The following is a 66,642-nucleotide window of genomic DNA, read 5'->3' on the forward strand; positions in this document are numbered from 1 at the left end:
TAAAATATCCATACTAATTAAATACTAAATTTTTTCTCTTTAATATAGCCTACCATACTATTCATGACATCATACTAAATCAAGCATGATGAAAATATATGATGAGATGAGAAGCATACACAACAGTTCTAAATACTCTCGGTGAAGAATAATGTTAAGTGATAATTGCATTGCACTATTTACCTGCACTCATGTATTTATAAGTTTATTTAAAAATGTTTATACTTAGTGATAAAAGTATGTCATTAGAATAAAATTTTTGAAAGTTGTTTATTTACTAATTATTATTTGACAAAGTTCTTAATTTATAGTGGTAATTTATTTACTTATTTAACAATAATTTTAATTTAAAAGAAGTTTATACTTAATGACAAAGATGTTTACGTTATAAAAAAAAATAGGTTTTGGTCTAGTGACAAAGCTAATGCCTTTCGTGTGAGAATTAAGCGCATGTTCGATGTTTGGATGAGTAATTTTTTTTATAGATTTTAAATAGTTGTGTGATTTCACCTCCAACCTTTACTTAAAAAAAAAATCTTATGATCATTCAAAAAAGAAAAAATAATTACAAACACTTTATGTACTAGATATGTACGTACACACTTATAATTAAATTCAGATACAATACATGTATATTATGTATATAAATACTTTTAGATTGTAAGAGATGCAGAAAATAGGATGCAAGAATAATTTCTCAAATAATTCGAATAAGTTTGTTATCTATATCTCCATTCTATTATTAAGCATGTTGGGTTTCCGATCCGCCAACGGCTACGATTGAAAGTTGAAATTTCAAATTTAATCTCAGCTCTCCAATTACGTAATACGTCTTCTTTTGATTAAATACATCTGAATCATATGTAGAAGTCTAAATTTAACTAAAAACATACTCACCACACATGCCGTCACACTATGTATTACAATTAAAATTAAATAAATCTGAAATTTATCAATATAATTTGTTTCCTTATTTCTCTCTCTCCAATTTAGCAATATAATTATATTTCCTTATTTCATTTATTCCTTATTTGTCATGAGAGTGAATTTTTTTACCAGTTAAACTAATTTGATTAAAGTTAAGTCATTAATATATCTGTATTTAGTATTTGTTATAAAATGAAATCACAAGAAACAAGCAATCTGAAAATTAATCTTGACATAAATTTGAAATAAGGTAAAAAAATATTCAAATTTACAAAGTCAATTTTAATTTAGCATTAACCATGACTTAGTTTAATCTTTTAGTTCATAGATTTGGATAGTGCCTTTTGCAACTTAGGCTTTAATTTGTAACTTCACATATTTATATCTATCTGTTACTTATAATTCAATATTTATCGCTGCTAAGTTATTTCTTTGTCTAGATAAATTTAATATATGATTCTTCTTATACATAATCATAACTATATAAAATAAATAAAGAAGGATAATAAATCTTAGTTATTGCAATATCGCGTTGACAATTCAAAATGGCAATAAATATTTTCCTTCCAATAATTCACTCTTGATTGTTGCACCCCGCTAATTATTCAAGATGACAATAAATACATCATTTTAATTATTGCATTATGATTAGTCAAGCCTTTCATCAATCTATCCACATATAGTCGCAATTAATTACAATTACCCTTAATCAGTTTCCTTACTAGAGGGTAAACAAAATTTATTTGATTTGACTGTTCCGTTCTAAGAATTCTGCTAGAGGTAAACAATTAAATCTCAATTTGCATAATTCGTTTATTTTTCATTTCTAATATAAATGAATAGGTAATACGAGCTTTGTTAAAATAGATATTATGATTTTTATGAAATACTTTTACATAATTTTTGTGTAAACTGGCAAGTATATATAATAATTTTTGCATCTCGTTGATTATTCAAAATGGCAATAAATATTTTCCTTCCAATTCACTCTTGATTATTGCATCCGCTGATTATTCAAGATGGCAATAAATACATTAGTTTAATAATTGCATTCTAATTAGTCAAGTCTTTCATCAATCTGTCCACATATAGTTGTTATATATTCAATCGCAATTACCCTTAATCAGTTTCCTTACTATTTTTCTCTAACAAGATCATTATTGCATTCCCTTTCATTTATCTTTCACAATCTATTGTGGACACATTACTTATTCTACATATTCAATTATTCTTCTACACACATTTTTTGTGTGCCTTATATGAGCATGATTCTTTTCGTTGTTTCTTGATCTACTTATCAATTACAATCGCTCTATATCAGTGTTTTATTATTTTGAGGTAAAGATTTTAACATAGCAGTTTTCGCTTCATGCAACACACAGACTATAGAATCAGAATAGTGCTGCATATATTGTTGGAAGTTTCATATGTTGCATGAAGCCATAACTGTTCTGTTAAATCTTCCCACTGACGAAGTAGCAAAAAATTGTGTTGTTGATTTAAAACAAGGGCCCGCTATGATCAGCATCGCAGGCCTTCTATCTTGCTACTTGTTTAACAATTTTTAGACAAATCTGTGATCCAAAAACTTGCACTGACTAGAACCGTACTATTGATGTGGTTCCATCTATTTTTCTAAGAAAAAGAAAAATAAATTCCTTTCCCGTAAATTGAATTTATTAATTTCTAAAACATAAACAAATCCATATATATATTCTTATTGTATGAACAAAACTAATATTCTCTTATGAATTCTTATATATTCCTCTAATTACTTTCAAATCATATAATTTCAACATAATACCAAATATTTCTTTAAGATAATCGATTACCTTTGTTAGCTTATTTCATGTTCTCTCTTGGTACTTTATTTTTTATTAATTCTTTTGAAAAATTGAAGTGTATAGTTAGGTTTCCTATATATGTATATTTTTCTTGGGCTTTAATTAATAATTGAAAAAGAAAGTTAAATAAACCAAAATATCAGTTTTATCTATATTATACTTGTTAGCGAGCACATAGAGGTTCAATGAAATCAGGTATTAATTTATGTTGTTATCTTTTATTATCTCCTGCTAACCGAGTAGCTAGCGTGAATGAAGGCCTATGATGCTGATAGCGGGTCCTTTCTTTGAAAGTTCAACAAACGACTTTGTGCTACCAATCTGTGAAATGATTTAATAGAGTGATTGTAATTTGAAAAATACACACACACATATTCTATTATTAAGCACGTTGGGTGTTTGATCTGCCAACGGCTACGATTGAAAGTTGAAATTTCAGATTTAATCCCAGCCCTCCAATTACGTAATATGTCTTCTTTTGATTAAATGCATCTGAATCATGTGTAGAAGTCTAAATTTAACTAAAAACATACTCGCCACACATGCCATCACACTATGTGTTACAATTAGAATTAAATAAATCTGAAATTTAGCAATATAATTTGTTTCCTTATTTCTCCCTCTCCAATTTAGCGATATAATTATGTTTCCTTATTTCATTTGTTCCTTATTTGTCATGAGAGTGAATTTTTTTACCAGTTAAACTAATTTGATTAAAGTTAAGTCATTAATGTATCTACATTTAGTATTTGTTATGAAATGAAATCTCAAGAAACAAGCAATCTGAAAATTAATCTTGACATAAATTTGAAATAAGGTCAAAAAATATTCAAATTTACAAAGTCAATTTTAATTTAGCATTAACCATGACTTAGTTTAATCTTTTAGTTCATCGATTTTGATAGTGCCTTTTGCAACTTAGGCTTTAATTTGTAACTTCACATATCTATATCTATCTATTATTTATAATTCAATATTTATCGCTACTAAGTTATTTCTTTGTCTAGATAAATTTAATATATGATTCTTTCTATACATAATCATAACTATAAAATAAATAAAGAAGAATAATAAATCTTAGTGGTGAAATGCATATCATACAAGGCGATCCTATAAAATATATTAGAAGTTCTATTTGTATTACACTGCTTAAAAGAGAATCAGTTGATCTATTTAATATCCTAATTTATAACAGTATTAAATTAGAAGTTAAAAAAAAAACATTTAAGAAAGATAAAATCGTATTTAGAAAAAAAAAATTATGTTCTCAATGATCTAATTATTGCTATCAAAATAACACGCGCGTCTCCCTATTTAATATGCCATTTAAAAATGTTATTGTCATTTTGTCAAAAAAAATTTAATGAAAATATGTTATTTTGTATGAGATTTTTTTTAATGTTCTCTTATAATATAATCCGTTACAACGCACGGGCATGATACTAGTCTTTATACATGCATGTTCTGGATGTATAGCAGCGTACAAACAAGATTAACCTGATCGACACGTGCAACCCAATCTAAAACCTAGGAGCGCGTTCAGCAACAGAAAATAAGATTAAATCTTAATCAATTTATACTTATTAAAAATTCTGTATTCGGTTATTTTAATTTGTAAGTATAAGTTAAGGAAGCTTAATTCAGAAGTAGTGGTATTTTAAGATCTGAATTTGAATTAAGATTTCGGACAATATATAGGAAACCAAATGACCATGTTCGGCAATAAGCTTCCTATAAATTCCTTTATTGCTCAATTTTTCCTTAACAAGAATTAATTAACGTAATTAATTACTTCCTATAACCTTCTTTTACTCAAAATCTTAATTCCTTGAAATGTACTTGGAGATCAAAAAATTTACTCCTATAGCCATCTCAATATGTTCTTCATTTTAAAATATAAAAACTAAATTTTTACATTTTTTTTTGGAAAATATTTACTATTTCTTAAAGATTTTTGAAAGTCGTTGTTTTTCATAATAAATATATTGAATAAAAAGATTTTGAAAGTCGTTATTCAACAATCTGTTCACTTGAATAAAAAGAGTATGAGTCGCTTACGACTGTTCAATTTTTCCATTGACCGATTATTATTACTGCCATGAACATTTTTCCATGAGGTCCTTATCGTACATTATTTATTTTCTAATATTCAATTTTACATATGTAGCAATCCAATTTTGACTTCGATGTTAGATAGATGGATAGAAGTTGACTACTTTATTTACTTTCATAAGCATATGAAAATATATGTTTAGAAGTCATTTTTGCATTTGAAATTAGGTTTGAAAGTGTGTGTGTATATATATATTGTTGGGTTTTCGTGAACGGTTCAAACCCATTTAATTAGCTTAAGCTGCGGAAAGAGTAAAACAAAAATTTTTACATCTAACTTAAGCTACGGATTAAATGAATCAAGAAGATTCGTTTAATCCTATTTACAGATCTACTTCATAATTGATTTCCTAAAGCATTAAATCTATTTACAAATTAAATAGATTAATATAACAATTTATACCTTGATTCCAAATCTCAGTTGGAATGCAGACCGAGCGAGTAGAGCCTCACCAGGGATGGAATCGACTCGCAGTATCACACGTGTGATACCTCTATTGGTTATCCACCAGGACTAACCGGAGAGCGATTTACTTCTTCTGTCAGAAATACCGTAAACCGCGGAATTCTGCAGAAACACTATTCACCGAAATAGGGACAGATTAAATATATTTAAGACTCCAAGTTATTCAGTTTCACTTAAAAAGCAAAACACGAAATACCGCAGAGTTTGCAAAAATATATTTTTCCGAATCTCGTAATAACCGAAATCAGGGAAGAGAGAAAAACCGATTAACAAAGTAATCAGATTAACATGTGAATTAGCAAATTTTCTCTCTACCCTCACCCCTCTATTTATAGTGTTTTGAGGAGGTTCGCAAAAGACCAAAATACCCCTCAAAACAAATCTATTTACCAAAAGCCCTTGACACCTCATCCTTTAATATGTGAAAAGACCAAAATACCCCTTCCACACCCTTCCACACTCTTCTCCATGTTTCTACACCCCTAAGGTGTCATGCAAGGTGGCATAGGTGTGAAATGACCATTTTGCCCTTGGCCCATTAAGGCATGAATAGTAAAAGGCTTTGATTTTGGGCTTTGACTTTGGGCCTTTAATTTTAATTAAGGCTTTGATTATTTTGGGCTTTTAAACCCATAATTCAAATCCATAATTAACAATTAAAATTCCAAATCATATATATATAATTGTCATGTACAATTATATTTCTTTTCGGTTATTGTTCGGTAACTTTTATACAACGTAACGTGTACGTTTATAAATTAACCGTTGTTTCTGCTTGTCATTCTAAATGACATTTATAATTTAATTATATCACGTATAATTAATTATAACCATCTTAATATTAATTATAATCAATTTATAATTAATCAGTAAGATTCTCCGAGTAGCTCCTATATGGTGTGACCCAATAGGATCTGTGTTATGTTGGTAAACAGAGTTAAAACTGTTTTAACTTCTGTTAGTCATGGGTGGCATCTGGCAACACATCATGACCATCCAATTACACAGATGATGCTGTAGTGTACAATATCACGATCCAGTAAACAATTTACTTGTGTCAGTTCTTCTGTCTCATAGCTATCAGATCAGTTTTAAAGTAGATATGTGTCATTCTTGTTAACTGTATCTTTTCTTGATCTTGAGTAGATTATCAAATATAATTACTCTTGTAATTATACCGCATGCAGATAATATAACTCTATCAAGGGGCCCAGTGATGCTATAGCTCGTATAGAGATACGAGGGACAAATAGTATTCTTGGCAGACTATCACTTCCTCAGCTAAGTTATATATATGGAAATGCTACCGTTATGGCTGCTTTTTACGGACAGCGTTAGATAACACTTACTCATATATATTTCTTAGTGGGAACGATAAATACCTCATACTGTAGAACTTTGACACTGAATGAAAAACATAAATGACACGAACACAATTCTATTTAATGTTTCATTCGGGGTCTGTCAAATACCATGTTCCTTGAACATGTATCTATGTGATTAAAATGACATCTCGTGTCAGGTGGTTTGTAAAACTTAACCATCTTTCAATCCACATACTAACCTTATAGCGGTAATTAGTGTTCCTGCTAATTACCTTGGTTAGTGACCTTTTAAGATTAAGAGTATATATCATCTATATTATGGAGTTTCACAATTTCAGTCATGAACTCGAAATGATCCATAAATGCAATAATACTCAAGGCAACAAAATGATTTATAAATAAACATTCAATTCATGAACAAAGCTTTATGATTAATTATCGTATTATTGACTTCTAGATTATTACAAACTAACAATCTCCCACTTAAGCTAGGAGTCAATCATCGTAGGCCCTACTTATACAAATCTCTAGTATTCTAAAAATCTCGTAGATCTAAAGAAAAACTCATAGCCAGTCTCCTATGTGTCTCAGACCCATAGAGGCAATATGCATCTGGTGCTTGGCTTGAGGAAGAGGTTTTGTAAGTGGATCAGCTGTGTTGCTGACTGTGTCAACTTTACATATCTTTACATCACCTCTATTTACGATCTCTCGTATCAGGTGAAAACGTCGTAGAACATGCTTGGATTTCGAGTGCGATCTCGGTTCTTTGGCCTGAGCTATAGCTCCATTGTTGTCACAGTAGAGGTCCACAGGGCCTTGAACACTGGGAACCACTCCAAGTTCGCTAAGGAACTTCTTGATCCAGAAACCCTCCTTAGCTGCCTTGGATGCAGCTATGTATTCTGCTTCGGTGGTTGAGTCTGCTGTAGTCTCTTGCTTTGAACTCTTCCAGCTCACAGCACCACCGTTGAGTATGAACACATACCCAGACTGTGATCTCGAGTCATCATGGTCAGTTTGGAAACTGGCATCAGTGTAACCATTTATTACAAGCTCGGAATCACCACCGTAGACGAGAAACATATCCTTAGTTCTTCTCAAGTACTTAAGGATATTCTTTGCAGCAATCCAGTGCTCTTTGCCTGGATTAGCCTGATATCTACTCGTCACACTCAAAGCGTACGAGACATCAGGGCGAGTGCACAACATGGCGTACATGATAGAGCCAATAGCCGAAGCGTATGGTACTCTACTCATAATGCTTCGCTCATCAGTTGTCGAAGGACACTGAGTCTTGCTTAGCTGAACACTATGCGACATTGGCAGGAATCCTCTCTTAGAATCCTGCATGCTGAACCGATTCAGCACTTTGTCAATGTACGTGCTTTGACTTAAACCTATAAGTCTATTTGATCTATCTCGGTAGATCTTTATGCCTAGTATATAGACAGCCTCGCCCAAGTCTTTCATTGAAAAGACTTTCTTCAACGAAGACTTGGCTTGTTGCAAAAGAGGAATATCATTTCCTATTAGTAGTATGTCATCTACATATAGGACAAGAAAAGCGATGGCACTCCCACTAGTCTTTCTGTACACACATGGTTCTTCTTCGCATCTGACGAAGTCAAACTTTTTGACTTCCTCGTCAAATCGAAGATTCCAACTCCGTGATGCTTGCTTCAGTCCATAAATGGATTTAAGAAGCTTGCACACCTTCCCAGCATTCTTTGAATCCTCAAAACCCTCAGGCTGTGTCATGTACACATCCTCTTCTAAATTTCCATTTAAGAAGGCGGTTTTGACATCCATTTGCCATATTTCATAATCATGAAATGCGGCAATTGCTAGGAGTATCCGAATTGACTTAAACATAGCCACGGGCGAAAAGGTTTCATCATAATCTACACCGAGAATCTGTTTAAAACCTTTCGCTACTAGCCGTGCTTTGTATATAGTCATCTTACCATCCATGTCTGTTTTTATTTTGAAAACCCACTTGTTAGCTATGGGTTTTACCCCATCAGGTGGTACAACTAGGTTCCAGACCGTGTTGTCATACATGGATTGTATTTCGGATCTCATGGCCTCCAGCCATTTATCAGAGTCGGGCCTATCCACTGCTTCCGCATAGGTCAAAGGATCTTCAGTCTCATAGGCTGAGATCTCGTGCAGTCCCAAGTACCTTTCAGGTGCATGGACTACTCTTGTTGACCTACGTAGCACTTGTTCTTCAGGCTGTTGAACTTGATCTACAACGTTCTGCGGATCTAGTTCTTCTTCAACTTGCGTTGAAGTACTTGAGCTCGGGATTAGAACCTCATCCACAACTACTTGTGGGTTTGGTACTTCCAAATGCTCATCAGCCGAAAAATCAAGAGGTGGGTTAATCTGATCTGGTTCAGATATTGTATTGTGTGATGTATCTTGAATTTCTTCAAGAATTACATTACTCCCACTATTTCCTTTTGCAAGAAACTCGTTCTCCAAAAATCTACCATGTCGAGCAACAACTATCTTGTTCTCGGATTGGTAATAGAAGTAATATCCTTTCGTTTCCTTAGGATATCCTACGAAAAAGCATTTGTCAGCTTTGGGATCAAGTTTGCCAGACATCGGGCGTTTGACAAATACTTCGCAACCCCAAATTTTAAGATAAGACATAGTTGGGATTTTCCCAAACCATAACTCGTATGGAGTCTTTTCTACTGACTTGGATGGAACCATGTTTATTGTTCGTGCAGCAGTTTCTAGTGCGTGCCCCCAGAAGGATTTCGGCAGAGTGGCTTCACTCATCATGGAACGAACCATATCCAGTAGAGTTCGATTCCGTCTCTCAGAAACACCATTCCATTGTGGTGTCCCCGGAGGTGTGAGCTGTGAGACTATCCCACATTCTTTTAAGTACTCTTTAAACTCAAAACTCAAGTATTCGCCTCCACGATCAGATCGTAGAGCCTTAATACTTTTGTTTAATTGATTTTCTACTTCAGTCTTGAATTCTTTGAACTTGTCAAAAGATTCAGACTTATGTCTCATCAAGTAGACATAACCGTATCTATTGTAATCATCAGTAAACGTGATAAAGTAAGAAAAACCATTTCTTGTACAAGTACTCATAGGTCCACATACATCCGTGTGTATAAGGCTTAATAAGTCACTTGCCCTTTCGCCCTTTTTGGAGAAAGGCGCTTTGGTCATTTTACCTCGTAAACAAGATTCGCACGTGTCAATTGATTCTAGATCAAATTTACCAAGAAGTCCATCTTTATGTAACTTCTTGATGCGTTTCTCGTTTATATGACCAAGGCGACAATGCCACATGTAAGTCGTGCTTTCATGTGATGTTTTGAGTCGTTTGTTATTGATGTTAAACACGGGTTTGCCCATTTCCAGTATATAAAGACCATTCATCATATATGAAGATCCATAATATAATTCATCTTTGTATATAGAACATCTATTGTCCTTTATTACAAAAGAGAAACCATTCATCTCTAAACATGAGATTGAAATGATATTTCTGGAAATGCTAGGAACAAAATATACATTTTCTAGTTCCATTACAAGCCCGCTGGGCAAATACAACTCTATACTACCAGCTGCTACGGCTGCAACTCGTGCTCCGTTTCCAACTTGGAGTTGTATCTCCTTGTTATGTAGCTTCCTTCTATTTTTCAGTGCTTGCATATTTGAACAAATATGAGCACATGATCCAGTATCTAATACCCAATCATTAATAGAGGTAGCAACGTTAACTTCAATAACATTGATACTTGAGACTGAGACTTTTGAGACATTCTCAAACTTCATATCGTCAAGATACTTCGGGCAGTTTCTCTTCCAGTGACCTTTGCTATTGCTGAAATAGCAGTCAAAGTTAGCAGAAACTTTTATCTTGGGAGAGTTCGTTCCTAGAACCAACTTCCCTTTGCCTTTGTACTTCGGAGCCACCTTCTTTGGGGCTTTCTTTATCTTCCTCCCACCTTCTTGGATCATGAGGACATGAGAGCTATTCTCAATGTCTTTATCAGTGATCCTCAGCATCCCTTGGGGCTCCTGCAAACTTTTATCCAACTCTTGCTTATGGGAGTTCACAATGAACTCCGAATAGCTGGGAGGAAATGAGTTCAGGATAACTTCCGTGGCCAACTCGTGGCTCCACGGACAGTTAAGCTTCTCCAGTTTCTCATCATCGCTTGTCATACGAAGCGTGTGAGTACTGACAGAGCTGCTCTCTACTATTTTAGCAGGGACCGGTGTATTTCGGATATATTCCCTTTTCTCACGTGTTTGTTTTTCGAGCAGGGAGCATAGAGAGAAGGACGTTTCTTTAGCCATATTACTACAACGTTAAAAGTAAAGATTTTAGCTTTGTTCATGTAATGTTTTATTCTAATGATAAAACTCCCACTGCAAATTTGTTTTATTCCCGTTTTGCAGTAGGACCAAGATCCATGTTTTCACCAATAACCAAGGCAGTGTATGCATATCATGGCTATCAGTTATCTTAGGTAAACAAACATGCTAATCACATCTTTTTGCGATTCTTGGTTTCGTTAAAACATCACGTGTATTTAACGAAAACTTTGCCCCAAGCCCAAAACTGTTTTGGATATCATTGGTAAGTAACCTCACTCTATTTGGTTTGATATGTCGGACATAACCCTCGACCACCAAAGGTAAAAGGCGATGTCTACTGAGTAGTTTAATCATCAACCAATGAACAATGGTTTGAGGAGGATAGAGTGGGAAGGGCATACTACTTAATATTTAATGGGTTGGTGTTTATGCTTAACAGTGCCAGCAATCTTCAAAGGGGTATGTCAGAAAGAACAACTAATGTGATTCTATTCGTATCTTTATAGCGACTTCTTTCATATGCTTCATTAAGCAATTATAGAAAGAAAGTCTTGAATACGAAAGGTGATCTCCATTTCTTTTCTTAGCTTATGTCAGAAAGAACAACTAATGTGATTCTATTCGTATTTTTATAGCGACCTCTTTCATATGCTTCATTAAGCAGTCGTGGAAAGGAAGTCTAAATATCGAATATGATCCCCATTACTTTCCTTTCTTAGCATATGTAAGAATGACTAAATGTGATTTTATTCGTATCTTTATAACGACCTCTTTCATATGCTTCATTAAGCAGTCGTGGAAAGGAAGTCTTGAATACGAAATGTGATCTCCATTAGTTTTTGTTCTTTATCAATATCTCTTTGATATGCTTAGCTTTGTTAAGCAGTCAGTTCTTGTAACTGACTTACGGACACGTGAAAGTCGTCTGCCAGAAAGACAACAGTGAGTTCCTTCACAAATCTTTCTTTGACATCACGTTCTTTCACGGTTCCTTTGAAAGCAATAAATCTAATTTATTCAGTTCATATTAAAGCAGTAAATCTAATTTACTTATATACGGGAGCAAGTCAGGTATATTATTTATCAATATACGGGAGCAAGTCAGGTATATTATTTATCAGTTCCTAATTCTTTATTTTGCAGCTATGCTCAATTCTTTATTCTATACCGTTTAAAGCATATAAACAGTTTACATGTTTTAAAACAGATATTCTTTTCGGTCCATAAAGCAATTTGGTAACGTGACAAAGTTCCTTTTGGGCCAGTCATTAGGACATGTAAAAGGGGCCCCCAGGAAAGATTGGGGTCACGAGGACCGCTTAGACTCAATCTTTCCTAGACAGAACCATCTCTTTTATGGTGTGGAAATGACAGTTCTTACTAAGGTACTTTATTGCTTCATCACATTCTTCGATGAACTTTATTTTCCGAAGGTTTTCGAAAAGGCGAAAGATTTACACTAAATTTTGCCATTTCAAAAGCGTTAAAGCAATTTGGTAACGTGACAAAGTTCCTTTTCGGCCAGCCATTAGGACGTGTAAAAGGGGCTCCCAGGAAAGATTGGGGTCACGAGGACCGCTTAGACTCAATCTTTCCTAGACAGAACCATCTCTTTTACGGTGTGGAAATGACAGCTCTTACTAAGGTACTTTATTGCTTCATCACATTCTTCGATGAACTTTAACGCAATCAAAAGTTTTTGAAAAACGAAAACATAAAGAAAGCATAAAGAAAGCTTAAATCTAATTTAACTTTCTTAGTCGGTAAAACCGAACCAAGAAAATCTCATTTCTAATCGGTTTTGGACTTGTGCTGCAAATGTAAGAATTTAAACTAATACGCAGTATATGCACCTTATTTGCATAAGTTATAACTTTAGAAAATCAATTAGCGGGTTAGCGGGAGAGCCTTGGCTCTGATACCACTGTCGGGTTTTCGTGAACGGTTCAAACCCATTTAATTAGCTTAAGCTGCGGAAAGAGTAAAACAAAAATTTTTACATCTAACTTAAGCTACGGATTAAATGAATCAAGAAGATTCGTTTAATCCTATTTACAGATCTACTTCATAATTGATTTCCTAAAGCATTAAATCTATTTACAAATTAAATAGATTAATATAACAATTTATACCTTGATTCCAAATCTCAGTTGGAATGCAGACCGAGCGAGTAGAGCCTCACCAGGGATGGAATCGACTCGCAGTATCACACGTGTGATACCTCTATTGGTTATCCACCAGGACTAACCGGAGAGCGATTTACTTCTTCTGCCAGAAATACCGTAAACTGCGGAATTCTGCAGAAACACTATTCACCGAAATAGGGACAGATTAAATATATTTAAGACTCCAAGTTATTCAGTTTCACTTAAAAAGCAAAACACGAAATACCGCAGAGTTTGCAAAAATATATTTTTCCGAATCTCGTAATAACCGAAATCAGGGAAGAGAGAAAAACCGATTAACAAAGTAATCAGATTAACATGTGAATTAGCAAATTTTCTCTCTACCCTCACCCCTCTATTTATAGTGTTTTGAGGAGGTTCGCAAAAGACCAAAATACCCCTCAAAACAAATCTATTTACCAAAAGCCCTTGACACCTCATCCTTTAATATGTGAAAAGACCAAAATACCCCTTCCACACCCTTCCACACTCTTCTCCATGTTTCTACACCCCTAAGGTGTCATGCAAGGTGGCATAGGTGTGAAATGACCATTTTGCCCTTGGCCCATTAAGGCATGAATAGTAAAAGGCTTTGATTTTGGGCTTTGACTTTGGGCCTTTAATTTTAATTAAGGCTTTGATTATTTTGGGCTTTTAAACCCATAATTCAAATCCATAATTAACAATTAAAATTCCAAATCATATATATATAATTGTCATGTACAATTATATTTCTTTTCGGTTATTGTTCGGTAACTTTTATACAACGTAACGTGTACGTTTATAAATTAACCGTTGTTTCTGCTTGTCATTCTAAATGACATTTATAATTTAATTATATCACGTATAATTAATTATAACCATCTTAATATTAATTATAATCAATTTATAATTAATCAGTAAGATTCTCCGAGTAGCTCCTATATGGTGTGACCCAATAGGATCTGTGTTATGTTGGTAAACAGAGTTAAAACTGTTTTAACTTCTGTTAGTCATGGGTGGCATCTGGCAACACATCATGACCATCCAATTACACAGATGATGCTGTAGTGTACAATATCACGATCCAGTAAACAATTTACTTGTGTCAGTTCTTCTGTCTCATAGCTATCAGATCAGTTTTAAGGTAGATATGTGTCATTCTTGTTAACTGTATCTTTTCTTGATCTTGAGTAGATTATCAAATATAATTACTCTTGTAATTATACCGCATGCAGATAATCTAACTCTATCAAGGGGCCCAGTGATGCTATAGCTCGTATAGAGATACGAGGGACAAATAGTATTCTTGGCAGACTATCACTTCCTCAGCTAAGTTATATATATGGAAATGCTACCGTTATGGCTGCTTTTTACGGACAGCGTTAGATAACACTTACTCATATATATTTCTTAGTGGGAATGATAAATACCTCATACTGTAGAACTTTGACACTGAATGAAAAACATAAATGACATGAACACAATTCTATTTAATGTTTCATTCGGGGTCTGTCAAATACCATGTTCCTTGAACATGTATCTATGTGATTAAAATGACATCTCGTGTCAGGTGGTTTGTAAAACTTAACCATCTTTCAATCCACATACTAACCTTATAGCGGTAATTAGTGTTCCTGCTAATTACCTTGGTTAGTGACCTTTTAAGATTAAGAGTATATATCATCTATATTATGGAGTTTCACAATTTCAGTCATGAACTCGAAATGATCCATAAATGCAATAATACTCAAGGCAACAAAATGATTTATAAATAAACATTCAATTCATGAACAAAGCTTTATGATTAATTATCGTATTATTGACTTCTAGATTATTACAAACTAACATATATATAGAGGTAGGCTAATATACAATCGATTGTTCCTGAGGTTCCGTACAACCAAGTCGTTTTCTAATTTTTAAAGTTCAAATGATCGATCCAAACCGTTCATTTTGTTCTCCATATTAATATGTGTTTGGAGATCAAATTTTACATTTTTCTGAATTATTTTACAATTTATTAAGCCACTTTGAAAATCGCTGATCCAACGGTGGCTTCTGATTTTACTATTTTGTTAAGCCACCGTTGGATCAGCGGTTTTCAAAGTGGGTTAATAAATAGTAAAAAAATTCAGAAAAATGTAAAATTTGGTCTCCAAGCACATATTAATATGGAGAACAAGATGAACAGTTTGGATTGATCATTTGGACTTTAAAAATCGGAAAATGACTTGGTTGTACGGGACCTCAGGAACAATCGATTGTATATTAGCCTACCTCTATATATATATATATATATATATATATATATATATATATATATATATATATATATATATATATATATATATATATATATAGAGTAAAGCTAGCGTGTGACATGCTCACCAAGAAAGTTTGGTGAGCATAACTCCAAAAGTATATCGGATCGACGTCAAATGGCAAATCCAAACCGTTGAAATCCATGTACTTCATGAGTGATGCATATACATGCAAAATTTTAAAAGTTTCGAGTTTATTTGCTACACGGTCAAGTGGTCAAAGAAATGAACATTTTATTATAAGTTATTTTATATATTCAATTTTTATTATTTCTTTGACCACTTGACCGTGTAGCAAATAAACTCGAAACTTTCAAAATTTTGCATGTATATGCATCACTCATGAAGTATATGGATTTCAACGGTTTGGATTTGCCATTTGACGTCGATCCGATATACTTTTGGAGTTATGCTCACCAAACTTTCTTGGTGAGCATGTCACACGCTAGCTTTACTCTATATATATATATATATATGAGGAGGGTTCAAATGCACCCTATCTTTCAAATCTTTTTTCTCCGTTTTCAATGTTCGAACAGTCAATCCTAACCGTTAGATGCGATCTATATATTAATATGTGCTTGGAGACCAAATTTTACATTTTTGGAATTTTTTTACTATTTATTAAGTCATTTTGAAAATCGCTGATTTTACATTTTCTGGACCTTTGGATCAGCGATTTTTCAAAGTGGCTTAATAAATAGTATAAAAATTCCAAAAAATGTAAAATTTGGTCTCCAAGCACATATTAATATATAGATCGCATCTAACGGTTCGGATTGACTATTCGAACTTTGAAAACGGAGAAAAATGATAAGGTGCATTTGTGTGCACAAAAATTTGGGTGCATTTGAACCCTCTTCTCTCTCTCTCTCTATATATATATATAGTAGAACTAGGGTGCTCTTAAGCTCACCAAAGTTTTGGTGAGCTTAACTCTAAAATTTATCAAATCGATTTCAAATGATGAATCCGAACCGTTGAAACCCGCCTACCTTACGTGTGATGCATCTACATGTGAAATTTTTAAATATTCAAATTAATTTAGTATAAAGTCAAGCGGTCAAAATTAGAAGGTTAATAAATTAATTTTAGTGCATTCATTTTTTGAACGTTTTTGACCGCTTGACTTTATACTAAATTAATTCGAATGTTTAAAAATTTCACATGTAGATGCATCACACGTAAGGTAGGTGGGTTTCAACGGTTCAGATTCGTCATTTGAAATCGATTTGATGAGTTTTAGAGTTAAGCTCACCAAAATTTTGGTGAGCTTAAGAGCACCCTTGTTTTACTCATATATATATATATATATATATATATATAGAGAGAGAGAGAGAGAGAGATAGGCTAATGTGCTTTCGGTAGCATATGAGCCCAAATACACACGGTCCAAATTTGAAATTTTAAAATTCAAAAAGTCAATCTGAACCATTCATCTTGTTGTCCATATTAATATATTCTTGGAGACCAAATTTTACATTTTTCTGAATTTTTTTTACTATTTATTAAGCCACTTTGAAAATTGTTGATCCAACGGTGGCTTAACAAAACAGTAAAACCGTTGGATTAGCGATTTTCAAAGTGGCTTAATAAATAGTAAAAAAATTCAGAAAAATGTAAAATTTGGTTTCCAAGCACATATTAATATGGAGAACAAGATGAATGATTCAGAAAAATGTGTGTATTTCGGCCCATATGCTACCGAAAGCACATTAGCCTATATATATATATCTACACATATGTGTATGTATATGTACACATAGACACATATGTATATATAGACGTATACACACACGTGTGTGTATACACGTAGCATATATATATGTATATACACACATACACACGTGTGTGTGTACATGTACACACATGTGTACACATGTAGACACACGTGTACACACACACACATATGTATGGAGAGTGACTAATATGTTTTCGGTAGCATATGGGCTGAACTTATAAGCATATACCATCATATGCTTATGGAAGTAGAGTAGCCAACCTCATATATGTATATATAAATGTGTGTGTGTGTGTGTGTGTGTGTGTGTGTATAGAGAGAGAGAGAGAGTGACTAATGTGCATTCGTATGCATATGGCTCGATATGCATACAGTCTAAATTTGAAATTTCAAAATTCAAAACTTCAATCCGAACTGTTAATCTTGTTCTCCATATTAATATGTACTTGGAGACCAAATTTTACATATTTTGGAATTTTTTTACTATTTATTAAGCCACTTTGAAAATTATTAATCCAACGGTGGCTTAACAAAACAGTAAAATCAGCAGCCACTGTTAGATCAGTAATTTTCAAAGTGACTTAATAAATAGTAAAAAAATTCAGAAAAATGTAAAATTTGGTCTCCAAGCACATATTAATATGGAGAACAAGATGAACGGTTCGGATCAACGTTTTCCATTTTGAAATTTCAAATTTGGACCGTATGCATATCGGATCATATGCATACGAATGCACATTAGTCACTCTCTCTCTCTCTACATATATAGTAAGGCTACCATAGATTGCAATGCATAGGTATTTTTGTGCATTGGACTATAAATTATCGGATTCAAAGTTCAAATGACCGATCCAAACCGTTCATCTTGTTCTCCATATTAATATGTGTTTGGAGATCAAATTTTACATTTTTTTGAAATTTTGTACTATTTATTAAGCCACTTTGAAAATTGCTGACCTAACGGTAACAGTAAAATCAAAAGGCACTATTAAATTAGCGATTTTCAAAGTGGCTTAATAAATAATAAAAAAATTCCAAAAAAAAGTAAATTTTGGTCTCCAAACACATATTAATATGGAGAACAAGATGAACGGTTTGGATAGGTCATTTGGACTTTGAATCCGGTGATTTATAGTCCAATGCACAAAAATGCCTATGCATTACAATGTATGATAGCCTTGCTCTCTCTCTCTCTCTCTCTGTATATATATATATATACAGAGAGAGAGAGAGAACAAGATGAACGGTTTGGATTGGTCATTTGGATTTTGAATTTTATATTTATGGTCCAATGCACAAACCCCTCCATGCATTGCAATGCACCATAGCCCATCTCTCTCTCTCTCTCTCTCTCTCTCTGTATATATATATATATATATATATATATGAGGGATCCGATTACCACAATTTTGAGTTATCACAACCATTTTCTACATTTTCAAATTCCAATTCGTCGATCCAAACCGTTCAATGTGATCTCCACAATAAAATGTGCTTGCAGATCAAATTTTACATTTTTTTTGAATTTTTTTACTATTTATTAAGATGGCTACAAAATTCAATGGTTTGAATTTAACTAATTTTTGTAAAATACTTAATATATAGTAAAAAAATTCAAAAAAATGTAAAATTTGATCTGCAAGCACATTTTATTGTGGAGATCATGTTGAACAGTTTGGATCGACGATTTGGACTTTGAAAATGTAGAAAATAGTTATGGTAACTCAAAATTGTGGTAATCAGATACCTCCTCATATATGTATCTATACTTACATATACGTTTATATATATATGTATATATAGTGGATGAATTCGGTTTAAAGATATCATATAATATATTTTTTACTTTAACTAGTAATAGAGCAGGAATCTTGTAAATAAACTTTTTTATCAATATAATTGTCCTTCAAAAAAAGAAAGCACTATATCAATGAAAATAAATCTACCGTGATTCCAAAGAATCACAGGTACCTGCAATTTTAAATATGCTTTGTGTGTTGTGTAATTCCTACCCACTGTTTATATACCATTGAGTCTTGTCAAAAATAGATCGGACCAAATTGACTTACTATGGTCAGTCAACTCAATAAGTGTACGTAATTTACTCTTTTATATATTGACTTGTGTTTCTCTCTATAAAATGAAAACTGGTATCCAGTGTCAGTGCATCCACAGAAACTTACTCAGAAACACTTGAAAAAAGACCTCACAATATAATTAATGATGTGTCCCATGAATCTTCTCCTTTCCATGTATTCTTCTAGCTGCCTGCCATCATGCGCTTTTTAAGTAACCAACAACTTGGTACCAGATCGAAGCATCGATGCGCTCCTCTGAAATGGTGGTTATCATCAATGCCGTCATCACATTTGATGTTTTCATGTGTTTCTGCCTTGTTGTCATCATTCTATACCAACTGAGAAGGACTAAGAGGATCGGCAATTTGCATACACCGGCTTCATTCAAGAATGGGAGGTACAAGAAGGTATCATATGCTGATATTGCAAAAGCAACTGTCGGTTTCTCCTCGAAAAATTTGGTTGGTTCAGGGTGCTTTGGTTCTGTTTACAAGGGAATGCTAGATAACAAAGCAGTAGCTATCAAGGTTTTCGACCTTGAGCAGCATGAAGCTCCGAGGAGCTTCAATTCTGAATGCAAACCTTTGAGAAACATGAGGCACAAAAATCTAGTCAGTGTCTTCACTTCGTGCTCCTCGCTAGATTTTAAAGGGAATGAATTTAAATCTCTACTTTTCGAATACATCCCAAATGTTAGCCTTGACGAGGGAATACACCCGAAATCCCCAGGAAAGAAGCTGAGTTTAGCTGATGGAATATATATAGCTATGGATGTTGCTTCTGATCCAATGGTCCATCGTGACATTAAACCAAGCAGCATACTTATTGACACCAACATGACCGCACTTGTCAGTGATTTTGGTCTCACAAGGTTCTTGGTTGCTTCGCACTCCACCTCTGCCGAGGTGTCATCAACCTTGCATGGACTGAAAGGAACTATTGGCTATATACCACCAGGTAAATTAACAAACTTCGAGTCTCACTTCTCAATTTTCCACAATTGTTTTCTTTTTTATGTAATGTTGCTGTATTTCAATATTTACTGTAGAGTATGCATCGGGTAGCGCCATCTCCGTGCGAGGTGATGCATATAGCTATGGAATTGTTCTGTTGGAGATGTTGACTGGAAAGAGGCCGACAGATGCGATATTCAGAGATGGATTCAACATTCATGCGTATGTTTCCAATGCATTCCCGGAAAAGATTATTGAGATCCTAAATCCTAGCATGTTTGAAGAGTTGAAATGCCTTGAAAGCAATCTAGGAAATGGCAATGACCTTCTGAACATGGTAATGGAGAAGTGCATAATTCCGCTCGTTCGTGTCAGCCTCGCTTGTTCTAAGGAAGCGCCAAAAGATCGGATGAGAATGGTAGATGTCACGGTCGAACTCTCAAAGATTAAACAAAACCCATACCTAGGAAGCATATCATTGGTGTTTTAGTTAGCAGTGTGAAGGGAGTTAGTAAACTAGTAAATTATGTGAACAATGTGCCACTTAAACATTGCAACTTGAATAGCAATTGCAATTAATTAGCTGGGCTAGAGTTTGCAGATTCAAACCCAATTAAAATCTAGCCCACTTATATTGGCTTCTACGAAACCCAATTATTGAGATTTTTGTGAAAGTATCATGGGTTTGGTTCAGAGGCCCTGGTTAATTTGGATTCTCACAAAAGGCAAAAAACCAATATAGTTTTCAAATGGGTTCAAAAGTAGGTCGTTTATATTCTACCAGTTGGGTACACTTCATCAGATAACAGATGTTTTTCAGTTAGTGCAAAAATCAGTTTATGCAAGGTGGTAACAAAAATTACGCTAGACTAATTGAAACGAATAACTAATTTTTTTTTTTTTTTTTTTTTTTTTTTTAAATCGATGTTTCAGACAAACGCTTTTAATTGTACCGATCACTCCTAATCAATCAATCGGTCAGCGAGAATATCGTTGTGATTCTCTGCGGTAAAAACTTAGGGGTGTCAATGGCACCCTTTTATTCTTTTATCCAATCCGTACCGTATTCGATAAGACGAGTATGGATAAGATTTTTTTTTTCGTAAGATTCTTTTATCCAACCCTGATGCTTTTTTCCGTTATCAAAACGGGTAAGGGTACGGATAAAGTCTATTTCGTACCCGTTACCCGATCGGGTAATTATATAAAAAAAAATTATATATATTATATATCTTAATGAGCATTGAATTATTATCCATCTCTAACAGTCCAACTGGCAACTACTATTGATCTTGGAAAATAAAATTTATTAAATTTTCTAACTTGAACAATTAATCATTTATGTAACTGTGTTAAATATAATTCACTATTAAAGCACTTCAACAATTAACCATCTTGCTTTTATTTGCATGCCTGATTTTTTTTTATTAAAGAGCAGAGATATTTGTGTTTTGATAAAACAAATAATTTAGTTGGAATTAATTTTTATATTAGTAATGTGATTATATATGCGACATATAAATGTGTTTTAGTGTTTTATTTAATAAATAATAAAAATAATTATTATACAAGTATTAACCATTATTAATTTACCCGCTACCGGTTCGTTATCTGACAACTACAACGGGTAAGAGTAGGGTACAGATAAGGCAATTTGTAACGGTAATGATAGAGTACGGATAAGAATAATTTGTGACGGGTGCAGATATGAAAATGCTTCTACCCAAACCGAACCGTACCCGTTGACACCCCTAGTGAAACTTTTCATCAATATCCAATCATAAAAAAGTAAAAAACAGTGCGCTCTCAATTTATGTTATATTATATTTGTCGTCTGCACTAAAAGCCAAAATATATATAGCAAGGAAAATCCAAGCATTTAAATATGAATTTTTTTTTATAAAATGCCCCGATTTTAAAAATATAAAAAATAACCCTCTTTTAAATCAATTAACAAAATATGCATGCAAGGCTCAGATGTACACTTATATTTATTCTATTTCTACTTCCCTCCTTAAAAGAATCCGTATTATTTGAGGTAATGTAATATTTCTGTTTAGATTCGGATCATCCGATTAGAATTCGGACCAATCTGACTTAAGGTGAAATGCATAGACTATTTTTATATTCGTGTGGATTCTGATCGAAAAGTCCAAATTTAAACAAAATATTTTGTTATCTTAGGTGATATGAATTCCTCTTTGAATATTCATCCTGATTACAAAGGAGATTAAATTCTCAGCTACATTTTATCCTCCTTTCAGTTTTGTTTTTTCTTCTACAATTTTAATTACGCAATTGTCTGTAATTAGAATTATGGAACTTCATAATTATCCCTTTTTTTTCATAGAAAATTATTCAATTTTCTAATTCTCCAATTCAGATTAACATTATTTTTTCAAATGACCCACTTTAACATTGTTTGAGCCGGCAATTAGAGCTTAATTATCAATGTAAAATGTTCATCAAAGTGCAATTATGCGCTTCAAAGTTCAAATTACTATGTCTGTCAGTGAAGGTAGGGGTGGATCCAGGATTATTTTCAAGTTCAAATTACTATGTCTGTCAGTGAAGGTAGGGGTGGATCCAGGATTATTTTCAGGGTAGGGCAAGAATTATGTGCACTAGTACACTAAATAACATTGATACCGGCTGGTACTAGTGTTAGAAAATAGTTAATCAGACCATTAGCTAATCAGATTCACCATTAGAATTTTTATAAAATAAATCTCATGATTAACCATACCCTTTCAATAAGAGAATAAGTATAGAAAAAATGAAAGAAAATAAAGAGAAACAAAAAAAAATAAGAAAAAAACATGAAAAAAATATTAAAATCAAATAAGAAAAAAAAAATTAGAGGAAATGGAGGTGTCCTTCACGCACAGAAATGGAGATGAAAGAAATTTAGAGAGAAAAGTGGAAGTGATCTGTTCCACGGGTTGACTGAAACAGAGAAGAGGAAAGAAAGGGAATTTGATGCGCTGTCATTCATTTATTTTGACCCGGGCCCCACCTCTCTTCTGCTACTTTCTTATTTAAACTCGATTCAAAGAATTTCTTTATAATATTTTCTTTGGTTCATGTGTACCATGTCCGTTCAATATTTTTCCCACAATCTCATCGTCTTCTTCCTCGGAAAGTAGACCGAAATTCAAAGAAAATCGGACAAAATAGAAAATCGAAGAATGGTTTCAAAATCTAGGGTAAATATTAGCTTTTATTAGCTCTGTCACTGCTTAACAAGGTAGAACAAAGTCCTTTTTCAGAGTAGGGCAAGAGTCAAATAACATATTGCAATGAGATTATCTCTCAGTTGCTGTTTGTAATAACTCTGGAGCAATCACAATGGAAAGGTGAAGGAATTGTGGAAATATTCAGATAGAAGAACACGTTGAGAACAAGAAAGGTAGAATCTTTATTTAAATTGATTGATAATTTTTCCCATTTTACAATCCATAGTCAAGTTAGCCTTTTATAGGCGATTACAACGCAACTGGAATTACTAAAATTGGTTGAGTAAAATCCTGTAAATGCTCCCAGCACGACACCTCAGCCAGATTGTGCTTTCATGGCAGCTGACGTGTCACAATGAGGTTTCCTCTTAACTAATTGCTCTTCGATGGATCTGGGCTTTTATTTAACTCCTGGACCCAGTTGCAGTCTAATTCATTCTACCCGAGCTCTTTGACCTCTCTGCCCGCTAACTCTTCTTCTTCTCTTTTCTCTTGAGCTTCAACAACCATCCCCAAATCAGCTATATTTCGTTGCACATATACTCAAATATTAATTTTCAAAATTCAAGGTAGGGCAATTGCCGATCCCTAAACCAATGTAGATCTGCCTCTGAGTGAAGGGCGTAATTTTTGCCTTTTATTCTGACATTTAAGAAAACATTTACTAAAAAAAATGAAGCTTGATTAGACATACAAAATTTGCTAAAATTTTTAAATGTACCATTTTCTCAAAAAAGATAAACCAAAAGACCATAGTTTTTGTACAATTATAAATCTACCACAGCCGCATCTACGAAATGCGGACTCAATTACTGAGAACAGCATCTAGAGGATGCGGTTAGGGGTGTCAATGGTACCTTTTTAGCCGTTTACCCAACCCGTATCATATTTGATAAGGCGGGTATGGGTAAGGTATTTTTTCATTAACTTATTGGGTATGGGTATGAGTAAGAATTTTTTTTTTTTATTAAATAAATGGATAAGGATATGGATAATGACTATTTTGTACCTGTTACCCTATAGGGTAATTATAAAATCCAAATATATATTAAATTCATTTTTCAACCCACTTAAATGTATATTCAATTCAATTTCCAACCCACTTAAATGTATATTCGTGTTTTTGAATTTTTATTCTTTATAAAAAATAATTTAGTTAGAATTGATTGCACATTTATTTTATTTTTTTATTAGAAATACAATTATATATGTGTTAAAATGAATGAGTTTTTGATGTTTAATTTGTAAAATATAATAAAACTAATTATTATACTAGTATTATCTGTTATTCACCCGCTATCGTTTCGTTACATGATAATATTAACGGATAAGAGTAGGGTAGGATAAGATCAATTTTTAATAGGTATGAATAGGATATAAATAAAGTTAATTTTAATGGATATAGATATGAAAATATCTTCACCCGATCCGTACCGTATCCATTGACACCCCTAGATGCGATCTCAAAATGGAGTTCACATCGGCTAGATACGGCCTCATTTCTTTTTACTTTTTCCAAAGTTTCGAAGAATCTCCGATACAAATTGATACGATTTGATTGAAACATATAATATATAATATATTATTTTATAAATTGATATGGATCTCAGTCCTCAGAGGATAGGAACGAATTGCTTTTAATATAAAATATAGTATTATATTTTATTGTTATTTTTCACTTATGTTATCCGGATACTCCAATATAAAACCCGTATCCGTATCGGACACCAATACTCGCCCCGGCTTACGTGGCGTATTGGATAGTACCAGATACGATTTCTGATACTGTGTTGAATGTGCTTCCTTCAGACTTCACGTGGGGGTGTCAGGTGTGGGTGGAATAACCGAATAAGCATCTTTTTTTAGTGGATAAGCTATTCTCACTTCTCTTTCGAATTAAGATTAAATTAAATATTTATAAATGCCTTCACGTGGGTGATTCCCAATTTCAATTTTCTAACTTTTACTCTCTTCTCTCGTGGATTAGACTTTTGCGTGATACTTATAAGAGTAAGGCTTCGATGCTATGAATAGCATAGAGGATTACGGTGTTATGGCTTAATATTCGAGTTTTTAAAATTTTAATGGTCAATTTGAACCGTTTATCTTGTTCTTTATATTAATATGTGTTTAAAGATCAAATTTTATATTTTTTGAAATTTTTTTACTAATTTTTTAACTAGATAAAAAATCACTTTATCTAAAAAATTTTGCACCGTTCAGATATTTAATTTTCTACCTATCTAAAAAAATAGTAAAAAATTTTCAAAAAATGTAAAATTTGGTCTCCAAACACATATTAATATGGAGAACAAGATGAATAGTTCAGATCGACCGTTAGGATTTTAAAAACTCGAATATTGAGCCGTAGCACCGTAGCCCTCTATGTTATCCATAGCACCCAAGTCTTACTCCACTTATAAAACCCGCCGTTTTTTTTTAGTTACCACCCCAATAAATCGGAATTAAATGAATACCACCTAAATTACTAAATTTAAGATTCCGCCACGTTCGCACCATGGATCTGCGGACGGATCGCCACCCGTTTGCGTAATAGATTTGCAGACTGACCTGCTCGACTGACCCGTTCTCTAAATGGATCTGTGGACTGGCCCATTCCCGACCTGACCCGCTCGACTGACTCGCTCCCGATCTGACCCGCTCCCGATCTGACCCGCTCCCGATGACCCATTCGCAAGATGGTTCTCCCGCTCCCGATGACCCATTCGCATATCCATCTTGCGAACGGGTCCGTCCGCAAATCCATTTAGAGAACGGGTCAGTCGAGCGGGTCAGGTCGGGAACAGATCAATCCGCAAATCCATTACGCGAACGGGTGGCGATCCGTCCGCAGATCCATGGTGCGAACGTGGTGGAATCTTAAATTTAGTAATTCGGGTGGTATTCATTTAATTCCGATTTATTGGGATGGTAACTAAAAAAACGATAAAACCCGTTTCTCTGTTATTCTCTCTTTGTGGGACTACCCCAATAACCATGAATTCGTATCCTCTGAGATATCTCAAACTTTGCGTGACTTTTTGGAAAATCCCAACCGTTTAAATACTCTCTACACGAATCTCAAAGCACATATAATACTAACCCCCTACATCACCCTGAATAGGCACCCGACACGTCGGTCACGCAAAAGTTGAGATATCTCAGAGGATACGCACCCAATAACCATATATATCCGGACCATTGATAAAAGATTTTCTGTGACATATAATTTAGATGTAATGTGTCGCTGAATTAAATACAAGTGTTGAATTTATGTGGCAATGGACCATATAAATTAAACACAAGTGCCCCATATTAAGTTACTGAAATTTGTGAGATTTATATATCCCGTATAATATAAGTATTGGAATCATTAAATTATTGTATGCCGTATAATATAAGTGTTGAATTAATAATATAATTAAAATAATAATATAATAATATATATAATAGCCGTATCATATCCGAGTTTTTTTTAAATTGCCGTATCACCGTATCCATATCCATGCAACATAGATTTTCACCGAAGATCTTAAAAATTTATTCGCCGATATCTCTAAATTTATTTTTATTACAAACAAGTTCAATAACATATATATTATTTTATTTTATTTTGTGATTATTTTTCACCGAAGACATTAAAAGTTTATTCATTGATAGCCCTAAATTAATTTTATAACAAAAAAGTCAAATTACACATATATTATATTATTTTATTTTGTGATTATTTTTCACCGAAGACCCTAGAAGTTTAATCGCCGATAGCTCTAAATTAAACTTCTAGGGTCTTCGGTGAAAAATAATTACAAAATAAAATAAAATAATATATGTGTAATTAGACTTCTCTGTAATAAAAATTAATTTAGAACTATTTGCAATTAAATTTTTAGGGTCTTTGGTGAAAAAAAATCACAAAATAAAATAAAATAATATATATGTTATTGGACTTGTTTGTAATAAAAATAAATTTAGGGATATCGACGATTAAACTTTTAGGGTATTCGGTGAAATATAATCACAAAATAAAATAAAATAATATATATCTAATTGTACTTTTTTATAATAAAAAATAATTTAGAAATATCGGCGAATAAATTTATAGGATTTTCGGTGAAAAATAACCATAAAATAAAATAATATATTTTATATTAAAATCAATTCGTTGTATCTCTTAGATTCATATCAATTCATAAAATAATATATTACATATTATATATTATATATTACAATAAATTCATATCAATTTGTATCCTATGAGATTCTCTGAAACTTTCGAAAAAAAAAAAGATGGGGCCGCATCTAGCGGATGCGGACCCTACTAGGAGGCTACATTCCCTAGATGCGGTCTCCAATAATTGAGTCTGTATTCCATAGATATAACCGTGGTAGATTTATAATTATACAAAAATAGTGATTTTTTAGTTTATTATTTTTTGAAGAAATTGTAACTTTAAAAATTTCTGCAAAACTTGTATGTTTCAAATATTAAGAACATTTCAAAAAAGAAGCAACTTGCTACTCTGTTTTAATTGGCCCAATTCGGGGGTAAAAACATGTGACAAGAGGGCTGCAAACGAATCGAACCATATCAAACTTAACCTATTTTGAATTTGAGTTTGAATAAATTCAATCGAACAAATTAATTGCAATTTGTTTTCAAATCGAATTGAAGTTAATCGAATCACAAACTATGAATTGTTTTGACAACCACCGGTAGTTTATGCATTAGTTTTTTTCACGCGGTTTTCTTTTACTTTTTACTTTTCATGAATTCACACTGATGAATTATGGGCCAGTCCAAAATTCCCTTTCCTATTACGTTGTTGGATTGATTAAAATTACGGTATGGACCTAGTCAAATGGAGTTTATTTTCATTGTTAATTTGTTACGTTGCTGAAGCATTTTTCTATTATATTAACAATTTTGAGCTCTGATATAAGTTTGGTTCCTGCATTATTAAATATTGGTGATTGAAGCTATTAGTTGCATTATTTGAGATTCAAATCTAAATAGTTCACGGACCAATTTCGAACAAACTATTTTAATTTATTTTAGAATGAACAAATTTCGAATCGAACTAATTACGAACTTTTTTGCAAATTAAATCACAAACTACGAGCTTTTTGTGCAACCCTAGACAAGAGTTACCACATCCTTCAAATAAATAATTACCAGATACTACAAGAATTCATTCATTGTGTCTGTCCATTTAGCACCAAGCATTTCCGGTCAAAAAGAAAAGCAACCCATAATTAGTGCTAAAAATTGTAATTTAAATGGTTGATTGTGGAGATTCACATCCTAAGAATTTTGGTAGAAACTGCCCCGGGATTAGACTTGAGTGGGAAATTCATGCCTTTCATTATGCGAATTTTTTTTCATGATAATATTGTAGAATTCATGACACTCCTACCACTACAATTTTAAAAATTAAATTTGTTTACTAAATTAGTTTATTTTTTTCATAAAAAATTACATTCTTGGTCATTTTAATCCAAACACAAAAGAATAAATAGATAACACGTAAAAAAAATTCAGCGACGAGTGTATTTCTTATATATATATATATAATGAGGAGGGTTCAAATGCCTCCATTTTTTGTGCCTCCACTATGCCTCCATTTTTTAAAACTTTAATAACTCAAAATTTAAAACTTAAAAGTCAAAGTAAAACCGTTGGATATGATATACGTCATTTTATTTATGCACGTGTAAAAAATTATGACATTTCAATTTTGATTGTCATCAAGAGCTTGTAAAAAATGCATTAATGTGGATGATTTCTATACGTTGATTTTTGAACTTATTGATTCACATTAAAACAAAATTGAAATGTGATATTTTTTTATGAGCACATAGAGAAAATAACATATATCACATCTAACGGTTTTATTTTGACTTTTAAGTTTTAAATTTTGAGTTATTAAAGTTTTAAAAAATGGAGGCATGATGGAGGCACAAAAAATGGAGGCATTTGAACCCTCCTCATATATAATAGTGAGTCTTTTTCACCCACTTACATGAGTCATGAATGACTAGTGTATTAGATATTTTGTTTTCTTATTCTACAGAAAAAAAAATACAGTCTCCCTCCGGGGCGGATCCAGTGAAGTTTCCGAGGGGGGGGGGGATTTTTTTGGGGATTTTGAAATTTTATACAGATTTATAGGTTGGTTCGACTTTGCCTCCTTCTGAACTTTTGATTTGTAATTAATGTTAAATTTAGAGTTAAAATTATGATAAATTTCTTAAATTCTAATTATTAGTAATTAGAATTAGAAGTCATAGTATTGAAAATTAGAAGTTAGAGCATTATATTTTATTTAGTACCCGATTAGCTAATGGGTTTGAACCCACTTAGCTATTTAAACCCAATTCATTATTTTTTTGCTCCTCCGTAACAAAAATTCTGGATCCGCTCATGATCTCACTAGTTCAAAATTTACACTTGAATAACTAGTTTCTCAACGAAGTTGAATGTTTTTATAAAGATGACTGAACATGACATTTTAAGAACAAATACTTTTATTGCATTTTGCTCGTTTTGGCCTGAATTCTACTAAGGAACAATATTTTTTTTCTTAAAAAAATAACGATGTTAAACTTGAAATTCGAATACACACATTTAAACGGGACATAATGCTTTATCCCGTCCAACTACAGTGTCGGACGGGACAAACCATTTTCTTATATTTCGATTTTTCAGCAAAACGGTCTTCTTTCATGATATTTTTTATTTTGTTTTCGATGAATAAAAAAAATCGGATAAATATATCACAAACTAATTCGTATATCCTTTAAAACAAAATAATAATAAAATAACAAATCCACTCACGGTCATTTCAACAGCGTGTCTTGTAAAAGAATTTTTTTTTATAAACCATAATTAATTAAATTAATTTTAGTAAAGCATCATGATTTTTTTTTTTTTAACAAAAACTATGAGGACCGAATTCCCAATTCGGTTTCCAAATTTTACTTTTTGGAGAGACCGAATTGGGGATTCGGTCTCCATATTTTTCTCTGTTTCGGCTTTTCACGAACATCCTGTATTTCTGTGATTATGTTTCGGGCCCTGTTTTTGCCAGGGACGGTCTCTGTTTCTTTTAGGAACAAGTTGTTTCTGCCAGAGACAGCCCCTGTTTCAAAATAAAGGAAGACCGAATCCCCAATTCGATCCAGAAAAAAGTAAAATGTGGAGACCGAACTGGAGATTCAGTCCTTATAATTTTTGTAAAAAAAAAACAAAGTAATCATGTTGCTTTACTAAAATTAATTTAATTAATTATGATTTATAAAAAAAAAATTCCTTGTAAAATCCGTATCTTTTGCCCCAAATTACCGGAAAAAAAATTTGATAATTTGACATATCCATCCAAACGATCTGCTGAGTCGGATCCTGAGGAATAGGTAAAAGGTTGGTGATTCCTTTGACTACCTTTATTCCTGTTACGTGCAGCAGCAGACCGGATGTGAAGTAGAAATTTCATCCGATTTAATACTGCTACGCTATTCTCACATTCGGACACTCACAAATCTCTACCAAAGACCAATAACCTAGGAAAAGTCTCCCGCCATTCGTCAATCTATGCCATTATGTGCCTCCGTTAATCATATCGTAGATTTTGTTAGTGTAGTTAGCTTTTTGTGCTGTGATTTTAACCTCCTCCGTCGTCGTGAAAATATTATGGTACCCAATGCCCGGATCTTCTGGTACGGAAACTGTACAAGAAATTCTGTAATAGGTTGCCGATAGAGCTCTAGTCTCCTAGACAGGTTTATTTATTGTGCTTATGGGACTGGGACCTAATCATTTATAAGGTAATAATAGAGATTTTTTAGGAGAGCTTGTTACAGAGGATCTGGAAATGGGACCATCTCCTGCCAAAACGCTGTCGCATACTGCAGCTCTTCAAATCAGTACGCGGAACGGCGGAAGGGGTGGCAACTAAATTCAACCATTAACCTTTAATAATACAAAAAATAAATTTATATAACAGCTTAAAATTATTAATATAATAATAACTTATAATAGAAAAATATTTCAGCAGCATAATAAATTGATAATGGAATAAATTTTATTTGACTAGATCCATGCCGTGATTTTAATCAATCCAACAACGTAAAAGGTAAAGAAATCTTAAACTGACACATAATCCATTAGTGTAAATTCATAAAAGGTAAAAGGAAATTGTGTGAATTTTGTTCTGCGAGAAGAAAACTAATGCATAAAATACCGGTATAACAAGGGTTGCCGAAAAAATTTGTAGTTCGTAGTTCGATTGACTTTGATTCGAAAAATGTGTAGTTCACAATTAATTTGATTCGAAATTAGTTTGATTCGAAACAAATCAAATCCAGTTTAATTTGAATCTTATTCAAACTCAAACTCAAACTAGAGTAAGTTCGATTCGGTTTGATTCGTTGCCACCCCTAGTATATGGGCTCATAAATAAATCAAACATGCCCGCATCCTATTTATTACAAGGTACGCTCGGACCATATATTTTGTTTGTGGACTATCATAATTAGGGGTGTGTAAGTCGCTCATAATTTGTAATTTGTTCATAATTCACTAGTTAAGAGCTCGTTAACAACTCATTAATTTAATGTACCGAGCATGAGCATATCTCAATTCATTCATAACTCGCTCATTAAGAACTGAGTTACATAAAATCATGCTACATCTAATCCCAACCAGATCAAACCCAAAAAGATACCTCTAAGCATGTGACATGTAGGGTCATGAGAACCGACAAGAAGATAGCTGTTTGCTTTTGTTAAATTTGTTTATTGACAATTTTTTGCTAAATTATGTACTGTTTAAGCACTTGGATTATAACAAATTGTTAAATTCTATTAATATTAATTAATTTTTGAATGATGTATCTGAAACAAAAAAATTCAAAACAAAATTCAAATTGCCTACAAGTTGATTCTTAACGAGTCGCTTAAGGAGCACAAGTCAACTTGAGTATTTAATGAACCAAGAACGAGCACAATTGTCAACTCGGTATTGTCGTCTCAACTCGAGTCCACTCGCTCATTAAACTAATGAACTGAGTACGAGCATACTTCAACTCGCTCAAACTCGCTCATTAATCACTCTTAATTAGAAGTCACCTATATAAGATATATAGCTCCTTTTTGGTCATGTGTTAAACTAATGATAGAATAAGTTGTCTATTTTAAATTAAGATAGCATAAGATATTTTATTTAGTTGTTGATTAAAGTTGTGATAGAATAAATTAAACCTCTTAATCTTTATATTTTTGTCTTACATATCGGACGATAACAAGCTTTTTAATTACAAAATAATTTAAAATTATAAAATCTCCATTCTTATATTATGCACGTAGTTGTCCTGATCCTTCAATTGCTGAGATTGAAAGATGAATTTTTAAATTGAATATCAACCCTCCAATCACATAATCTATCTTCTTTTGATTATATGCATATATCTTATGTGTAGAAGTTTAACATGCTCGCCACACAGACTGCTACATGGTTTATCACATTAAAATTGAATAAATCCTTAGCTATCTTCTATTCTTCCAATTAAATTATTTCCTTATGTTTTTCATTTCCTCCATTTCATTTCTCTGCCATCTATAAAAACTAATTAATCTGTGTATGCCACATTTTGTTAACTCTCAAATGAAGGTTTTTACAATAATCAATTGTCATTAATATGTGTAGACTAACTTATATAGAAAGTTTTTTAAATGCCGAAAAATTAACTCACATAATGAACAAAGATAGAAAAATACAATCCAACGTCTTTTATGAAATAATTAATAATACCACAATTTATCTAGAGAATAATCATTATAATGAATATAAATTAATATAAAAAAATTAATAATAAGAATATCACAAGGTATTCTTTATGTGAACTTATGCAGATGAGAATTTCAATATAACCAATTTAATGTGCAAAATGGGTTAAAAAATTTCAAATATAAACAAAAAATAAATTCTGCTACAAAATATCATAGCATTATAAAGAGTTTTTATTTTTTGAAATTATTATTAAGTAATATAAGACTATAGATTTAGTACGTTAATTTTTTTATGGCTTAGCAGGCACTGAGTGGGTAACTCAAATTTAAATTTTGGAATTGAGTTAGTAGTTTGGGTCCAAAGTTTAAGTCAAAACCACTAATTCGGCTTCAAAGTTTAAATCTGAACTACTAAGTTGGTTCAAAAGTTTTAATTCAAACCACTGACTCAGAGCCTTCTAGACCTTTGAAAATTTGACGTACTCAATTAATTTTTGTATATTATTTAATAATAATTTTTAAAATTCAAAATTCTCTGGCAAAATTTTGTGCTATAAAATGTTCAAAGTTTACTTTTTCATTCATATTTGAAAATTTATAACTCAAATTGCACATGAAAATTATTGTATTGGAACTCTCTTCTATATAACTTACTTTTTTTTTTCATAAAAAAATATCTTCTGGTAATTTGTTATAAATTTATTTTACTTGTGGTATCATAATATAAAAATAGAGATTTCATGAAGACAAATTGGATTTTTTTTTTCTATTTTTGTTGATCACGTGAGTCAATTTTTCTTTGCTTAGAAATATTAATGATGGACCAAGTATTTAATAATTGTGAAAACTATCATTGAGAGGTCCAAAACTGGCAGACCATGATTGGTTAGTTTTCGTAGATGGTAGAAAAAAAATTTGTCCACCGGTGGGCAAAGAATTTGGTTCTTTCATTTCTCCTCTTCCTCTATAGTTTCGACAATGAAAATGGAAACAATCATATTTTTTTGTATTTTGTTTAGGGCTATTGTATTTTTGTGAATAGATGAATATCAGATCTTGTGTTGACAAAAGCAATTAATCTTTCTGATCTGAAGAGAAAATGAATAATATCTAGAGCTTTCGTGTATAGAAATGATATGTAGAGAAATTTCTATTGTTAAAATAATTTTCATGAAGAATATATATGTAGAGAAATTTTTTACTTGAATCATTTAATTATATATTTTTCAAATTTGTTTTTTTACATATGATCTCCTCTAAATCGTTTAATGGCATGTCTCGCTTGTGGAGAAAATTAGATCTTAAATCGCAATGATATTTCAAAAAAAAATCATGTTATATTTGATTCTTTTTTTTTTCATTTGTTGTATCAGGACAACTACGTGCATAATATAAGAATAGGGATTTATTATTTGGATTTCCATTTTTTAATTTGTCTTTTATTTTCATTTTTTTATTTTGTGTGAATGTCAAATAAAAAAGTTTCTTCGTATTTTATTCAATCTTATAATATGTCTCTGTTGCAATGCACGAGCACGATACTAGTAAAATAAAATGGGTGTTAATGAGCCGAATTGGAGGAAATTTCTCTAACCAACGTGGTATTAATGAGCTGAATTCCACTGCCAAGTTTTTTAAAGACACTAACGGATTTTAATGAATAGATTATGATAATCGCTCCGGATAGTTACCGGATAATGGAGAAGGAAATATGTGACATGTAATTTGACAAACACGTTGTGATTTGATCACGTGATGTGATTAATTTTTTTTTTTATGTGACGTGATGTAACGTAATCAAAATAGTGGCGGACAGTCACGTCACGCGTGGTTACGCCGTGACCATACGTGACGTGACATGATGTGACGTAAATTAGTCACGTCATTTTTTTTATATTTTAATTTAAATGGTTGAAAATTCAGAAAAAATATAATAAAAATGGAAAATTCTAAAAAATCTAAAATAAATAAATAATATTGTTTGGGCTTTATAAATCCCCAACATTTATATTTAAAATACCAAGTCTTAATAAAAGCTGAATATATCAACTAATTATGAACACTACACTGCTGACGTTAGTTGGATTTCGATTTAAATTGGAATATTTCATAAAAATTAGGACTAACTAATGTGAAATATTTTAAAAAAAAAATCATTGAGTTTAAACTTTTTAATAGCAATAAGACGTTATATCTAGCACATGATGTTTTTATATCCTTAATCTTTAGTCCTTATTGATCACATAATTAAAATAATTAATCACATGACAGTATGTAATTTATAATTATATCACTCAACGTTGGATATATCATCCAACAAACTTATCTCTCCAAAAAAATAATTGTCTATACATTTTCTTTCTTCCTCTTTTTTTATACTAAAGAAAGACCGACCGCTAGTGATATCTTGAACTAGGAACAATATTTTTTTTGAAAGTACTGGAGAATCACCCCATATAATATTCATTACAGTTGACTTTGAATAGAATTTGATTCGGTTAGAGAAATATTAGTGCTATAACAATAATTGGTAATCAAAGTAACATCTAAAAATGAGTTTTACCTTGGACCGGATTAATTGGTTCAGATTCTGATTAGACAATCGAGATGCTAAACTCAAAATTTGAGGTAATTCAGAATACGGATCCAATTGATTCCTTCGATTGAAGCTATATATACACACACACATATGTACATAAATCGTCAGATCGATATGACTTGAAAAAGGTTCTCCAGTGAATTTTAATTAAAGGTCAGGTTTTCTCACTTTATTATTCTGTATGTTGTAGTTTCATACATTAGTTCCAAATATCTATTAATTAGTTACAACAATTTATTGCAACACATGTTTTAAGGATCAAGAAATTAAAACCTTATTTTTGTAATTCCGAAATGAGTTTCTTCTAACATTATTTTTGCGATGCATTAATTTTTAAGGATCAAAGAAAGAACTAACACCTCATTTATAAAAGAAGACGACGCGATAGTACGATGGATGACTTTAGAATTTCAGGGCCTGTCCACTTGAGGTCCAAAGATGTAAATTGGTGAGTACACTTAATAAGAAATTTCTTTTCAATTGATGTTTTATTTTTATTTTTTTTGCATCTCACCCAATTATCTACTGCAAAATGTATTCATAATTATTTCAAGGTGGTTGTTGCTTAATTTTGACTATATATCCCATCTCTTCGCTGAAAAATAAAGTAGCCTTGAGCAATTTCTTCTCAATTTACTACTGTCAATGTTTAAACGTATATCAATATATCATACGTAGATGAAAAGGGGAATTTATATGCAACTTCCTATTTGAGAAGCTTCAAATGGACTTAATTATGTTTTTAGCCCTTTTTTCTTTGTAAAGAGGCGAATGATGGTGTTTATAGGAAACGATATAAGTTGGGAATATCTGGATAGTTTATTCCTATGTTGCATGGATACGGGTACAGGTATCATATCGGATACGATACATATAAGACGATACAGAATTTTCAAAAATCAAAGATACGATACGTCTATTATATATATTATTTTAATTATATTATTAATTCAACAAATATATTATATAAATTAAATATAAAAAAAATCAGGATTCAACACCGCAAAAATACATTAAATACAAAATCCACTGACTTCTAACAACATATTTGATTTGGCGGTAAAAGTCTGTAGGCTCTTAATTTTTTTTACTCTTTAAACCTTAGATATAACTTATCAATTTTTTTTATGTAAAAGTCTGTAAGCACTTTAAATTGTATTTCTCAAGCTTTAAATATCTGTGTACAATGTTTTAAAGTAATTATGTCAAACCTTTAAATCTGGTATGTAAGTTATCAATATTTTTTTTTACAATAAAAACTAGTAGATTTTAAATTTTATTTCTCAGGTTATAAACATCTTTCTACAATCCTTTAAAGTACCCGTGTCTAGTTTTTAAACCTTACACGTAACTTAGTAAAATGCAGTCTTTAAAACTAGCAAATGAAGCTAAACCTACTGCAAACCTTTAAATCTAGCATATCAAGTTTTTATACGTAGCATATCTTTAAAAAAATAGTGACACGTACTTCATTATTGATCTTATTTGAAAGAGAAATCAAGCAAAAGATGTTTATATTTTTATATTCGCAAAATTTGTCACAGATCATCAAAAAAATAGGCTGATTTGAGACAAAATTGAGTGAAAGAATTTTTTTTACTTAATTAGAGGCAAAAGTAGTTAGAAACTAAACTAGTTGACGGCCCGATTTGAGATAAAGGCTCAAGGGTCAAAACCTTTTCTCATTTGTTTTGTTTTGTTTTGTTTTGTTTCGAGGAACCGATTCTAAGTTTAACAACTTGTTCTGAAGTTCGCATGACTTATTATTTAATTTTAGGTTTAATTGAAAAAAAAAAAGGGTAAAAGGCAGATGTCGAGATTGCAAAAAGAACCACTGAAGGGTTGATTGTGCAAAAAGGGAAAACGGTTAATAAAGAGAAAGACATAACATAAAATTTAAGGATCATTGGAGTGATTTTGAAATTTAAGCTTCACTTCCTTTCGGCAAATGTTCGTGATTCAACCAATTTCGGAAAATTTTCAACATGAATATATAATTACAACTTTTACTTAATTTATTTTCCTAACACAACCTGACAATCTCCAGAAATCTGAACTCACTTATTATTTAAACAGGAGATGTCCAAATGATCAGAGAGTAGTTGTTGCATCTCTGGTGCAAGCCTCATACATCATAGAGAAAGACAGTGTGGCAAGACGTGTCAAACCCGAATTGCTCGCAACGGCTTGGTGTGAGCATTTCCATTTTGATTTCATAGAGGTTCTTAGAGATGTCAAGGATTCCTCAGTCTATGGTTGCATCTTTGAGTTCAAGCCGCCTTTTGCTCGACACCCCTTGGCACCAAGATTTGTTGTCGCCTTGAGAGGCACAATGCCGGATCAAAGGCATGGTATTCGAGATTTTTGCCTAGACACAAGTGTGTTCTTTGGTGGTATCAATAAGAGCACACGTTCCCAAACTTGTCTAAATGCTGTCCGAAAGCTCATATCGAACTATCAACCCAAAGACATTTGGCTCGCTGGTCACTCTCTAGGAGCTTCAATCGCGACTGTTATCGGGAAGTACTTGATAAAGACCGAGAATATTAATCTCAAGGCATTCCTTTTCAACCCTCCTTTCCCCTCAATCTCTCCTGATTTGTTTCCAAAGCTGTACATTTGTAAGACCATTTTCAAGGTGGGAGTCTCAGTTTTTACGCGAAATCAACACAACAAATCACGCGAAGAATTCTTGAAGTTGACTACATGGAACCCATATCTATTTGTGCACCCACAGGACCTGATCTCGGCATCATATATACCGTATTTCAAAAGACGCAAGGAATTGGAAGGGACGATAATTGGATGCCTAGAGCAATCGGTGGCAACTTATACCTCTTTCAGGGAAATTTGTGCTGTTGTTCCGGGGTCAGAGGTGCCACATCTGCTTCCATCAGCGATATTAGTAGTGAACCAAAATGAATGTCTCGAGGCGCCTCATGGGATTCGTCAATGGTGGCAACAAGATGTATCTTTGGAAATTCATAATTGTGAATTTAAGCCTGAAATTTGTAAATTATTTTAATTCACAATTTTTAAGTTTATGAATTGAAAACAAAATCTCATTATTTTGTGCATGTATGTGTGTGCTTGTGTGTTTGTGCACTGCGGAGAGACTATCGTACCTATCCTGATTTTTTTTTTTTAATAAATTCATGTTGTATTGGATTGTTGTCTCATTCTAAAAAAAACTTTTATATTTATACTCTATTTTAATATAATTTAAACTAAAATATTATGAATAATGTGAAATTGACCTCATTCGTAGTAGAAAAATTGTATATACTTGATTACATTTGATCTCCATAGTCTGAAAGTCTGGCTTCCCCTAGTGTGAATATCAAATTTTCTACACTATGATGCAATTTGTAGTTTTTTAATTTGTACTTTAATATTTTCATAAAATTTGAATTATTAATATTTTTGTCCACCCTTGATTCCACTGAGTTTATGTGCGCATTTGTAGAATCTGTATCACCTCAGGTACCTGAGGTGCAAGTGGTGAATTTGAATCGTTCATTCACTTGGTACGAATCTTAAAGCAGCCCCCCTACAGCTTCAACAGGCACCAAATTGAGTTTGGCCCAAATAAAATTAATCTAGTCTGTCCATTTGTTTTTTGTTTCAATTGCACCTCATGTACCTGCGGGGACATGGACTCGCATTTGTATGTGTGTTATTGACAATTTGACATGAAAAAAAAGCTCAACAGCAACTCAGTGATATCATCATCTTGATTGATCTGAAACCTCAAATGATCTGAGTTCGGTGAAATAATCAAATACTTGTATCAAAGATCGGTCCAACCCTAATAGCTGGACACCGAGAAAACTCGAAAATCGAAAATTAACAAAGAAACCAGCATGACTTGATCTGAATATTTTAGGAAATTCTAGAATGAGTACATTATTGATTGGGAATGTATAAAACTTCTTCCAAAGTTGTGCTTGGAGACTAAATTTTACATTTTTTTTTTTTTGATAATTTTTTACTGACTTTTTAGAATTTTTTAAAACCGCAATTTTTCCAGATTTTTTTTATTAATTTCTTCCAAAGTTGTGCTTGGAGACTAAATTTTACATTTTTTTTTTTGATAATTTTTTACTGACTTTTTAGAATTTTTTAAAACCGCAATTTTTCCAGATTTTTTTATTAATTTTTCTGAATTATTATAGCATATTGAACCATTGTTTTGAAAATTTCTCAAAAGATAGTATTCTTTTTACAAAAAAAAATGTAAAATTTGATCTCCAAGTACATTTTAATATGATGAACATGTTAAACGCTTCATATCCATTATTTGATTTTTAAAATACAAAAATTACTTATATAAGCTATATATACAAAGAGAGAGAATGGCTAATATCAAAACGTTTGTCTGTGCTTCGGTTTTAGAATACTCAATTCCATAAAATTCTATTATATAAAAATTTTCAAACCGAAACATTTCTAATTTTATTGCTGATATTGGAATTTTCAAAGATAAATACTCGTTTCCATCCGTCATACACTTAATACCTTACCTTTGATATGTTACTCTTTAGCATTAATATATGTATTTGTAGTTAGTTTGATAAAGGATTGATTACCACAATTTTGAGTTACCACAACTATTTTCTATATTTTCAAAGTCCAAATCATCGATTCAAGCCGTTCAACGTAATCTCCACAATAAAATGTACTTGCAGATCAAATTTTACATTTTTTTTTGAAATTTTTACTATTTATTAAGTATTTTACAAAAACTAATTAAATTCATACCATCGAATTTTGTACCATCTTAATAAATAGTAAAAAAACTTCAAAAAAATATAAAATTTGATCTGAAAGCACATTTTATTGTGGAGATCATGTTGAACAGTTTGAATTGACGAATTGGAATTTGAAAATGTAAAAAATAGTTGTGATAACTCAAAATTATGATAATCGGATCTGTCCTCTTGACATAATACTAGTATTAATTTGAAAAAGTTAAATCTTCCTTACAAAATTAACAACACTATATATAGCTACAATATAGGGCATGAAAATTAAATACCGTACAAATCTTGATATGTTCCTCACAAAATTAAAACAATCAAAATATATTTGGTGCGAAATGCATCTGTTATAGAAAATAAACAATTAAAAGGGTAAACATATTTTACTATTTACAGGCTTACCATTTCAGATAAAAGGGTAAACATATTTTCCCATCCAATTACCGACGATCGAGACCTTCATCAAGTGCAGTTGAACTCATCATTACATTTGAATCGATCTGTTTATCAAATTTCTTCCTCCTTCGTGATTCAAACTCCTCAAAACCATCCATCTGAATAATTAATGATGTTTAAACAACAAACTCAAAAGTTTCTTTACCAAAAAATTCTTTGGAAAGAATATAATTTCATGCAAAATACATATACATGAGGCACTTGGAATTGGGTATCCAGAACTATGTAAGTCCACGAAAATGCCCAAGACTTTGCAAGGGCATATATGCAAAAGTAGAGAAAGATTGTAAGAAGATGTACCTGTTGGAACTGGTCCATAGAGATTGGATTATCATGCAGCGAAATACTCTGCAAAGCTTTGCATTCCTTCAACAAATTTTGGGGCAGCTGCAAGTAAATTACATGAAAATAAGTTGGCAAGTGTGACCACATCATTTGGCTTCAACATTAGAAAAGGTTCTTCAAAACAAAAAACAGCAACTTTCTCCCAGGAGACTGCCTACCAGGTAAAATTGGTTTACCGATAGTATCATGGGTAGTAAAATATGCATTCTGTGAGAACATAATTGTTATTTCTGAGTTATATGCACCTGACGAATGTTGTTGTTGTTTAGCATGAGCGACTTGAGATGAATAAGTTTGCAAATTGAAAGGGGCAAATCGTCAATTGAATTTTCTGCATTAATAAAAATAGCAAAAGGGAAGGTAATAAATAGCACAAAAAATATATATAAACTATTTATTACAATATAGGATCATTTAGTAAATTGGATAAACAAGACCTGCTTTCAGTACACTTGTTGCCAGCTTTATCATTTTCTAAATTGCTAATTGTTTTGAGGCTTTATTTTAAGTACATTAAGCAATATAAATGAGTACCACTAGCTTGCAATTCCTCCAAAGCTATACATCCCCCGATTGACTCAGGAAGAGACTTCAATTTATTTTGCGACACATTCAGCAACACTATCTGCAATTGGATTTGATGAAACATATAGAATTCTAATATGAGTCAAAGTGATCAATGAGAAGAAGAATATTTGGTGCATTTGAAAAATAATAATTTTTGCAGGGTCACGGAGAATTGAATTCTGGAAAAGTTTGGGTAAACAAAAAAAAATGTACTTACATTTCGTAAATCTCCTATAGTCTGAGGAAGGGAAATCAAGGAGTTATGAGAAATTGAAAGTTTCTCTAGCATTTGAAGAGATCCCACTTGATCAGAAAACAAAACAATAAATAAATTAAAAACTGATGTTATGGAAATTTTACAAACAGAAAAAAAAAACTCAGAACAGCAGTATGCCTTTTAGGGGTTTTAGCAAATTGTACCTGTTTGGTTATATTACAGATTAGTGAATTGGAGATCATCTACATTTTTTATCATTACACTCCATTTTAATCTTTCAATTAATAGTTAGTTATGATAGGTGCACTTAAATGGGACAAATCCGTGAATGTAAAAATTAATGCATATTTTTGCAAACCATAAATTATCATATCTAATCGAGAGATAGGTTAAGTGACAAAAAAAGATTATTCTAGAAGCCGGACACAAAATTACATTCATCAGGCAAGTAGGAAATCCGATTTCCATCAAGTGTCAGAATCTTTAAAGTCCGCAAATCTCCAATATTAGTTGGAAGACTTTGAATTATATTGTTGGCCAAAACCTACAAATATAACAAAAAATAAATAAAAAGTATTTTGAATAAGAAAAAGAGGCATCCAATACATTGAAAAACAGTGCTCCCATTATGCCTCCATTACAAAAAGGGAAGAAATTCTAAAATGTGAGTGAGTCAACAGGAGATAGTAGGAGGCACCAGACATAAAAGATGCATAGCACACCCTTTTGACAGTTCACCGGAAAACACATTCAAGGTGTTTGGATTTGTTTGAAAAGTAATGACTAAATAATACTGGTAAACCTCTTCAGCTTCAACCAGTATTTTAATAATTCATTGTGTGAAATTGCAAGATATATAAGATAATAACTTGGTTGCTCTCACAAGTCTTTGGATGCGATTAAGTCGGCCAATTTCAGCAGGTACCAAAGCTGTAGAAGAAAGAATGCAATATCAGTAAGAATTTCATCTGAAATCCTTTTTTTCAAAATTTGTGCACCTGAAGTAAAGTAACAAATATGATACCTATTTTGTTGTTTGTCAAATCAAGAGTTCTTATGCTCTCTACTTGCAGAATTTCATTCGGAAATTCCTGTATATAATGGTTAGAAAAATGTAATTAAAATCAATTTGTTAAAGCAATGAATTAACGAACACCTAGTAACAATCTGGTAAACGATCAATTTAAATCTCTATACATCTATCTCCCGTAAAATAATTCCTAAGAAAAAAAAGAACCTTCAATTTGGTGTCTCGTAAAGCGACGATCCCAGTTGATCTCCATCGAGCAACTCGATTCGCGCTGGAATCACTGTTCGTGCTTACGCAACACCCCATTGATAATCATACAAGATTTATCGAGCTCGAGAAATCTGTTTGGATAAATTAAGCTGAAAGGCTGTGCTAAACAAAGAAATTGCGCCTTTCCAAAAAGCGAAAGGAAAATGAATTTCTGATTTTAGGAATGTGGAAAATAGGATCGCTCATGTACGACTGTAGCGGAAATAAATATGCTGTTAATCTTAAGGAATAACAGGAACATGTTGTTCAGATTCCAATCGCTGATCTTTTTTGAGATTCGTGCACGGAAATCTTTCTTTTTTGAGATTCGCATATTGAAAATTTTATTTCCCGACTACCGGATTTCTGTCTCCAGCAAGTTGTTGTAACTTGTAACAGAAATTACGGTCTTTTACGAGAAATGACGTGGAAGATTATAACTGCCTTCTATTTTATTTTATTTTGAGGGAAAAGCCCCCATTGACAAGAAGCAGTGATTGTATTTTCTATGTAATAAGACAAGTATTTGCGAGTCAACGCCTCAACGGATCGAACACTGTTAGGCATTAAATATTGGGCTAGGATTAAGCCCAACTTCTCTTGTTAGGCATTAAATGTTGGGCTAGGATTAAGCCCAACTTCTCTTGTTAGGCATTGGGGAGAAACAATATAAATCATATTTTTGCGTATCATTTAAGGATTGATTCACAAGCCGGAATTTCTTTTCCAAAATATCAGATTTAGGGAATTTGTTATGTTAGAATTATTGCAATTTGGTGCTGCGCAATTTGACATCGCTTATTAAAATCAAATGCTCTGCCCCTAATCAATTTCCAATTTATATTTTCTTTACGATTGCCTCCATTCTCTTTTTCATGGTTCCAGAAATCGGCCAATTCCGAGTCAACTCGGAATCGGACGGGACCGGGCCGAGTTTTACCCCAGTCTCGCGCTTGTGCGAGTTTCTCAGCAAAACTCGGATGAACAGTGCTTAACTCGGCCAAGTTTTCCGATTTTCCGGCCGAGTCAGCCGAGTTACACCGAGTTTTGTCCGAGTTGATCCGATTCCAAGAAAAAAATTCCGATTCTCACTAACCTGGACTGTGCTGTGCTCTGTCGTAGGCTGTGGGGTCGGGTAAACAGAGGGATGAAGGGAGGCGTGGGCTAGTGCTGCAGCGACACGAGAGCAGAGGAGTCGCTCCCTGTTTCTTGCGTGAACGGGAGAGAAGGGAAAAAGAGAAGAGAGGTGCGTGGGGTCCACTGTCGGTGAAGAACGGAAAGAGAAAAGGAGAGAAATGGGGGTGCCGGACCCGAAATTTTTATTCAAATGGGTTTAAATCTGTTCCTTTCATCAATTCAAAAATCAAAGTGTAGGATGTGTTCAAGATTCGTGTTCGGATTAAATCCAATGGTCCAAGCAATTCAGAACTTAATATGTACTCATTTAATTTATTAAAAATCTGTTTTCGTCAATCGAAGATTCATAACAATTTATAATGTTTTACGAATATTATTACGTGTTATAATTTGATTTTTAGATCCGACTAATTAAATTTCGAGTAATATATATAATTACCGAATCACATCTTTATAATTCCTAATGTAAATTACTGTTAGTTAGAATTCAATTATTTATTTATTTACATGATTTGATTTATTTCCTTTCTTAGTTTCACGATTGCAACGAATTTTAGATTTACCAAATATTTACACTTTATTTATGGTGCTATATTTTATCTTATGTTTTAAAACTCCAATTTTTAATGTACCAAATTCTTATGATTCGTTTATATTTCTAAATTTTCTAGCACATACAATCCATATGTTGGATATAAGAGCATCTACATCCCTAAAACTCAAAAGGATTTCTAAATAACTGTTAACTACTTTTTAGAAATTATGATCTTTAAAGTTTCTAACTCTCACATCCCTGAAACTCATTTTAGAGTTTCTATTAAGCCACGTCAGCAACAAATTAAAAAGGAGAAACAATTTAAGCCAATCATTTGGCCAACATAGAGTTTATAAACAGTTTCTTAATAAGAAACTTGCATGCATAGTTTCTAAATAAGAAACTCTCTCACATCCCTGAAACTGGATTAGAAACTGCCACGTCAGATTAGAAACTCTAATAGTTTCAGGGATGTAGATGCTCTAAGGATGCTAATAATTTTTCATTTGACACTACATTAATGTCTTCATTTTTTGGCTCTGTACAACAATATCCCCATTCGTATTTTAATACAGAGGACGATGAGATGATCCAGCCAGCTCAGCATAGCTTCTGGCAATAAAAGTGTGTTCTATTTGTAATGTTTGTAATACATTATATAATTAGTGGATTATGTGAGTGTAATATTGTCTTAATTAACATAGTTTTTTACAAATTATTTTTATTAATTTTTTTCTATTTTTTGGCTACAAAACAAGACTTCTGCCAAAAATACCCGAGTTACCGATCCAATTCTTTCGATTCCGACCGATTCATCTTATTCTGACTAGGCGGTCAAAATTCTGATTCCGATTCCAATTCCGATTTCCGGAACCATGCTCTTTTTCCCTCCTCTATCATGCAATCAACACTTGCATATGAGGATCCACCTTTCACAACTTCTCTTCTCACCACCAATCCAATGTTCCGTGCTCTTTTCCTCACCGCCTCGGCACCTGTCCCGTGGGCCCATCGCACTCTCTCTGCCACTTTCTCTCTACTCAATACAACCCCTCTCTTTGCACCCATCGACTCCCCAGTTGTTACCACCTCAATCACAAACTTCTCATTGTAAAATTGCTCTCCAAATAGTGGCCATGTTAGCAACAACCTGCTGAGTGCCACAGCCTCTGTCACGGCCCCCCAACCGCAATGCGTCACAAATTTACCGACCACTATGTGTCCCAGGATAGCAAGTTGTGGGAGCCATCCTTTGATAACTTGCCCCGACTCTCCTGCTACTGCTGCCACCTCATCTGCCACGCCATCGGAACTGTGATCTTCACCTACCACCCAAATAAACAGTACTTTTGAATCAACGAGCCCGAATCCAATCTCTCTCAATTGTGCCTTGGGCAACATAGACGAACTTCCAAAACAAACATAAACCACCGAAAATGACGGCCTGCCGTCTAGCCATGTCAGTAACCTCTCTGATTCAGCGACCAAGTTCTTGCCACGGCCCCGCTCTGCCACATCCTGTTTACTCGTACCGCTTAGACAGACGGGCCCAACAGCAAATACTGGTCTACCCGTTTCCCTTTCAAAATGTTTGATGTATTCCGATTCCAATTCAGAAAATGCATTCACGACCCACCCGACAGTGGCATTCTCTGTTTCTCGGACACAATTGAAAAACTCTGTCAGCTTTTCTTTACCTAAAGTAGAGATTTTGCTAAGTAAATTTGGTATCCCAGGAACAAGAAATGGATCCGAGTCAGACGTTGCATTTTGTTCAGGCTTATAAATGAAGAGGATTCGCTCCATCGACCAGGCGAAACAACTTGTGCTGGGAAATGAATAATGGGGAATATTTAGCTCGGGAGAAGCAATGACAGACCAAAGAAAAATGCATCAGATACAACTGCATCAGGTGGGTTGCGGCGAACAAGTTCCCAAAACGGCTGCTCTAAAAGGTCAGGAGACAGTAACACATCAGTGGTCGCACAACCCGTCGGTAGGACGCTAACAGAGGGAAATTCAAAGGTGAGAAGTTTTAGGTTGGAGTGATAGATGGTCGAGTTCTACGTTGTGCTTGGCAAAGAGCTTCGCTACATCGACCATTGGAATGACATGGCCTGGAGATGGTAGCGGGATAAGGTAGACATTGCGGTAGATACTGATTATAATAGTAAAAGAGAGAGGTGGTTATATGGTTTATTGTAGGTGTAAATTAATGTATAATGAGGAAATGCCAAAAGTGTGAACCGAGTAGCTTGAGGAGATCAAAATGCTGAATTTTAAATAGAAGCAAGTTCTTCATTTGTTGCTTGCCTTGCTGTTGCCTACAACATTATGTTAACTGTTAAGTTCTCCAACTGATCAGCATAGGTCTTTTCCTAGTTCTCTCAGATCTTGAAAAAAAGAAGACTATATTGATATGAATTCTATATATAGAAAGCACATAAAGTTCAATTTTATTGATTGTATCTATTCTAACTATTGTAATATTTAATTTTATTTTTATTTTTTCTGTGGTGATTTTGATATGTGAGCGTTTATCACTTTTTATATGATTTTTTTTTTTTTTTGCAAAAAATATCTATGTGACATTGAATTTTTTATTGGATTTCTTAAAAATCAATTCATTAAGCACCTTTTACATACTCGGGACAGGATCGCTCTCATTACATACAATATAACCAAAAGAAAGAATAATTAAGTACCAACTCAAGTAAAACTACAACAATTTCAATATCAGTTTCATTCGCAATACTCAAAATATAGTCATTCTAAAAACCACAATGCATAAGAATATATATATATATAAAAAAAAAAAAAACAGAGCTATAAATAAAGCAATAAAAAAAAATACCATAATGAAGCAAGAACATTAAATTGCAAATGGTCTCAGCCGTTTGATTTTAAACGGAGCCAATATGGCTCCCGCCTAAAACACAGGGGTTCTTAAATATTAGTGCGGATCTAACTCGCACAGATATTAAAGCGGATTGAACGACCCATATGCATTAACTCAGAAGATTTTTTTTTGAGTTAATGCGGAGGATACGAATTCGGTTTAATAGACAATGCTGATAATAAATGTAAACAAAAATGCCACTTGGGTAAATTAACGTCACTGTTTTCTTTTAGAATTAATACTTTCAAATTGGTTGAACAGTGGTGCAGTCTTTCACTAAAACAAAATGATCAAAATTCAAAAATATAAATATATCTTTCTTTTCTTATAAATCATGTTAGAATTTCTGTATTTGTAGAAATTCAGAAATATAAAGCAACACAATATATTATGTGCATAATTGCAAACATATTTGATACATCTCTTACAAATCAAGGCAAATAATGTTCCTTTATAATTTGCCTTTTCTATTAATGTTGATCTCCAGTTCCGGCATGCACGCTTGCCTCCATCGTCCGGCTTCTGTGCTTCCTAATATCCTCCATCATACACTTGACACTTTCATACGACGACCCGCCTTTGCTGCCTCCCTTTCTTGCCTCTATTCCAATTTCCCTTGCCCTTTTCCTCATCGCCTCTGCGCCTGGCCCCTGGGCCCACCGCACTTTCTCCGCCACTCTTTCTCTGTTCAACAAAACCCCTGTTCTCTCCTCCTCTCCCCATATGTATCCCTTCTCTGCCCCCATCGACTCGCCTATCTCCACCACCTGCACAACAAGCTTCTCATTGTAAAATTGGTCAGCAAATAGAGGCCATGTCAGCATCATCTTCCCGACCGCAGAAGCTTCCGTCACTGCTCCCCACCCGCAATGCGTCAAAAACGTCCCCACTGATATGTGTCCAAGAATAACAAGTTGTGGGGCCCATCCTTTAACAACTTTCCCGGTCTCTCCTGCAGCGGCGGCAACCTCATCCGCCACATCATCAGAACCATCCCCTCTTCCTACCACCCAAATAAATGGTACCCCTGAATCAACAAGTCCAAATCCAATCTCTTTCAATTGTGCCTTTGGTAACCAAGACACACTGCCAAATGAAACATATATCACTGAAAAAGCCGGCTTGCCGTCAAGCCATCTCAGTAGCCTTTCTGAATCAACTGATGATTCCTTGCTATGGCCCCGCTCTGCTAATTCCTCTTTACTTACACCACCTAGACAAACTGGCCCAATATGAAAAACTGGTTTACCTGTTACCCTCTCGCAATGTTTGATATATGTCGATTCAAGATCATGAAATGTGTTAACGACCCATCCAGCCGTGGCATTCTCCGCTTCCAGCGCACGTTGGTAGAACTCCATTAGTTTCTCATCGGGAAGTGTTGTCTCGGGAAGTTGAGATTTGTTTAAGTAAATCTGATCAGGGAGTCCGGGAACTAGAAACTGATCCAAGTCAGAAGTCACATTTTGCTGAGGCCTGTGAAAGAGAAGGTTACGCTCCACTGATAATGCGAAGCAACTTACGACAGGAAACGAGTAACGAGGAATGTTCAATTCAGTGGAAGCTATGTCGGTCCAAAGGAGAAAAGAATCTGAGACAACTGCATCTGGAGGGTTGACACGAAGGAGTTCTCGAAACGGTTGCTCGAGCAAGTCTACGACCCTTCTGAAGTGTCCAAAAAGTTTACGAGATGGTAATAAATCAGCACTTTCACAACCTACCGGCAAACCAGTGTTAGAGGGAAATTGAAAGGTGACGAGATGAAGGCCGGAGCGATGGATGTTGGACTCATAACGGGCTGCGTTAAGATGGGTCAAGATCAAGGTGCATTCGGCACCATGCTTGGTGAAGATTTTTGCTATGTCGATCATAGGGATTACATGGCCTGGGGATGGTAGCGGAATGAAATAGATACGTAGGCCGGAAGGTGAGGCGGATGTTAGGGGTTGTTTCGAGGTCGACATGATGACAGATTATATTGTTACAACAATATAATTGAGAGATGATGCAATTTGTTGCAGTACAAATAGATATATAAAGAGGCAACACTATCAAAGGAAACACCAGAAGTGTGAACCTATTAGCTTGTGGGGTTCAAATATATAAAAAGCAACACAAGTGAAGCTGTGAAGGTTTTTTAAAAAGTTGCTTTTATTATTATTATTTCTTTGGCATGATAAAATGAATGGACAAATTTAATGTAACAAAATAAGAAAATAGCATGGTTTTATTCATCTCAATTCTTTTAATTTGATCTTTTGTAAAAAAAAAAAAAAATTAAAAAAAAATGAATGTTATAGCATAAGAAAGTTTGATGAGTCATGTTAACTTCACTTACACATTTCTCTTACTATTAAAACAAAAAATCTCCTGATTTAACTGAAGCAAAAATAATGTGATCTATAAAACAAAGACAATCGTGAATCTTTAAACAATATAATTGCCAGCTTGGAAGAACTACTTGAAGGACAAAATGTGAAGCCAGGGAAGGAGAGTTGTGCACTCATCAAATTCTAATGGCGTTATAGAAATATTTGAATCTAATCTGTCACATATAAAAAAAAAACGAATAAGATCTAAGTATATTTCAGATCTTGTTTAAAAATTTGTAATCTCACTGAATGAATAAGTTTTAGAAACAACACAACTTTAGTAGTTTAAATTATCAAGTAATGAAAATTATCAATCTTGAAATTTTTTTTTAAAACTGAAGTCTTCTTTTATAAAGACAAAATATTATACTTTCCTTTTATTCTAAGTACCAGATAATTAATTGTATGTGTGGAATGCAAATTCTCAGCATCTTTTTCTCCATCTAAATATCAGGTTTATCAAGTCACCATAATAACTTATTGTATTTTGATCTAATGGCTTCCATCTTGGTACCTAAGTGTGCAATCTACTGGTATACACTGTATCCATTTGGCAGTGATTGTACCTTTTTTTTCTTTTACAAAGAATGCAGGATTGAATGCTAGATCCTTGTATTAAATTGTTGGAAAATTTTCAGACTAAATTAGGCAAATTATTACAATGTGCTACCTTTTAATTTAAGCAAATTATTACAATGTGCTTCCTTTTAATTTGTAGTCTGGGTAGTCTGTAAAAGAGGCTCACAAAACAATTCCATATGGAACCATATAAGCACAAATTCAAACATCAAATCAAATCACAGTCAATCATTGATCAGAAAATTTTTATTTCATATAAGATCTTGATGCCGCCTATAACAATGCTAGCTCTCTCAAAATTCCTGTATAAAGTCTTACCAGAAATATATGCAGTGTCCCGTGATTTTAAAAAAAATATGCGGTTTTACTGAACACCAGGCAGGGTTAAAATGTTATAATTTTAGAAAATATTGAAATTATGTTCTCTATTTTCAGAACATATATATGAGTTTATTCACCTTTTTTTTTTGTAGAACATAGCTTTACTTTTCTATTTTTATAATGTATAGTTAGTTAGCCGCTGCTTTTCCGGTTGATGTTTCCTTGTAAAGTTTCTGGTGTCTATTGTTTCTCTGTATGTCTCAGTACATCCTTTTATTTTCCAACACTTCTAAAAAAAATGGCGCAATTTGCTCAGCCAGAGGCACACTTTATCTCTTTCAAGGCAACTGACATGACGAGAGACAGCCTCAAGTTTCATCTAATGATAGAGGTGATCAACCCGTGCAATGCTCTTCTCAGTGTCTCTAGTGCCTTTTATTCTATGAAGATCTCTGGCACGTAAATTTTCTGTATCAATCAATGTTCCTTTTGTGACAGTTTCCATTGTGTTACGGACATATTACACAATCAAGATCTAAGTTATAACATCAATGCATAATATATATTTCAGCGAACTAGTAGCATCACGAAAGGTGTCGTGCTTGATCAAGGTGCCGAAAGACACACCAACCTGTCTGACAATACCAGTAGAAGTGGAAGAATACGAGAAATATAACTTCATGAGGAGACACCACAATGGGGACTTCGATGTTGAATTCGATCTGACAGCTGAAATGACGGTTGAAATGCAACATGGAATTGAATTTAAACTGCACGTAGCTCAAGCTGGACCTGTGGAGATCCCGGCTTCTCGCATTAGCAACCAATCGGATTTTTTCCTCCGTCCTGGCTATTATTTTCTGGGCTAGTAGAGGAATAAATTATATATTATAGAGATGAACATTAGATTTAGAAGGATCTGATATTATATTTTCAATATAAGATTTTTAATGAATCTGCTAAATAGAACCATCATATATAACTATGAACTATCCCTTTTCCATGGTTGGGGTTTTTAAGAAGACCCATTTTAGTATTTCAATTTTGTAGTCAAATAAACAAAATTCTGGTACATCAATATCAGGTAATTAATGCATTAATAAAAAAATGCACATAATTTGGTATAAAATTAGAAGATTGACAACAAATGTGGTTATCAGACTGATAAAACAAGCCACAACACGAGCGCATAAAACTAATTTTAACAACAAAGAAGAAACAGGAGAGCAATTTAAACGCATTAATTAATGAAAATAAGTTAAATTTATATGGTTTTTCAATTTCAAGTTTCCAAAATATAGCTTTGGGAAAGAGCATTTGCAATTTATATGGTATATATGATGCATTTGTATCTATGCGTTCATTCAGTAGGAAAATCATAATTGTAGTCTTATTCATTTGAAAAATTTTCTTGATAGTTGGTATCAATATGTATAGTGATAAAATTGCCAAAAATAAAATAAAATTAGAGATACAGTTCCCCCAAATGCCCCTACTGCTTGTTTGACATTAGATAAAATTTTCTAATTTTTTTTTTTCAATAAGCTAGTTAGTGCTATATTTTGCAGCAGATGTTCGAAGTCAAACTTGGTCGAGAGAGTATATTTTTCCTATATCAATATAAGAGTGCTGGCTCTTGTTTTCTTTTTGTTGTTGATATATATATCGCATTAAATGATATTTTTGTGGAAGACGAGACAAGCATGAAGTAACACTATTTTATTTTGTTTTTGTTTTTTTGAGAAATAACAGGGATTTTGTCCCTATTTTATGGATAATTAAGTTGGTTCTTAATGGTAAAAACTTAGTGAAAGTAAAGTTAAAGATACAGGCAATGCATGAAGTAACACTTATTTTCTATGTACTTAATGAGTGATGTATGTAAATGCAAAATTTTAAAAGTTTCAAATTCATTTGCTACAAGGCCAAGTGGTCAAAGAAACGATGAAAAATGAATATATAAAATTACTTATAAAATGTTCATTTCTTTGACTGCTTGATCTTGTATCAAATGAATTCGAAACTTTCAAAATTTTGCATTTACATGCATCACTTATGAAGTACATGGACTTCAACTGTTTGGATTTGTCGTTAAAGCCGATCCAATATATTTTTGAAGTTGTATTCACCAAACTCTCTTGATGAGCACGTCACACCCTAGCTTTGCTCTCTCTCTCTATATATAGAGAGAGAGAGAGGGAGAGAGTAAAACTAGGGTATTCTTAAGCTCACCAAGGTGTTTGGTGAGCTTAACTCCAAAATATATTATATCGGTTTCAAACAACAAATCTAAACCATTGAAATCCATCTACTTCACAAGTGACGAATTTCCATGCAAAGATTTTAAGTTTTCGAATTATTTTAGTATAAAGTCAAGCGGTCAAAATTAGAAGGTTTATAAATTAATTTTAGTACATTTATTTTTTTAACACTTTTTGACCACTTGACTATATACAAAATTAATTGAAATTCTAAAAACTTTACATGCAAATTTATCACTCGTGAAGTAAATTAGTTTTAACGGTTTGGATTAATTGTTTGAAGCTAATCTAATAAGTTTTGGAGTTAAACTCACCAAACAACCTGGTGAGCTTAAGAACACCCTAGTTCTACTCATATATATATATATATAACACACATGTTCAATGTTATGAAAAAAGGGGTGTGCTTTGGAGAATGTTTACAAGAATAGAAAGTCAGGGTAGACATTGTAATCATTTTGTTTACTTAACATTTATAAATTGACTTTTTTTTATTAATATATTAATTTGTTGGCAGTAATTACCGTGAATCATAAAAAAATATATATATAATTTCTCTGAATATATGTGATTTGAGAAGTTAAGATATATATAGTTGATATTTCAGCCACTAAGAATGTATGTGTGTGACACAATAATGTGTAGTGTAGTTTAGTAGGAATTAGGCACTTTGCTCACAACTAGAATCCAGAAGAAAATCTCATAGGAGAGATTTGGTATATGTTGACATTTGACAATAAAGAAAAGAACAAAGGTGCCTTGTCAAATATAAATATAAAAAATGTGTGAGGCATGAAATTAGAATGAACAAGCATACAATTTGAACCTATTTAGATATATGTATTTAAAGGTAACATTTTAATAATATAAATTATATCCAATTCTAAAATGAAAGAGCAAAGAAAAATATCTTAAATGTAAGATGTTGGAGGAAACTAAAGATTTGATATTAAAGATCCTAAGAATTGAAAAATGTGAAAAATAAATAAAATTTACTTTGCTTCAAATATGAAAAAGAAATTACAAAAGTTATTCTTTTAATTATATGAAAATAACACAATCCAGAATCTAAAAAAGTTTTTTAAAAAATGATATAAACAATGTTATAAAAAAGAAAAAAAGAATTGCAAATGTGACATGTTAATATAAAAAAAAAATGTCAGATAATAACAAGAAATGTTTAGTAAACGTCATGTAATTCTATAATCTATCTTGACTCCTTCCAAATATCTGAGATTTAAACCTACATTACTATAAAAAAAAAGTAAAAGTTATTTAACAAAAAAAAAATTAGTTGAAATATAAATTAAAATTCGTAGTTGTATTATTTTATTGGCATCTTCTTTTCCTATATCAGCCAATGCAGTTTCAATATAAGCTCTCAAACACTACCAGCAAAGAAAAGCTTATACTTCTGACTTTTTTTATTAATGAGAAGGATAGAAATGAAGAGAGAAATATGATTCAAGGAAGATTTTTCAATAAATGAGGAAAACCATGCTTTCCATTAAACATAAAGATATAAATATTATTTTGCTTTGATTTTTTTTTATTGTAATGAGACATTTTAAGAGTAATGCTAGTTTTTTTTTTTAATTATTTATTATTGTTACACTGTATATATTTAATTATAGTTACAGGCATATTTAATTATCAATATTTCCATATTTCCATACATAATACAACATATAATTAAAGAATATAAATATGTTTATTGATGTTACAAAAGAAGTGTTATATATGGAAATTTTTAATAATAATTAATATAATCTAAATGCGTTAATAATTATATCTATATAATTGAAAATTTTGTATTAATGATGATCATAATAATAATGTCATCATCGTAATCAATATATAGTAATAATTATTAAGTTATTTGGATTATCGTTGTTATTGTTATTCATTATATAATAATAATTACCGCAAGAAAATTTAATATGGAAAATATATATTTTTTTTTCCTTTCAAAACAGAGGTATCAAACACCATTACAGAAAATGAAATAGAGTGAAAAAATATTTTCCAAAAATCTCTCGAAGAAAATAAAATTACCAAACGGCACCTTATATTAGCAATCAACGAACTGTTACATTGAAAAATAGTTCATGAACTGATCACAAAGAAGAGGCGGGTGCAGTGCATTCACAATATATTAAATTTGAATTCGGACTGTTGTTATGAATTTTTTTATAAATTTTTAAATTAATTATTGTTAATTAGAATTTTTACTTTACTCTTTTCACTTCTTATAGTTATCTTTTTGATATAGCATCTTTTTCTTTCTCCGCTCTTCCTTTTCGAGTGGAGAGAAGAATGAAAAAGAGAGAGGAACCGGAACCGAGAGTCATCATCTCAATTGGAGCATAAAAGTGAGTAGATTCAGTCGTTGTTGCAGCGTGGCGACAGTCGAAAAGGCTGATTCAGTTGTGGAGCGACATGGCGTTAAACTAGTAAGGTGATTAATATCTCGATTGGAAAGTAACGGTGAGTAGATCCGGTCATCGTCGGAGCACAGCAGTTGTCGAAGAAGTGAATCCGATTGTTGAGTGAGATGGAAATTAAAGTATTAGAGTAGTTTAAATGATTTTATGAGAATAAAATAGTAGATCTAGAAATTACAGTCATTTAATACATTGTAAATATATTTTTTACGAATAAAATTATTAATAGACATTAAAACTACTCACTTTCAAAAAAAAATTGTTGAATGATTCAAATTTTAAATTTCAATTTTACGTTATTGTAGAAGATACAGATTCGACTCGTTCATGCTCTCGATCACTCTTTTCTTAATTTTTAAATAGAAAAATGAACGTACGTAACAATTATAATAGAGTGATGGTTCCGTACATTATATTTTTATTTTTATTTTTAAAATCTAACTAGTAAATCTAAATCACTCAATATTATTATCATATAAAAATATACTTGGAGACCAAATTTTATATTTTTTTTTGAACTTTTTAACTATTTTTTGAGATAATTAGAAAATCACTTGATCTAAAAATTATGGACCATCCGGTAGTAGCGATTCTCTACCTACCAAAAAAAATAGTAAAAATTCTGAAAAATATAAAATTTGATCTCTAAGTATATTATCGTGTGATAATAATGTTAAGTTGTTCACATCGACTATTTAAACTTTGAAGACGGAGATATGAATTGAATGCACGAAACGATCCGTGCATTACAAAGTACCATAACCTCACTCATTATAATATTTTAAATTACCACACTTAATCATTTAAGTACAATTTAAGTATTACTACCTCTAAAATAATTGTACATACTATCCAACAATACATTTTGAATTAACACACGTAATAGTAGTACGGTTATTTTTGAATATTTTTATTTGTATATATTTTTAATCTTATCCAATAACGTCAAATATTACTGGACTCTCTCTTTCCAGTGATCTGTACCACAGTGACAAATGAATTATTCGGGTTCGGTTCGGCGAGATCAAAAATTCGTGATTTGGGAATAATTCGGGTATAATTCGGAAATAATTCGGAATTATCCGGATTAGAAATCTCAGTCCTACAAGGTAGCAAAAAAACAAAAAATATTGTTCTTGGAAAAATTCGGAAAAAAAATCGTGAATAATTCGTAAAATTTGAGAAAAGTTCATAAAATTCAGGAATTATTCGGGTTTAATTCGGTCAACCGAATAATTTGGCGTTCGGTTCGGCATCACCCCAAAAAAGAATTAAACGGATATAATTCGGATATCTTGTCACTATGATCTATACTGTAATTGTTTCCAAAACTTTGTTTATTTTTCCTGCATAGATTTCTTGCCACAACTCGCCAAGCCGACATCAAGATTTTTTATTCATAGAAATTATATAAATTAATAGAATATAATAGATTAATTGTATTCATATTTTGATTTTATAGAAAAATCGAATATTTTTTCTATTAATTTAGAAAACTTAAAGAACCAGAAATATAATTTGATTCCTGTGACATGATGTAGTCCGAAATTTTTATTAATGTCCTCTAAGAAAAAAAAAACATATATTCTTAATTTCTGGGCTGAAAATTTTTTAAAAATACTCTAACGTAGAGCGGTTACGGTATTTTTAAAAATTTTGATAAATATTTTTTAGAAAAAAGCTGACCGTCTCAACATGAGGCAATTAGAATATTTAAAAAAAATCAATCCAAAGAATATATTTGTTATTTTTTTTAAGATATTAATAAAAATTTCGGTGATGTAGTAGAATATTCTCTCACTAAAAGGATCAAAAAGAAAATTTATTCCTTCAGAATATACTAAAGAAACAAAAAAAATTATGTTCCTTCTATATTCCTGCAATCTAATATTCTATATCATTGGTATACAATTTTTAAAATAAATAAAAGGATCTGAGCCGACATTCAACAAAAGCGACACGGTACAATGACACGTCCACACTTTGGTACCAGCAACGTGTCACCTGATTGCAATTGCATAGTCCCCAAAACTATATAAAAACCCAGAACTTATCATCTTGTAACCAAAGCATTGATCCAAAAACCCCAAAATAAATTCCAAATCAAGCACCAACAAAGGCAAGTCTAAGAAATTGTCTAGCCATGGCACAGCTTTTGGAGAAAGCCAAGGAGGTATTCGCCGACAAGATCGCCGGCGTGAAGAAACCGGAGGCCGACCTCACCGACTTGACGATTAAAAACGTCAACCGTGACACTGCCACGTTTCACAGCATGCTCGAGGTCCGCAATCCGTATAGCCACTCCATCCCGATTTGCGAGATATCGTTCACTCTAAAGAGCGCCGGCAGGTATATATATAGATTATGTGACAATTTCTTATTTTGTGTGATAATTCATAATTGTATTGTTGTTTGTTGACTTGGCAACATTTTCTCAAAAATTGGTAAATGGATAAGTATTTGTCTATTTGATGAATTTATTGCTATATTAGGTATTAAAATTGATTGGTATATAAGGCCAAATCATTTTTTGTTAAGCTTTGAAAAAAAAAAAAAAAAAAAAATCTGAACTCTGAATGTTAATTAATACCTCAGGGAGATAGCTTCCGGCACGATCCCGGATCCTGGATCGTTGAAAGGAGATGACATAACAAAGCTAGAGGTGCCTCTAAAAGTGCCATATAGTATCCTCATAAGCATCATGAAGGACGTAGGTAGGGATTGGGATATCGACTACGACATGTGTATCAAGCTCACTGTTGATCTACCAATTTTCGGCAACTTCACAATTCCGGTGTCACAGCAGGGAGAAATCAAGCTGCCTACTCTTTCTGATATCTTTTAATTTTGCTGCTGCTTTTTTGTAACAAAGGAGGGCTTTATGTAAGGTAAAGTTTTAAAGCTATTTGTGAGCTTTTTATTTTGTACCCTAGCTATGAAAATTGTAATATTTCTATTTTGAGTTGTGAGAATAAGTGCTATCCATGCCATGTCTATGCTTGTGTTAAATTTCATTTGAATTTGACAAATTTTAAAAGGATGAACACCATCTTATATATGGTCCGATTTCATAAAAGGGTCTGATATGTTATAACATGAAAAGAATAAAATTTACAACTTTCATGATGCCTTTGACAAAAACGCTCATTTTACTTGCAATGTGTTGTAAAATTATTTGGAGCTGAGGTATCTCTTTCCCATTTTGCTCAAGAAATAATTTCATGGAGACTCCTCCTGGTATCAAGGGTGCTTATTTTACATCCCATTTGTTATTTTTATTTTTATTTTTATTTTTTCCCCAAATTTTCAAATTAAAATTAAAATAGTAATACCATATCAGTTGGTCAGATCTAAGACCAGAATATCTGCTAGTATTTCTTTATTGGTCAATACTGTATTTTTACAGCTTTACTCTGATGATAAGATTAATCAACATTGGCAATGTACCTAACTCTACTGTACCAGTCCATTGCATTTGTTTCTTACCAGTATATATGTGATTGTTTGTTCTAAGTGGTTATTCTATTATATGGGGTTCTGTGATTGGATTTTTTTTTGGTTTGTATATGGTTTAAGGTTGTTATTTATGGTTAAGCTAGTTCTATATTTCAGTTATATACTCATTAAATTAGAGAAAAGACGGCTATGAACAAGAAAGAAGTAATTGTAGGAAAGGAGCATTTTAAGAGAAGAAAATTATTTCTATTTTCTCAGCATAAGGTTCATCGAAATATTAACCAATGCAATTTGTAAAATGAAGGGTATGTTTGATATTGCATATTTGTTGGGTTTAGATATAAGTAGTAAAGAAGGAATTCATTCATCTATTGATGAAAGTGAGCAAGATCTCTGTTATAGTCTGCATTTAATTTTAATTTTAATTTTATTTAAGTGGCTTTATTTTACATCATTACTGTCTGTTTTCCCTATTCATTGACCCTCCTTTTACTTTGATAGGTGTTATCTCTTTACAAAGAATCTTGATCAGTATGTCAGGACCTTGATTTAGTTTGTCAAGGGTAAACTCTCTCTCTCTCTCTCTCTACTGTATTTGTAATAAATGCCTCTTTTTACTTGCCAGGCTTATTTTGCCAGTATACCATATCACAAGCTACTTTTCCAGCAACTTCTGGGAAATATTGCGTGGATCTGCATTGAGTAGAAATTTTTTTGTGAATTTGAAAGTGGTTACATTCTAAAATGATGGTAGTATGATTTGTGTATACTTGCCGATTGTAAGAAGATATTGATTGGAATTGCTGGTGAGATTCATGATGCTTGTTTTTTGCATCCGTTTTATTTATTAACTTTTTTCAGTTTATCTTGTTTGCTTTTCTGTTGCATAGTGATGTAATGTATAATTTTGAATGATAAATTAGTAGTAAAGTATTTTTTTTAATCAAATATCTGTGTTTTCTCAATTCATGTGTCACATGTTCAGCCCAACTAAATATATATTGAACTTATTAGGAATAGAAAAAGGTATCATTTCATGAGGCCCATTTTAGTTTTAAAATTTTAGCTTTCTGATAATATTTCTACTTACAAAACCGTTTATGGGCCAGATTAAAATGATTTGATCATCTCATCTTCACGTTATATCTAAGCCCATTTATAATAGAATTCGGTGATTTGTCTATCATTGGTGGAACTGCATCATTGGTGCGGTTTCATCTATGTATTTTTAGAAGAAAAAAAAAACAATCAATTATTTTTCTGACAATTTGATTTTTTAATTTCTAAATATAAAAAAAAAGTTAGAGATCGTCTCATATCTCCCATTGTGGGGACAAAATTGGAGATACTTTGCAAAATCCATCTGTTTTATTTAGATCAAACAATACCTTGGTTGTTTTGGCCGTCAGATCTAAAACGACGGTCCAGATCCTTGTGGGCACTAAATTATATTCAGAAAATTGGAGATGATCTGAAGGTTACCACAAAACCTTGAATTCGTATCCTCTGAGATATCTCAAACTTTGCGTGACTTTATGGAAAATCCCAACCGTTTAAATACGTTCTTCACGAATCTCAAAGCACACATAATACTGACCCCACATCACCCCCGAATAGGCACCGGACACGTCGGTCACGCAAAAGTTGAGATATCTCAGACGATACGCACTCCAAAACCTTTTGGTATATTTCCAAAAAAGTTGTTAATCGAATATCAATCATCCAATTAAATAGTTGATCTTCTTTTAATTTTATGAATTATTTATATGTTTATTTACGTGTAAAAGTCTAAATTTATTTAGATATATACGTACTCACCACACATTCTTGTCATAAGTTTATTTAGATATATACGTACTCACCACACGGTTTTCTCGAATAATTGGTCGATTATTTCCGATTATGCCCGATTGTTTCCGATTATTCTCAAAATAATCGCTTAGCGATACCCTATATGTCCGACGAGCGCATACCATTATTGTAAATAACACTGATTTAGATCAAACAATACCTTGGTTGTTTAGTTCGTCAGATCTGAAACAACGGTCCAAAAAATGGCGCGGCGGAGCCGGTTCTGTCACGGAATGGCACAGAACGACACGTGTTACTGTTCCGTGCTGTGACTCGCGTGTTGCGTGCCGTGACCAGCTTGCAGAAAATTTGGCACGGCACGTCACGTGAAAGATCCAGTCACGGCACGGCACATAATCACGCTAGTCACGTGTAATTAGGACCGTTAGGTCTTAATCAAATGGTAAATCTTGAATAAACTAACTTAAATTATGAAAAAATAGTTAAACGTGAGAAACGTAACCAGTTACGTTTGAACACAGCACGGCATGAATCACTGTTCACTTGATTATGGCACGGCATGAGACCAAAGTTACGGCACGGCACTTTTTTTCCACTCTACTTGTGGGCACTAAATTATATTCAGAAAATTGGAGATGATCTGAATGTTGCCACAAAACCTTTTGGTATATTTCCCGAAAAAAATACAGAGACCAAGATTGGGTTTTATCTTCTTGTGCTTAGATACCAGGGGATTTGCACGTGTTCCTTCTCTTTCTGAGCCTCTGTCCTGTATAATTGATGCATCTCTCTTAATCCTTGCTCTATTAAATTTCTTTTATTGAATGCGTCAATGCACCTGTTCTTCATCTTATTTAACCAAGGCTAAATGTGCATGTACTTAAAATTTATTAATTTTGAATTGAGCTACGTGTTGGTTACCCCAAGTGCACCCGGTTTAAGCTAAATCTAAGTTTAATCTATTGGTTTGTTTGGAGGGAACACAAATTTGTGATAAGATTTTGTTGTAAAATTTGGGTGCAACTTTGTCACAAAAGAATTGCAAGTTCATGCATCTGGGTTTTGTAGTAAAATTTGGGTGCAACTTTGTCACAAAAGAATTACAAATTCATGCATCTGGGTTGTGTTAAAACCTATGTTACTCGGATACTCGGAATCCGTATCTGTATCGGACACATATCTGATACCGATACGTGTCCGATATGTATCGGATACACCAGCTGGCGTATCATCTTGCATGGCATATCTTTAACCTCTTGATACTGTCTCCGATACGGATAGACTCGTCTAGATACGGCTGGATACTGGATACTGCTCTGAAACGTGCATGGTCCACCGTGCACCAGCGACGAGCATGATCCACCATACTAGTTGTGGTCCACAACAAAATGTATTTTATAGCTCTCCAAGGGAGAATTGAACCCATGCCCTATGCTATTCACGACAAAAATCTTAATCACTACACTTTTTGACATTTGATGTTAGAATCTACTAACTTTTATATGTAACGTATATCCAAAAATTTTGATATTTAATTTATATAATATAATTTATGAATTAATAATATAATATAATAGACGTATCTTATTCTTGATTTTTAAAAATTATCGTATTATCGTATTCATATCATATCTGATACGATATATGTACCCATATCCATGCAACAATTAATTTCTAGTACAGATTGACGTGAATATATTTGTAGCATTGTTCCAACAATTATTTTTTAGCTACCTAATGACAGGATTTATAGTACACATCAGAGGAATTTAATTCAGACCCACCACCGTTGAAAATTTAATTTATCCAAGTAACCTTCTTTGAAGTTTGAACACATTTGTTAATTTACTTATTTTGCATCAATTTAATATTTTATCATCATCAAAATTATTATTATATTTCACAATAATTTTGGGAGTTACTTTTGGCACATTAATGTGTCGTACTGACCGGCTGTTCATGAGGTCATTCTTTTCTGATGGGAATTAAACACCTATTCAAAATGCTACAATTAATAGCTATTGATTTTAATTGAAATGAATAAATGAACCTATAAATATAATTTAATTAAACTCAAATATGACATGCATTAATATTGATTTATACCGTTGACCGCTATTACTATTTATGTTCCTACTTTTCCTACAGACGGGCCGTTCGGTAACAAAGGATTAAGAGCTTAAGCAACGCTAAGGAATCGATGTTCAGTTGTCTTAATCCGTGAGTGAAAGTTAAGGAAGCTAAAGGAAGGGGTAGAGGTGCCTTAAGGTCCGGGCAAAAAGAGGCTAAAGGTGTTCTTAATCCGCGCTAAGAAATCGATGTTCGGTAAGATTAAGAGATTAAGAAAACTAAAAAAAGCGAATTAAGTTTTAAGGAGACTTAATCCATTTGTAGCCGAACGGCCCCAGATCCAAGACATAAAGTAATAGTAGCTACCTTAATGCAATATATTTATTATATCTCTAAAAAAAATATTGTATATGTTTCAAATATTCCATTTGAATTATGGTACAAATACCAACTTAAGTTTTATTATCTTGAAATAAGTGTTTGTATTATTTTGAAAGAAGATGTATAGATGCAAATCTATTACATCAACCATTCTATGGCGGTACTGTTAGAACATAAATTAAAAAAAAAAATCACAATTTCCATTTTAACAAGTTTGATCTAAACTTCTAATTGATTTTACATATAATGGAACCTGCTAGCATGCTACGCATAGCATAGAGGGCCTCCGTGCAACGGCTCAATATTCGACTTTTCAAAATCTTAACGGTCGATCCGAACCGTTCTTGTTCTCCATATTAATGTGTTTGGAGATCAAATTTTACATTTTTTGGAATTTGTTTACTATTTTTTTAGATTTATTGAAAATCGTTGTTTTTTTATAGTCCAGATTTGCTGAAAACAACGATTTTCAATAAATCTAAAAAAATTTCAAAAAATGTAAAATTTGGTCTCCAAACACATATTAATATGGAGAACAAACGGTTCGGATCAACCGTTAGGATTTTGAAAGGTCAAATATTGAGCCGTTGCACGGAGGCCCTCTATGCTACACATAGCATATAATATTTGAATTATCATGTTTGTTTTATATATTTCATATTCGAACTTATTTGTGATATTAAGAAGTTTAAGGGTAGAACTGAAAATCATGTTACTGAATTTTTACCCCAACGAGTACAGTAATTCAAATGGAACAATGTTAGTACAAAAAGGTACCCTTTTTTACTGTATATTAATTTATTAACCAGAGAAACAATCTGATCAATTTCATGTGCTACATTGAAGAATCCACATGGAAACCTTAGCAGATTGTTTTGTGGTAATAGCAACTCCAAGTACCATGTAATAAATTTATTGGACCACTATATATAGTGGGGGTGTAAACGGAGCCGGATTATCCGACGGATATCCGCTCCGAATCCGTTTATAATTCGAATCCGAATCAAACGGATCCAGATATAATACGGATACGGATCGGATATTTATTCAACATGGAGAATTCATCCGGATTCGAATACGGATAATTTCCTCGTTTTATAAACGGAGCGGATATCCGACATATCCGAATTCAAATCTACGGACCCGTTATTAGAGAGAAGAGAAGCGACTCATCTCTCCTCGCTTTCTCCAACAGCCGCATGAAAACTTCACGTGGGACTTATATATTCTTGGGTCCATTTAAATTTACACTTGTGGGACTAATGCCACTTCATAGCCGGAATTTTGATTGGTTGAGCTATTCACGTGCCGAGGCACCTGTGGCAGTGTAGCCTATTGTTTGAGTCAAATCTCCATTTTTTTTTCCTATGGGGCCCACACCATCCCATTGCCTAGCAGCCTAGGTAGTGAGTTGTCACCTGCTTGATTTGTAGAATGTTATTTTCTTGATTTTCTGTGGCACAAAATTTACGTGCATACTGCATAACTGAATTTCAGTTGTTACAATTAGTTGAATTATAATCGATCTTAAATTATTTATTCATTTTCATATTTAAATTTTGTTAATTAGTATTTATATCACAAAGTTTATATAACTCAACTATCCGACAATTATTCGTTTTGTATTCGTATTCGAATCCGTATCCGTGGACTATCCGTTCCGTATCCGTATTCGTTTAAGGCGGATTTGGTTTTAAATTTTGATATATGTTTACTATCCGTATCTGTATTCGTATCCGCTCATTATCCGACGAATGTGGATATGGTATCAACATTATCCGCTCCGTATCCGCTCCGTTTTCACCCCATAATATATTTCTCTGATTACTCATCTAGTTGTTCTTTGTTTTTTGTTATATATATTTAGGTCAAAAGATTCGACTTTATTACCAATTAATGCATGGACTTTGTAGGAACTTTGCACATGCATAGTCTAGACTTCTGGCATCTCAGCCATTAATTACATTATTTGTTCTTGTTTCATTTTTCTGAAAAATAAAATAAAATGACCCCATCCGTTTTTCCTTATATTTAGCAGGTTACATACCGTTTTATACTTTTATTTGATGTAAATAATTAACTTATATTAAGCGTAGATGTTCTAATTCATTGATGGTTGTAATTAAAAATTGAAATTTCGAATTCAATATCAGCTTTTCAATTAAATAGTTGGCCTTCTTTTGATTCTATAAATCATTTTCATGTTTATCTACGTGTAGAAATCTAAATTTATTTAGATCTGTACTCGTCACACGTCCTTGTCATAAGTTTATTTAGTTTGACTTCTTTTGATCATGATTTATTTTCATTTCTTTAAGTATCAATTTTTGGATTGATTGATAATTAATTGGTTATGTCTTCATTTCTTTTCATTTTTTTTTACATTATATAAGGAATGTCGTTTGTGAAAAGGAAATAATAATGATCAATAAAATAGTTTTTCCTTGATAAAAAGGATGCAAAAATTTCAAACTACATAATAACATAATGTGAGTCAAATTACATGATCAATTAAAGAAATATGATTATATATTTATTATTGTTGAATAATTTTCTTTATTAATTTATTTATTATGAAAATATGTTACTTTGTATGATATTTTTTATTTTATAATATGTCTCGTTGCAACGCACAGACACGATACTAGTATTATTAAAAACGTATTGCACAAAATTAAATTATAAATAAATTCATATATGAATTCACATATACGATCTGCAGCGTCTTTTTTCGGGCATATTTAAACTTAATTATAATTAAACAATGATTATAGAATGAGGAGGGATCCACTTATACCGTTTTTGGTGACACCCGATTACACCTTATATTTTCAAAGTTTTTAAAGTCCAAACAGTC

At 32.6% G+C, this 66,642-nt stretch overlaps 6 protein-coding genes, 1 long non-coding RNA gene and 1 pseudogene across 7 annotated transcripts; 5 read left to right on the top strand and 3 right to left on the bottom strand.

Annotated features, from left to right (window-relative positions):
* Positions 1–19,437: 19,437 nt before the first annotated feature.
* LOC144568564 (putative receptor-like protein kinase At3g47110) lies at positions 19,438–21,010 on the top strand. Its single transcript, XM_078318930.1, has 2 exons — positions 19,438–20,280; positions 20,372–21,010. Exons 1-2 carry the CDS (start codon positions 19,569–19,571, stop codon positions 20,764–20,766), a joined length of 1,107 nt encoding a protein of 368 aa, XP_078175056.1. The 5' UTR covers positions 19,438–19,568; the 3' UTR covers positions 20,767–21,010.
* Positions 21,011–36,286: 15,276 nt separating this feature from the next.
* LOC144568667 (GDSL esterase/lipase At4g10955-like) lies at positions 36,287–38,919 on the top strand. Its single transcript, XM_078319039.1, has 2 exons — positions 36,287–36,342; positions 37,971–38,919. Exons 1-2 carry the CDS (start codon positions 36,287–36,289, stop codon positions 38,917–38,919), a joined length of 1,005 nt encoding a protein of 334 aa, XP_078175165.1.
* Positions 38,920–40,855: 1,936 nt separating this feature from the next.
* Positions 40,856–43,751, bottom strand: LOC144568720 (plant intracellular Ras-group-related LRR protein 7-like). The gene is made up of 9 exons (XM_078319090.1): positions 43,477–43,751; positions 43,264–43,330; positions 43,123–43,169; positions 42,675–42,783; positions 42,240–42,325; positions 41,990–42,080; positions 41,701–41,786; positions 41,411–41,497; positions 40,856–41,208 (listed from the first exon to the last, which is right to left on the bottom strand). Exons 1-9 carry the CDS (start codon positions 43,573–43,575, stop codon positions 41,095–41,097), a joined length of 786 nt encoding a protein of 261 aa, XP_078175216.1. The 5' UTR covers positions 43,576–43,751; the 3' UTR covers positions 40,856–41,094.
* Positions 43,752–46,024: 2,273 nt separating this feature from the next.
* On the bottom strand, positions 46,025–46,996 carry LOC144568668 (anthocyanin 3'-O-beta-glucosyltransferase-like). The gene has a single exon (XM_078319040.1). The coding sequence runs from the start codon at positions 46,994–46,996 to the stop codon at positions 46,025–46,027; it is 972 nt and encodes a 323-aa protein (XP_078175166.1).
* Positions 46,997–48,559: 1,563 nt separating this feature from the next.
* On the bottom strand, positions 48,560–50,099 carry LOC144568673 (UDP-glucose flavonoid 3-O-glucosyltransferase 7 pseudogene; annotated as a pseudogene).
* Positions 50,100–51,659: 1,560 nt separating this feature from the next.
* LOC144568674 (uncharacterized) lies at positions 51,660–52,230 on the top strand. Its single transcript, XM_078319046.1, has 2 exons — positions 51,660–51,820; positions 51,933–52,230. The coding sequence occupies exons 1-2, from the start codon at positions 51,660–51,662 to the stop codon at positions 52,228–52,230; spliced, it is 459 nt and encodes a 152-aa protein (XP_078175172.1).
* A 5,842-nt stretch (positions 52,231–58,072) lies between these two features.
* On the top strand, positions 58,073–59,059 carry LOC144568497 (late embryogenesis abundant protein Lea14-A-like). Its single transcript, XM_078318859.1, has 2 exons — positions 58,073–58,415; positions 58,662–59,059. The coding sequence occupies exons 1-2, from the start codon at positions 58,210–58,212 to the stop codon at positions 58,909–58,911; spliced, it is 456 nt and encodes a 151-aa protein (XP_078174985.1). The 5' UTR covers positions 58,073–58,209; the 3' UTR covers positions 58,912–59,059.
* An 892-nt stretch (positions 59,060–59,951) lies between these two features.
* On the top strand, positions 59,952–60,338 carry LOC144568498 (uncharacterized). The gene is made up of 2 exons (XR_013515672.1): positions 59,952–60,085; positions 60,148–60,338. It is a non-coding gene; the product is annotated as an uncharacterized LOC144568498 (long non-coding RNA).
* The last annotated feature ends 6,304 nt before the right edge of the window (positions 60,339–66,642 follow it).

The sequence above is a fragment of the Carex rostrata genome, chromosome 17 (genome assembly GCF_964058835.1).
Source record: "Carex rostrata chromosome 17, lpCarRost1.2, whole genome shotgun sequence".
Lineage (NCBI taxonomy): Eukaryota > Viridiplantae > Streptophyta > Magnoliopsida > Poales > Cyperaceae > Carex > Carex rostrata.

What these genes read in the sequence shown, in the direction of transcription:
- LOC144568667 (XM_078319039.1), top strand. Translation starts at nt 36,287, where the DNA reads ATGGATGACTTTAGAATTTCAGGGCCTGTCCACTTGAGGTCCAAAGAT. An exon ending in AGGTCCAAAGATGTAAATTG is followed by an intron (nt 36,343 to 37,970) that starts GTGAGTACACTT and finishes TTATTTAAACAG; the next exon opens with GAGATGTCCAAATGATCAGA.
- LOC144568668 (XM_078319040.1), bottom strand. Translation starts at nt 46,996, where the DNA reads ATGGAGCGAATCCTCTTCATTTATAAGCCTGAACAAAATGCAACGTCT.
- LOC144568564 (XM_078318930.1), top strand. Translation starts at nt 19,569, where the DNA reads ATGCGCTCCTCTGAAATGGTGGTTATCATCAATGCCGTCATCACATTT. An exon ending in TATTGGCTATATACCACCAG is followed by an intron (nt 20,281 to 20,371) that starts GTAAATTAACAA and finishes TATTTACTGTAG; the next exon opens with AGTATGCATCGGGTAGCGCC.
- LOC144568674 (XM_078319046.1), top strand. Translation starts at nt 51,660, where the DNA reads ATGGCGCAATTTGCTCAGCCAGAGGCACACTTTATCTCTTTCAAGGCA. An exon ending in TCTATGAAGATCTCTGGCAC is followed by an intron (nt 51,821 to 51,932) that starts GTAAATTTTCTG and finishes TATATATTTCAG; the next exon opens with CGAACTAGTAGCATCACGAA.
- LOC144568720 (XM_078319090.1), bottom strand. Translation starts at nt 43,575, where the DNA reads ATGGGGTGTTGCGTAAGCACGAACAGTGATTCCAGCGCGAATCGAGTT. An exon ending in TTAATCGCATCCAAAGACTT is followed by an intron (nt 42,784 to 43,122) that starts GTGAGAGCAACC and finishes TTATATTTGTAG; the next exon opens with GTTTTGGCCAACAATATAAT. An exon ending in CTATAGGAGATTTACGAAAT is followed by an intron (nt 42,081 to 42,239) that starts GTAAGTACATTT and finishes ATCCAATTGCAG; the next exon opens with ATAGTGTTGCTGAATGTGTC.
- LOC144568497 (XM_078318859.1), top strand. Translation starts at nt 58,210, where the DNA reads ATGGCACAGCTTTTGGAGAAAGCCAAGGAGGTATTCGCCGACAAGATC. An exon ending in ACTCTAAAGAGCGCCGGCAG is followed by an intron (nt 58,416 to 58,661) that starts GTATATATATAG and finishes TTAATACCTCAG; the next exon opens with GGAGATAGCTTCCGGCACGA.